Source organism: Protopterus annectens, chromosome 12.part0, assembly GCF_019279795.1.
Source record: "Protopterus annectens isolate FY-2018-M chromosome 12.part0, PAN1.0, whole genome shotgun sequence".
NCBI classification, from domain to species: domain Eukaryota; kingdom Metazoa; phylum Chordata; order Ceratodontiformes; family Protopteridae; genus Protopterus; species Protopterus annectens.
Window position 1 is genome coordinate 1,460,360,217 of NC_056746.1, and position 72,089 is coordinate 1,460,432,305.

Here is a 72,089-nt window from a genome sequence, read left to right on the forward strand (position 1 = left end):
CTCGCATACATGCTTGCATACCCGCTTACATCTAGGGTTGCCACCTTTTCAAATGGCCAAAGTGGGGCATTTTTGGGACACACATCAGATTTTGCAGGCCGACACATACCCACAGTCAGTACAAAGGTTAAAACTTTACTTATTTGCCTAAATGAAAGCTTATTCTTGTAGCAGTTTAGTTGCTTATTCTGTTTCTTGTAACATTTAAGTGTTTTACATACAGAAATAACTGTTTTATGCAACTGTTACATGAAATATGGGACATAAGTATTTCCTACAATCACAGGACATTTGTCATTGTATTATTTTTGGTCAGGACACAACTGCCCAAAAAGGGACTGTCCCTCTCAAAGTGGGACAGGTGGTAACCCTACTTACGTCTGCTTTAAAGCGCCTTAATCACTCAATATCCGAATGCCACTATACGAATGTGTAAGGTATATATTCCCAATAATGCACGTGGGGAGACATGCATCACGGTCAGGTGTTTAATCCCGGGTTATAGGTTCTGCAGGACTGGCTGGAGGCTGAGCAGTCTTGTGGACAACTACTGCTCATACAACTTGTGTCCAGATGTCTACAGGACTGGACATCATGTCGTGACACCAAGTCTAATGTTTAGAACAGATACTTATCCCATGAGGGATATCCAAAAATTGTGGGGACCAATGAGCTCGATTCCTTTGGCTTTACAAAAATAAGGTAGGGTTATACATGCAAGGGATACATAGTTTGCAATCCTGAGACTGCCTAGGGTGAGACTGCCTACTAGATATGAGTAGGGGTCACTATGTGCAGATATGGCTGCGCCTAGCTAGCAGTCCAAGTATGGGTGGTTTTGGTGGATGTTCAGGAAGGGGGGGTGTGCTGTGGAGGGGATGATGGGTATTCAATTATGTATCCAGGTGTGTTGGGGTTGGATGACTCAGTTCAGGCCAGACCATTATGTGGTATAATGTTCATATGTTTGTGGGATTGTGTTCTACAGTATTGTCTGTCAGGCTGTATTGCAGATGTGAATATTTGTTCTTTGGTTATCTTTCTGTTTCACCCACTGCTCCCTCATACACCTCCAGTTCACCTATTGTACATCCAACCCAGTCTCCCCTTAGCAAATTATTACATTATCCGTCACCCCCTACCCCCATATTCCACACACACCATCCATCCCTTCTCTGGTTGATGGCCCATGGCACAGTCAACAGAACACATTGCGTACACTACATATCTCTGGTACCAATATGGTTGTGAGGTCTACCCTAGCATTTCTCATCATCCACATGCTGTACTTCATGCACATAGGTACACGTAAATAAGTATCTTTCATGACATGGTAGATAGACCCGGGTAATACCTGTTCATCTTTGGGCCATCCTGACAAGGACGACTTGGACCACGAATGAGCAGATATTGGTCGAATGCTCTGACCATTGGTAGGGTTGCCACCTTTTCATATGACCAGGATGGGACATTTTCAGGACACACATCAGATTTTACAGGCCAACACATACCCACAGTTAGTACAAAGGATAGTACTTTAGTTTTATGCCTAAATATAAGCTTATTGTTGTAGCAGTTTAGTTGCTTATTCTGTTTCGTTTACTTGCTTATTCTGTGTCTTGTAATATTTAGGTATTTTACATACGGAAATAAGTATTGTATGGGACTATTACATAAAATATGGGACATAATTATGTCCTACAATCGCAGGACATTTGACATTTACAATGGTTTTGGTATGGACACATCTGCCTAGAGGGGGACTGTCCCTCACAATGTGGGACAGGTGGTAACCCCAACCATTGGGCTAGGCTTAGCAATTGGTGGCATGCTAACACGATGCGTTTCGCTTCCTCTTGCTATAACTATCAACACTACAATGGAATATGGGCACGGGGTTTTAAATGTCATTTGTTCGAGGGACGGGGACTCAATATTCAGCTACGTGTCTTTGTGTTTACTTTTTATTTTGGTGTTCGCAAAACTGTCTTGTATGCTTTGCATACATTTCAGTATCCACGGACACTGACAGGAGTTATTACTATTAGAGACAGGCTGTACTAGTCAGCATTTTAGGTTGCGCGTATGCAGCCGACATGTTCATGACTCCGTGCAGTGCTTGGACACTCCCCCTACACTCGCGCACGTTTCCTATGTAGTGGCCGTTACGGCAGCGCGCCTTTATTAATATGCATGTGGTGCTGCTGCACCATCTCTATGCCGCATGGTCAGCGCAAGGCTAATGCCGTCCTTGCGCCAAGCTTCATGAATCCCTGGGACTGAGTATTTTCTTGTTCTTTTAATATTTATTATTAAATTTATTTAAAACTTTCATTGTGGCTGATCTGTCTAGAGATATATAAGTTCTGAGAGTATTTGCATATTTATTTGGTGACACTGTGTGGGCCACTCCTAATACCCTTGCTCTTTGTCAAACTACCCTTTACATTAATAGTAACATTACACAGTAAGATTGGACACAATAAGATTGGACACCCTTTGTTAAGGGCCATAAAGTAGTTGATACAGGGTTAGGCTAAGGACTCAACTCTATAGCTGTTCCACTGGGGAGTCTTACTGGGGATCTGGAGAAAGAGGAAGAAACCAGCCCCAGACTGATTGTGGTCTCTGTGTGCTCTAAAGGGAAATTGCACTTGATGGAGAGAGCTACATCTGGAAATACTGTGTGTGTACTTGTCATCCACCCATTGTACATCCCCACTGATACCAGTGGTGAGAATTGAGGCTCCTTGATTACGGGCCCAGTACGGGTGGGGTGTCACATATTAAGTCAGAAGCAGTTCATTGCTAACATACACAATGTGTATGGTAAAAAGCAGGTATAATGGAGACAGCATAATTAAACTGATCTAGCACAGTCAAGATTCATCAATGAACAGCGGTGTAAACACGTTTGGCCTTAGGCCAAATGGAACTTTTTGGCACAATAAGATCCTTCTCACTTTGTCAGGGGGAGGGGGCTCTAGGCTATGGCCTAATGTGGCACAAAGATTTGTCTAAGAGACTCTACAGCAAAGTGCAAGGCATTTTCTTACTGGTTGTCTTGTTTCTGTAGTAATTACATGGCTAATTAGTGGAGTGGACAAATTCCATTATGTATCGGGCTATTGGCTAGTCTAGTATTATTAGTTACTGCAGCTTCACCTCTTTTGTGTTAATGTTATCTGCTCAGTGCCCATAGTAGTCGGGCACTGATGCGGAGTACACAACAGGGTTTTCAACCCAAAACTGGTAAGATCAGTCATTTGGTTTAGTGTATCACTCTAGTTGCTCTCTCAGAAAATCAAACAAGCTAGGCTTTATTTGAGGATGGATAGAGAGGTACTATGTTTTCTTTTGCTACTCTTGCTTACCAGGGTTTATAATTGGTTGCAACTGAATGCAGTTACACAAAATAACTGTGAAACAGTTGATATCAGGCAGTATGAAAAAAACACTAGTAAGTTTTATAAAAGTGTTTGAGATGATTGGAAGCACATTAATGCATAATAAAGGTTAGACATTTCCCAAGCTGTTCTTGCCTCCCTCCATTTTTCTCACAATTATAAAGCACAGCCCCACTAACTTATTCATCCAATTCTTTCTAGCGACTGAGGATGTTAGGCATAGGCGGCATGAGCTACGGACTGCAATGAGTAACATGACTTCATTAGGTTTTAGTGTTTCAAAATAAGCCTACTTCTTAGTAGCACTGTCTGTTCAGTATAACCTACAGCATATCCTAGAGATGCTGGAGCATGTTGTGTACTAACTTTATATATATATATATATATATATATATATATATATATATATATATATATATATATATATATTTATTTATTTTACATTTGTTGACCGGGCTAGTCTAGCTGGATACATTCCCATTTTCAGTAGAGGCCCGGGGAGAAAAGCTCCACACAAATTTAACAAAAAGTCAAAAATAAACAAGCAAATAGACAAATCATCATAGATGAAAAGACAAAATAAAAAAAATGGTACCCAATAACAGGTATACACATGAAGAGTATCACATTTCTAAGAATAACATTATTAGCTATAGAAACATCAAGAACAAGGCACAAAACAGAGAGCAGAATTGACTTATAATATTATATAGAACTAATCTTAGTAACAAAAGGAGAAAGAGAAACACTATAGTAGGAGAGGAGGAAGGGAAGTAGTTTAAGAAAAGTGAAGGAAAAGTCAAAAAGAGAAAAAAAAAAATGAATGAGAGAGATTAACATAGGGGAAAGAAGAAACAAAAAACTCTAAAAGGAGATAGAGTGATGCAGACTCAGAAAAGAGAGAGAAAGTAAAGTAATCGGAAAGTGCAGAAGAGGTAAAGAATTAGTCAGGTTTTGTACAGGAACAGAGCCAGTGGCTTTGGAAGTAATCTTTGATTTTATGTTTAAAGAGAGGCAGAGATGTGGTAAGTGTTATATCGCTGGGAAGTAGATTCCAGTTCCTTCCTACAGTATTATTGAATAGAGAGTCACCAGCAGAATTATTAGTCTTTGTTATGGTAGCCATAAGTTTACTGGAAGAGCAAAGGGAGTTTAGGTTGTTATAAGGGATTAAAAGTTTAGAGAGTATAGGGGTTTTATTGGGTTGGTATAGAATTTTATGGGCAATAGTGAGTTGAGGGATTAACAGAAGGTTTTGTAGTTCTAGCCAGCCTAAAAGTTTCAGGTTAATACAGTGATGAGTTCTAAAAGGGTTACTAGTGGCAAAACGGGCAATGTTGTTGTAGCAAGTAGCCAGTTTGTTAAGGTTGGCTTTTTTTAGATTAGTAAAAATTGGTGAGGCATAAAGAAGAGTTGACAAAAGATGGGAGTGGGCAATCTTGGCTCTGGATGAAGAGGTTAGGAAAGGTTTGATTCTATATAAGCTTCCTATTTTTCTATTGACTATTTTAATGGTGTTGTTGATATGTTGATCAAAGGAGAGGTTATTATCAATCGTTATTCCTAAAAGTTTTGTAGTTGAATCAGGAGTAATGAGAGTGGCATTATTTGAGGAGATGGTGAAGTCCAAGGGAGTGGACCGTGTGCTCAGAGAGAAAAGGAGAAGTTTAGTCTTTTTGGCATTGAGGAGGAGGTTACGTCTGGTGAACCAAGTTTCTACTGTGTTGAAGACAGTTTGAGTAATAGATGAAAGTTCATTAGTAGATGAAGCAAAGCAGATAAGGGTGGAGTCATCTGCATATTGAATGCAGGTTACTTGAGGGATGGCTGAGTGGAGATCATTGATGAATATGGAGAAGAGAAGAGGTCCTAGAATGGAGCCTTGAGGTACACCGATAGAAACGGGTGTGAGTGAAGAAATTTGGTTTTCCCAACGAACTGCTTGATGTCTATTGCTGAGGTAGGATGTAAACCATTTTGTGGCAAGATTATCAAAGGAGAGGGATATAAGAGTGTTAATTAAAATGGAGTGGTTGACCATATCAAAAGCTTTAGAGAGGTCGATGAAGAGCGCAGAAGAGAGAAGGTTGACGTTGCGGTTCCTATTGATGGTATCTACAAATGATAGGAGAGCAGTGGTAGTACTATGATGTGGTCTAAAACCATGCTGACAGTTTGCTATTATGTTGTTTTGAGAGAGATACTGTAAAAGTTGTTGGTGAATACATTTTTCCATTATTTTTGCTAATGGAGAAAGAAGGGCAATTGGTACTCAATGGAATTCCCACCTTTATGTAATGGGATAATATGGGATATTTTCCAGATGTCTGGGATGGTTCCCTCTTGGATTGTCCTGTTTATAAGTATAGATACTGGATATTCAATTTCTTTGGCAGCTTTTTGGAGAAAAAGTGAAGGGAGCTTGTCAGCAGAAGGGGTACAAGGCTTCAGTTTGTGAAGAAGTCTAGAGATGAAAGAGGTAGGAATAGGTTGTAGTTTAAAGTTATTAGAAAAGTGTCTTTGGTTTATTGGAGGGCAGGAGTTATTAGTGCTAAGTTGTCTGGTTAGCGATAGAATAGTGTCAGTAAAAAAAGAGTTGAAAGCATTTGCAGTAAGGTGGGGAGTGTCTGGGTCAGCATTAAGAGGGGTGGGAGTTTTGGATGTTCCTGGGGAAAGGAGTCTATTAATAGATGACCAAAACTGTTTGGGATTGTTATGATGAGTTTGTTGAAGTTTGCAGTAGAAGTTTTTTTTGTCAGTAATTATTGCTTTTTTAGTTGAGTTTCTAAGTTGGTGGAAATGAAGAAGATCGAGGGAATTTCTATGGCATCTCCATTTGGCCCAGACTTTATTTCTGGAGAGAATTTGCTTTTTTGTTTCCTTAGAGAGCCATGGGGCAATATTGGGTTTCATTTTGATGGTGCGTTCAGGAGCATGTTTGTCAAGGATGGATAAAAAAGTGGTATTAAAGTAAGATACTGCATTTTCAAGAAGAAGAGATTTTAAGGGGCTCCAGTTGCAATTGCTGAGTTCATTTTGAAATAGGTCTATATTGAAAAGTTTTGTAGAGCGTATTTTTTGAATGTTAGGGAGGTTTGGCAAATCAGTTTTTTCTCTAGTGATATAGGTTAAAGAGTGATCACTTATATCATCAGGCAGGGTTCCTGCTTTGTAGGCCTGTTTGACTTTGTTTATGAGTATCCAGTCTAAAATACTCTCTTTATTGTTAGGCTTGTTGATTCTAGTGGTTGAAGTGATAGTCTGGGTGAAACCATATAGGTTCATATGAGAGGAAGGATAATCAGCATTGATAGTATTCCAGTCAACATTAATGTCACCTAGAATTATAGTTTCTTGAGGATAAGTAGTAGATACCCAGCTAAGAAAGGGTTCTAGTATGGGTATATTGTTTCCTGGTGGTAAGTAGATGCAGATAATGTAAAGGGATTTTTTGGTGTTTATTTGGAGTTTTGTTATGATGGCTTCTACTTTGCAATCCAGGGTAGGATAAGCTGGAAGGATAGAGATATTTAGTTGATTCTTAAAAAGAATTGCTACTCCACCACCTTTACGTTTTGGTCGGTCAAGTCTTACTATATTATAGCCTTGGGGTATGATCTCAGTATCTTTTGTATCTGGTTTGAGCCAGGTCTCTGTGAGGCAGAGAATGTCAAAAGAATGGATATCTAGGAGGGCATGTAATTGAGCTATTTTATTATTTATACTATATTTATTATTTATACTATATATATATATATATATATATATATATATATATATATATATATATTATTTATTATTTATACTATATATATATATATATATATGTATAGACACATATATACAGAGAGAGAGAGAGAGAGAGCTGTATTAATAAAACTCAAATACACCCAGCATTGACATGCAAAATATCAATATAAAAATGTTGAAAATTACAATATCGGCATGGTACTATTCATGCCCCACAAAAGAGCCCCTGCAACCCCATATCTTCTGCTAATTATATATTCTAACTTTGAGATTGCATAAACATGGGGCAAAGGAATATCAACTGACACCAGTTAGACTCACTGGTATAGTGGTCAGTATATCTACCTGTAATGTGGCAGGCTAGGGTTCAATTCCCTGATGGCGAGTACGTTTTCCTATAGTGATGACAGTTGATAATCAAAGTTTGACAATTTCCCCCCAGATTTACTATCCCTCTGTGCAGGACTAGCTTAGTCCTGCATGGAGACGGCTGTTTAGGAGCAGGACGGCAGCACACCATGCATAATAATGAGACACGCTGCCTGAGCTCCTAGGCTTACATGGAGTGTGTAAGAGTGCACGGGGTGTGTCTGAGAGCAGAGCTCTCAGAATATACATGCCCTCACAATGAAGATTAGCAGAAAGGGGTATGAAATGAGCAAGACCGCTCATAGGGGACCGCATATCCCCACCAACAGTCCCCCTTGTGTACAATAGCAACAGTATACATACATAAAATGAAAAAAAACCTTTATTTTTTTTTTAAATCTGATTAAAGCTAACTGTAGGTGCATGGATGTGCCTATCACTTAGCTATGGTTAATGCAGCTCTAATGGCTGAAGAGGATAACAAGGAAGATATATGCAAATGAAGCCGCATAGCAATAGTGTAGTGGGCAGAGCATTTGCCGTACGAGCAGGCATTCCCAGTTCGGGTCCCACTGCAGAACATTCCATTTTCCATGGCAAAGCATGTTATGACTAATATTTATATTGCATAACCCACTAAATAACATATTTTCATGAACTGGAGTACTGCAGTAAATGCACATGAGGTGTCAGTGTCATAATGAATAAGGTACTAGTAAACAGGTTTAAGCACAAATAAGCAGTAGTAAACATATTTAAGCACTAGTAAATGAGCTTAATCCTGTTTGTGCGGCAGTAACAATGCTTACACTGTTTAAGCAATTCTAAGCTAACTCTCTGTAAGCAGATGTAATGACAGGTTAGCAGTGCTTACCATCATGCAAACCCACTTACAACTGCTCAAAAGTGCCTTAGTCACACTGTATCCAATGGCCCTTGTTCTGCCCATCAACAAAATAAACAACCATGCAGATCTCGAACCCAGGATCCTATACACCACAGTCACTGCAGTTAACCAAGCCATCACAGAAGTATAGAAGAATAAGGTATCATCAAAAAAGTCCACACCATAGTAAAACCAAACTGAACCTGTGAAAAGAATCAGTATACAGTGATATGTTCCATAACCCACTAGATAACATAAATATGTGAACTGGAGTAGAGCAGCAAGCCCAGAAGTGAGGTGTAATTGTAATAGAGTGTTGAAGTCCCCAATAAAACACAAGGACCCCATAGAGTGCATGTACACATTAATCATTTATACCAGGCAGATATATAAGATGTAATGAATAAGAAATCAATGCCACAAAGAAAAAATAATGCAAAGTCTAATGTAAGCAACGCTAAGCATTGCACAGGCCAGCTTAGGAGGTGTAAGCAATGTGTAGGCCAGCTAACTAAATGTGCCCAGTGTTATACCCCTTTTGAACAATGCCAACCTTAGTTAAGCAGGTTTGCCCATAGCTTAGCCTTTTCAAAACTGGCCAATCACAGAAAAGTGTGGGAAATTGGCCCTACTTAAACACAGGAGGCAGGAATACATCTCATAACTGGTTGTAGCTTCCCCTTGCAGGCACTGTGGCAGTAAGGGGAGCAGGTGTGTGCTTTTGGGCGCAACATGGTGCATCCAGGAGTCCATGGTCATGGCAGGACCCCTTGTCAAAGACCAAGATCATGGACTGCTGCAGGGCCAATACCAGGGCTCCCAGTATAAGGCAGAGGCCTGGGACCATCTTGACCATGATCTCACCAGTGCAACTGGCATACCCCAAACTGGTGAGCATGTCAGGCACTACTATGTGACCTGAAGTGCCGTAAGGGGGAACTCTTGGAGGAGTGGCTCGAAGAGGTTACAGCGTGAGGGGATGTTCCAGCCATGTGTAAATATCACCCCAGTATGTATGTAATAATTGCCAGGTATATCATGGATAGGTATGGCTAAATATTCCTCTTATGTTCCCCACAGCTGCAATGGAGCGGGCCTCGAACCAGGAGGCCCACATCAGTCACCTGGTGAGGTTGCGATGCGAGGCATGTCAGTAATACTCATGCATTTACTGTCATAGGAAATAAAAATAAAAGTAGAAGTAAATGAATTGCTTGTATAAAACCTGTATTGTTCAAGGCAAGTACTGCATACACTAGAGAATATGGCAGGAAGAGTCTCATATTGTTTGTAAGTCAATAAAAGTGTAATAGCCTGACAAAACAGGTCTAACTGCTGGACTGCATGTATATATCCTGGTATCATACAGTAATGTAGATATGCAATCATGTAATAGTACTGTAGTATTAAGCACTGTTACCCACACTGTGCACCATAAATTGAATGTGTAGGAATGCCTGTATAAGACAGGTGTAATCTCCAGAGGCAATTTAGTACAACTGAGAGACACATAGACAGTAAACAGGAAAAATGCAGACAACAAAACCCAAATAGCACATGCAACTGAAATGTGAACTGTTGTTTTTTTAGCACACACAGCCACGGTTCAAATCCTGCTTGTGGTAGTAGTCTGCATACAGAATCATACCCCACAACTGTACAGATATGTACAGAATGTCTATTAAAGTGGCCCATATCTGTTGCCTATCAACCTGTCCCCCTGGGAAATCAGTGGGATGATCCCAGATGTATAGGCAGGAAACAGGAAATACAACTTATTGACATACAGCTATGAGAACAAAGCTGGCACACTAGCAACTCCCCAATACCTTATGTGACTAAGAAGCCACGTATGTCCCATTTACACCCCAACTTGTCAAGCTGTGATCAGAGTGTGTACAGTAACAGAGTGAGATGTATGTGCATAATAGTAATGTGGAATCTGGTACTGTGTGTGGGAACATTCAGGTAGTACTAATAAACATTCCTCCCACAGGTCTGACAGATACCAACACTGTGCCCAGAAATACAAGAATGATATGCAGTTGCACTGAATAATGAGTGAATGTGAATCACTGTCGCCCTCACTGTTCTACAACATATAACTGTCTAGGAATTCTGTATATGGGTGTTGTAATACAAAGTCAGAATGCAAAAGCACAGGGGATTAATAAGACAGAAAGCAGATAGGAGATATACAGCAATATCTATATAGCAGACACAACTGTGATGGACACTATTTAAGTTGTAGCAGACACAGCCATGGTCTGAATTCTGGGAGTGGAATAGGACTGCATACAGATTCATACCCCATAATGTTACAGATGAGGCCAGAATGTCCAATATATGTGCCCATATCTTCTGCCTGTCCCCCTGGTAAGTCTGTGGGATGATTCCAGATGTTTAGCCAACAAACAAGGAATACAAGTGATTGTCAAACACCATGAGAACACACCTGTCACTTTAGCAGCCCCCAAAACTGTTAGGAGAGTAATATTTCAAATATGCTCTATCTACACTCCCATGTTGTCATGCTGTGACGAGAGTGTGTAGAGTAACAGAGTGAGATGTATGTGCATAATACTAATGTGTAATCTGGAACCTTGTGTGGCAACAGTCAGGTAGTGCTAACAAACATTGCTGCCACAGGTACGTTGGATATGAACACTGTGCTGAGAAACACGGACCATTATAACCTATTCTGGTACTGTTCACTCTGGTATTGTAGGGAATTGTGAGTGTTGCAGTTTCATTGAATAATAAAGTATCACTGGCCATTGTCACCCACACTGTGCTACATAATATAACGGTGTAGGAAAGCATGTATATGTGTGTGTCAGGTCAATAAAGGTGGAAGAGGGCAATATTCTAGATATGTCCCGGCATACCAGCATGTGATCAACACATGGCCAGAGTTTGTGCAGAAAGAATTGGATAGCTATGTGCAAAACATCAACATGGAATCCGGGAGTATGTGAAGCAACAGTTAGTTAGTGTTAACAAACATTCCCTCCTCAGGTATACCAGGTAAGAGGTGTATACTGCAGGTAAAACCGGTTCATGTTAATGATTATGACAGCCATATCACTGTCCAAACTAAGGCTATAGGGTAATTGTACTTGAACATATTGTTGTCTGCATGTGTGTATGCATATATACCTATTACGAACTAGATGACCTCCACGGGGCGGTCCATTAGAACCAGCCCATCCAATCCTGGCATGCCTGGATCCGTTATCCACTTGTTATCGGAGCCATGACACACCTTTACACATTGCCCTCTCCAGAGCGTTTGGGGCCCTACACACATTTTGTCCTGCCTTGTGTATTCACAGGGTCTCCTGCCATGTATATTTGCACATACGTGCATTTCCTGGGGTTATGGAATATGGCCATTTGCACTTTCCAATTTTTGGAGGTCCCAGCATGGGACTACATTCCGTCTGTGTGTAAAGTAGACTTAGCAATTCAACGATGTTACTCCCACTGGTAAAACCCTGCCTGTGGTGTGAGTAGCGGTGCTCTGCTCACTCCTGGGCAGCTCTTTATGACATAAGCTAAAAGCACTATATAATACCAAAATTGCTCTTGATTCCCTTCACATCCCTTGTGTATGCTTTATTGTTACAACGTTCATTCTTCATATATATATATATATATATATATATATATATATATATATTTATATAGATATATAGATATATACATATATATATATATATATATATATATATATATATATATATATATATATATATCTGTACATACAAACATACATTTCCTATGCTGGGAGCTGCTTACACCCACGCAGGAGCACTCGCCTATGCTTACTGTGCATTACATATGTTTACTGCCGCTTATTTGTGCTTACTTGTGCCTTATTTATTATGACAGTACCACTTTGATTGAAAGGATCTGGTTAACAGTCCCATGCAATACACACTTTCACTTTTACATGTTTAAATGGCTTTACAGCAGAGCAGCATTCATTCCACAAGGAAAATGATATGTGCTATAGTCAAACTTAAACCGTGAATGCCTTTTTGTTAGGCGGATGCCCTAACCACTACACTATTGGTGTTCTGCTTCATTTATATGTATACCCATGGTTCATAGCTACCTGAACACACACCTCATCACTTCATTTACATAGCAGGCATCCATTTTCCTGTTGGGAAAACAACACTACTAAACATGCGCCATTACCTATTCCCTACTGCTCTGGACCCGTGCCGCATGTTGACTCACACCGAGGATATTCAGACCTCCAAAGCCTATAGTCCTGAAACATATGTGTGTTTGATTGAGAGGGTGTTCATTCGGGTTTAGGCTTGTCTGACTGGGGACCAGGACTACCCTATACCTAGTTGAAAGTCAGACTTAGCACGGGGACATCGTTAGTTCCCCTTTTAGCGTCCTACCTGTGGTTGGGGATGCAGAGGTGTGCTCACCTCTGACCATCCTGATATATAACAGCACTAAATATTATGGGAGTTTCCGCTGCTATTTCCCTTCACATTTGTTATGACTGCTATATTGTAACCATGTTCATTCTTCATATCTACATATATATATATATATATATATATATATATATATATATATATATATATATATATATATATTAGATATAGGTCTGTACATACACATGCGTATACACCTACATGCTTATTTACATTTCCCATACCGTTGAATCACCGCCCCTTACCGTCGCGCATACATGCTTGCATACCCGCTTACATCTAGGGTTGCCACCTTTTCAAATGGCCAAAGTGGGGCATTTTTTGGACACACATCAGATTTTGCAGGCCGACACATACCCACAGTCAGTACAAAGGTTAAAACTTTACTTATTTGCCTAAATGAAAGCTTATTCTTGTAGCAGTTTAGTTGCTTATTCTGTTTCTTGTAACATTTAAGTATTTTACATACAGAAATAACTGTTTTATGCAACTGTTACATGAAATATGGGACATAAGTATTTCCTACAATCACAGGACATTTGTCATTGTATTATTTTTGGTCAGGACACAACTGCCCAAAAAGGGACTGTCCCTCTCAAAGTGGGACAGGTGGTAACCCTACTTACGTCTGCTTTAAAGCGCCTTAATCACTCAATATCCGAATGCCACTATACGAATGTGTAAGGTATATATTCCCAATAATGCACGTGGGGAGACATGCATCACGGTCAGGTGTTTAATCCCGGGTTATAGTTTCTGCAGGACTGGCTGGAGGCTGAGCAGTCTTGTGGACAACTACTGCTCATACAACTTGTGTCCAGATGTCTACAGGACTGGACATCATGTTGTGACACCAAGTCTAATGTTTAGAACAGATACTTATCCCATGAGGGATATCCAAAAATTGTGGGGACCAATGAGCTCGATTCCTTTGGCTTTACAAAAATAAGGTAGGGTTATACATGCAAGGGATATATAGTTTGCAATCCTGAGACTGCCTAGGGTGAGACTGCCTACTAGATATGAGTAGGGGTCACTATGTGCAGATATGGCTGCACCTAGCTAGCAGTCCAAGTATGGGTGGTTTTGGTGGATGTTCAGGAAGTGGGGGTGTGCTGTGGAGGGGATGATGGGTATTCAATTATGTATCCAGGTGTGTTGGGGTTGGATGACTCAGTTCAGGCCAGAACATTATGTGGTATAATGTTCATATGTTTGTGGGATTGTGTTCTACAGTATGGTCTGTCAGGCTGTATTGCAGATGTGAATATTTGTTCTTTGGTTATCTTTCTGTTTCACTCACTGCTCCCTCATACACCTCCAGTTCACCTATTGTGCATCCAACCCAGTCTCCCCTTAACGAATTATTACATTATCCGTCACCCCCTACCCCCATATTCCACACACACCATCCATCCCATCTCTGGTTGATGGCCCATGGCACAGTCAACAGAACACATTGCGTACACTACATATCTCTGGTACCAATATGGTTGTGAGGACTACCCTAGCATTTCTCATCATCCACATGCTGTACTTCATGCACATAGGTACACGTAAATAAGTATCTTTCATGACATGGTAGATAGACCTGGGTAATACCTGTTCATCTTTGGGCCATCCTGACAAGGATGACTTGGACCACGAATGAGCAGATATTGGTCGAATACTCTGACCATTGGTAGGGTTGCCACCTTTTCATATGACCAGGATGGGACATTTTCGGGACACACATCAGATTTTACAGGCCAACACATACCCACAGTTAGTACAAAGGATAGTACTTTAGTTTTATGCCTAAATATAAGCTTATTGTTGTAGCAGTTTAGTTGCTTATTCTGTTTCGTTTACTTGCTTATTCTGTGTCTTGTAATATTTAGGTATTTTACATATGGAAATAAATATTGTATGGGACTATTACATAAAATATGGGACATAATTATGTCCTACAATCGCAGGACATTTGACATTTACAATGGTTTTGGTATGGACACATCTGCCTAGAGGGGGACTGTCCCTCACAATGTGGGACAGGTGGTAACCCCAACCATTGGGCTAGGCTTAGCAATTGGTGGCACGCTAACACGATGCGTTTTGCTTCCTCTTGCTATAACTATCAACACTACAATGGAATATGGGCACGGGGTTTTAAATGTCATTTGTTCGAGGGACGGGGACTCAATATTCAGCTACGTGTCTTTGTGTTTACTTTTTATTTTGGTGTTCGCAAAACTGTCTTGTATGCTTTGCATACATTTCAGTATCCACGGACACTGACAGGAGTGATTACTATTAGAGACAGGCTGTACTAGTTAGCATTTTAGGTTGCGCGTATGCAGCCGACATGTTCATGACTCCGTGCAGTGCTTGGACACTCCCCCTACACTCGCGCACGTTTCCTATGTAGTGGCCGTTACGGCAGTGCGCCTTTATTAATATGCATGTGGTGCTGCTGCACCATCTCTACGCCACATGGTCAGCGCAAGGCTAACGCCGTCCTTGCGCCAAGCTTCATGAATCCCGGGGACTGAGTATTTTCTTGTTCTTTTAATATTTATTATTAAATTTATTTAAAACTTTCATCGTGGCTGATCTGTCTAGAGATATATAAGTTCTGAGAGTATTTGCATATTTATTTGGTGACACTGTGTGGGCCACTCCTAATACCCTTGCTCTTTGTCAAACTACCCTTTACATTAATAGTAACATTACACAGTAAGATTGGACACAATAAGATTGGACACCCTTTGTTAAGGGCCATAAAGTAGTTGATACAGGGTTAGGCTAAGGACTCAACTCTATAGCTATACCACAGGGGAGTCTTACTGGGGATCTGGAGAAAGAGGAAGAAACCAGCCCCAGACTGATTGTGGTCTCTCTGTGCTCTTAAGGGAAATTGCACTTGATGGAGAGAGCTACATCTGGAAATACTGTGTGTGTACTTGTCATCCACCCATTGTACATCCCCACTGATACCAGTGGTGAGAATTGAGGCTCCTTGATTACGGGCCCAGTACGGGTGGGGTGTCACATATTAAGTCAGAAGCAGTTCATTGCTAACATACACAATGTGTATGGTAAAAAGCAGGTATAATGGAGACAGCATAATTAAACTGATCTAGCACAGTCAAGATTCATCAATGAACAGCGGTGTAAACACATTTGGCCTTAGGCCAAATGGAACTTTTTGGCACAATAAGATCCTTCTCACTTTGTCAGGGGGAGGGGGCTCTAGGCTATGGCCTAATGTGGCACAAAGATTTGTCTAAGAGACTCTACAGCAAAGTGCAAGGCATTTTCTTACTGGTTGTCTTGTTTCTGTAGTAATTACATGGCTAATTAGTGGAGTGGACAAATTCCATTATGTATCGGGCTATTGGCTAGTCTAGTATTATTAGTTACTGCAGCTTCACCTCTTTTGTGTTAATGTTATCTGCTCAGTGCCCATAGTAGTCGGGCACTGATGCGGAGTACACAACAGGGTTTTCAACCCAAAACTGGTAAGATCAGTCATTTGGTTTAGTGTATCACTCTAGTTGCTCTCTCAGAAAATCAAACAAGCTAGGCTTTATTTGAGGATGGATAGAGAGGTACTATGTTTTCTTTTGCTACTCTTGCTTACCAGGGTTTATAATTGGTTGCAACTGAATGCAGTTACACAAAATAACTGTGAAACAGTTGATATCAGGCAGTATGAAAAAAACACTAGTAAGTTTTATAAAAGTGTTTGAGATGATTGGAAGCACATTAATGCATAATAAAGGTTAGACATTTCCCAAGCTGTTCTTGCCTCCCTCCATTTTTCTCACAATTATAAAGCACAGCCCCACTAACTTATTCATCCAATTCTTTCTAGCAACTGAGGATGTTAGGCATAGGCGGCATGAGCTATGGACTGCAATGAGTAACATGACTTCATTAGGTTTTAGTGTTTCAAAATAAGCCTACTTCTTAGTAGCACTGTCTGTTCAGTATAACCTACAGCATATCCTAGAGATGCTGGAGCATGTTGTGTACTAACTTTATATATATATATATATATATATATATATATATATATATATATATATATATATATATATATATATATATATATATATATATATATATATATATATATATATATATATATTTATTTATTTATTTTACATTTGTTGACCGGGCTAGTCTAGCTGGATACATTCCCATTTTCACTAGAGGCCCAGGGAGAAAAGCTCCACACAAATTTAACAAAAAGTCAAAAATAAACAAGCAAATAGACAAATCATCATAGATGAAAAGACAAAATAAAAAAAATAGTACCCAATAACAGGTATACACATGAAGAGTATCACATTTCTAAGAATAACATTATTAGCTATAGAAACATCAAGAACAAGGCACAAAACAGAGAGCAGAATTGACTTATAATATTATATAGAACTAATCTTAGTAACAAAAGGAGAAAGAGAAACACTATAGTAGGAGAGGAGGAAGGGAAGTAGTTTAAGAAAAGTGAAGGAAAAGTTAAAAAGAGAAAAAAAAATGAATGAGAGAGATTAACATTGGGGAAAGAAGAAACAAAAAACTCTAAAAGGAGATAGAGTGATGCAGACTCAGAAAAAAGAGAGAGAAAGTAAAGTAATCGGAAAGTGCAGAAGAGGTAAAGAATTAGTCAGGTTTTGTAAAGGAACAGAGCCAGTGGCTTTGGAAGTAATCTTTGATTTTATGTTTAAAGAGAGGCAGAGATGTGGTAAGTGTTATATCGCTGGGAAGTAGATTCCAGTTCCTTCCTACAGTATTATTGAATAGAGAGTCACCAGCAGAATTATTAGTCTTTGTTATGGTAGCCATAAGTTTACTGGAAGAGCGAAGGGAGTTTAGGTTGTTATAAGGGATTAAAAGTTTAGAGAGTATAGGTGTTTTATTGGGTTGGTATAGAATTTTATGGGCAATAGTGAGTTGAGGGATTAACAGAAGGTTTTGTAGTTCTAGCCAGCCTAAAAGTTTCAGGTTAAGACAGTGATGAGTTCTAAAAGGGTTACTAGTGGCAAAACGGGCAATGTTGTTGTAGCAAGTAGCCAGTTTGTTAAGGTTGGCTTTTTTTAGATTAGTAAAAATTGGTGAGGCATAAAGAAGAGTTGACAAAAGATGGGAGTGGGCAATCTTGGCTCTGGATGAAGAGGTTAGGAAAGGTTTGATTCTATATAAGCTTCCTATTTTTCTATTGAATATTTTAATGGTGTTGTTGATATGTTGATCAAAGGAGAGGTTATTATCAATCGTTATTCCTAAAAGTTTTGTAGTTGGATCAGGAGTAATGAGAGTGGCATTATTTGAGGAGATGGTGAAGTCCAAGGGAGTGGACCGTATGCTCGGAGAGAAAAGGAGAAGTTTAGTCTTTTTGGCATTGAGGAGGAGGTTACGTCTGGTGAACCAAGTTTCTACTGTGTTGAAGACAGTTTGAGTAATAGATGAAAGTTCATTAGTAGATGAAGCAGAGCAGATAAGGGTGGAGTCATCTGCATATTGAATGCAGGTTACTTGAGGGATGGCTGAGTGGAGATCATTGATGAATATGGAGAAGAGAAGAGGTCCTAGAATGGAGCCTTGAGGTACACCGATAGAAACGGGTGTGAGTGAGGAAATTTGGTTTTCCCAACGAACTGCTTGATGTCTATTGCTGAGGTAGGATGTAAACCATTTTGTGGCAAGATTATCAAAGGAGAGGGATATAAGAGTGTTAATTAAAATGGAGTGGTTGACCATATCAAAAGCTTTAGAGAGGTCGATGAAGAGCGCAGAAGTGAGAAGGTTGACGTTGCGGTTCCTATTGATGGTATCTACAAATGATAGGAGAGCAGTGGTAGTACTATGATGTGGTCTAAAACCGTGCTGACAGTTTGCTATTATGTTGTTTTGAGAGAGATACTGTAAAAGTTGTTGGTGAATACATTTTTCCATTATTTTTGCTAATGGAGAAAGAAGGGCAATTGGTCTATAGTTTGAGTACTCAATGGAATTCCCACCTTTATGTAATGGGATAATATGGGATATTTTCCAGATGTCTGGGATGGTTCCCTCTTGGATTGTCCTGTTTATAAGTATAGATACTGGATATGCAATTTCTTTGGCAGCTTTTTGGAGAAAAAGTGAAGGGAGCTTGTCAGCAGAAGGGGTACAAGGCTTCAGTTTGTGAAGAAGTCTAGAGATGAAAGAGGTAGGAATAGGTTGTAGTTTAAAGTTATTAGAAAAGTGTCTTTGGCTTATTGGAGGGCAGGAGTTATTAGTGCTAAGTTGTCTGGCTAGCGATAGAATAGTGTCAGTAAAAAAAGAGTTGAAAGCATTTGCAGTAAGGTGGGGAGTGTCTGGGTCAGCATTAAGAGCGGTGGGAGTTTTGGATGTTCCTGGGGAAAGGAGTCTATTAATAGATGACCAAAACTGTTTGGGATTGTTATGATGAGTTTGTTGAAGTTTGCAGTAGAAGTTTTTTTTGTCAGTAATTATTGCTTTTTTAGTTGAGTTTCTAAGTTGGCGGAAATGAAGAAGATCGAGGGAATTTCTATGGCATCTCCATTTGGCCCAGACTTTATTTCTGGAGAGAATTTGCTTTTTTGTTTCCTTAGAGAGCCATGGGGCAATATTGGGTTTCATTTTGATGGTGCGTTCAGGAGCATGTTTGTAAAGAATGGATAAAAAAGTGGTATTAAAGTAAGATACTGCATTTTCAAGAAGAAGAGATTTTAAGGGGCTCCAGTTGCAATTGCTGAGTTCATTTTGAAATAGGTCTATATTGAAAAGTTTTGTAGAGCGTATTTTTTGAATGTTAGGGAGGTTTGGGAAATCAGTTTTTTCTCTAGTGATATAGGTTAAAGAGTGATCACTTATATCATCAGGCAGGGTTCCTGCTTTGTAGGCCTGTTTGACTTTGTTTATGAGTATCCAGTCTAAAATACTCTCTTTATTGTTAGGCTTGTTGATTCTAGTGGTTGAAGTGATAGTCTGGGTGAAACCATATAGGTTCATATGAGAGGAAGGATAATCAGCATTGATAGTATTCCAGTCAACATTAATGTCACCTAAAATTATAGTTTCTTGAGGGTAAGTAGTAGATACCCAGCTAAGAAAGGGTTCTAGTATGGGTATATTGTTTCCTGGTGGTAAGTAGATGCAGATAATGTAAAGGGATTTTTTGGTGTTTATTTGGAGTTTTGTTATGATGGCTTCTACTTTGCAATCCAGGGTAGGATAAGCTGGAAGGATAGAGATATTTAGTTGATTCTTAAAAAAGAATTGCTACTCCACAACCTTTACGTTTTGGTCGGTCAAGTCTTACTATATTATAGCCTTGGGGTATGATCTCAGTATCTTTTGTATCTGGTTTGAGCCAGGTCTCTGTGAGGCAGAGAATGTCAAAAGAATGGATATCTAGGAGGGCATGTAATTGAGCTATTTTATTATTTATACTATATTTATTATTTATACTAGATATATATATATATATATATATATATATATATATATATATATATATATATTTATTATCTATACTATATATATATATGTATAGACACATATATACAGAGAGAGAGAGAGAGAGAGAGAGCTGTATTAATAAAACTCAAATACACCCAGCATCGACATGCAAAATATCAATATAAAAATGTTGAAAATTACAATATCGGCATGGTACTATTCATACCCCACAAAAGAGCCCCTGCAACCCCATATCTTCTGCTAATTATATATTCTAACTTTGAGATTGCATAAACATGGGGCAAATGAATATCAACTGACACCAGTTAGACTCACTGGTATAGTGGTCAGTATCTCTACCTGTAATGTGGCAGGCTAGGGTTCAATTCCCTGATGGCAAGTACGTTTTCCTATAGTGATGACAGTTGATAATCAAAGTTTGACAATTTCCCCCCGGATTTACTATCCCTCTGTGCAGGACTAGCTTAGTCCTGCATGGAGGCGGCTGTTTAGGAGCAGGACGGCAGCACGCCATGCATAATAATGAGACACGCTGCCTGAGCTCCTAGGCTTACATGGAGTGTGTAAGAGTGCACGGGGTGTGTCTGAGAGCAGAGCTCTCAGAATATACATGCCCTCACAATGAAGAACAGCAGAAAGGGGTATGAAATGAGCAAGACTGCTCATAGGTGACCGCATATCCCCACCAACAGTCCCCCTTGTGTACAACAGCAACAGTATACATACATAAAATGAAAAAAAAATTTATTTTTTTTTTAAATCTGATTAAAGCTAACTGTAGGTGCATGGATGTGCCTATCGCTTAGCTATGGTTAATGCAGCTCTAATGGCTGAAGAGGATAACAAGGAAGATATATGCAAATGAAGCAGCATAGCAATAGTGTAGTGGGCAGAGCATTTGCCGTACGAGCAGGCATTCCCAGTTCGGGTCCCACTGCAGAACATTCCATTTTCCATGGCAAAGCATGTTATGACTAATATTTATATTGCATAACCCACTAAATAACATATTTTCATGAACTGGAGTACTGCAGTAAATGCACATGAGGTGTCAGTGTCATAATGAATAAGGTACTAGTAAACAGGTTTAAGCACAAATAAGCAGTAGTAAACATATTTAAGCACTAGTAAATGAGCTTAATCCTGTTTGTGCGGCAGTAACAATGCCTACACTGTTTAAGCAATTCTAAGCTAACTTTCTGTAAGCAGATGTAATGACAGGTTAGCAGTGCTTACCATCATGCAAACCCACTTACAACTGCTCAAAAGTGCCTTAGTCACGCTGTATCCAATGGCCCTTGTTCTGCCCATCAACAAAATAAACAACCATGCAGATCTCGAACCCAGGACCCTATACACCACAGTCACTGCAGTTAACCAAGCCATCACAGAAGTATAGAAGAATAAGGTATCATCAAAAAAGTCCACACCATAGTAAAACCAAACTGAACCTGTGAAAAGAATCAGTATACAGTGATATGTTCCATAACCCACTAGATAACATAAATATGTGAACTGGAGTAGAGCAGCAAGCCCAGAAGTGAGGTGTAATTGTAATAGAGTGTTGAAGTCCCCAATAAAACACAAGGACCCCATAGAGTGCATGTACACATTAATCATGGATACCAGGCAGATATATAAGATGTAATGAATAAGAAATCAATGCCACAAAGAAAAAATAATGCAAAGTCTAATGTAAGCAACGCTAAGCATTGCACAGGCCAGCTTAGGAGGTGTAAGCAATGTGTAGGCCAGCTAACTAAATGTGCCCAGTGTTATACCCCTTTTGAACAATGCCAACCTTAGTTAAGCAGGTTTGCCCATAGCTTAGCCTTTTCAAAACTGGCCAATCACAGAAAAGTGTGGGAAATTGGCCCTACTTAAACACAGGAGGCAGGAATATATCTCATAACTGGTTGTAGCTTCCCCTTGCAGGCACTGTGGCAGTAAGGGGAGAAGGCGTGTGCTTTTGGGCGCAACATGGTGCATCCAGGAGTCCATGGTCATGGCAGGACCCCTTGTCAAAGACCAAGATCATGGACTGCTGCAGGGCCAATACCAGGGCTCCCAGTATAAGGCAGAGGCCTGGGACCATCTTGCCCATGATCTCACCAGTGCAACTGGCATACCCCAAACTGGTGAGCATGTCAGGCACTACTATGCGACCTGAAGTGCCGTAAGGGGGAACTCTTGGAGGAGTGGCTCCAAGAGGTTACAGCGTGAGGGGATGTTCCAGCCATGTGTAAGTATCACCCCAGTATGTATGTAATAATTGCCAGGTATATCATGGATAGGTATGGCTAAATATTCCTCTTATGTTCCCCACAGCTGCAATGGAGCGGGCCTCGAACCAGGAGGCCCACATCAGTCACCTGGTGAGGTTGCGATGCGAGGCATGTCAGTAATACTCATGCATTTACTGTCATAGGAAATAAAAATAAAAGTAGAAGTAAATGAATTGCTTGTATAAAACCTGTATTCTTCAAGGCAAGTACTGCATACACTAGAGAATATGGCAGGAAGAGTCTCATATTGTTTGTAAGTCAATAAAAGTGTAATAGCCTGACAAAACAGGTCTAACTGCTGGACTGCATGTATATATCCTGGTATCATACAGTAATGTAGATATGCAATCATGTAATAGTACTGTAGTATTAAGCACTGTTACCCACACTGTGCACCATAAATTGAATGTGTAGGAATGCCTGTATAAGACAGGTGTAATCTCCAGAGGCAATTTAGTACAACTGAGAGACACATAGACAGTAAACAGGAAAAAATGCAGACAACAAAACCCAAATAGCACATGCAACTGAAATGTGAACTGTTGTTTTTTTAGCACACACAGCCATGGTTCAAATCCTGCTTGTGGTAGTAGTCTGCATACAGAATCATACCCCACAACTGTACAGATATGTACAGAATGTCTATTAAAGTGGCCCATATCTGTTGCCTATCAACCTGTCCCCCTGGGAAATCAGTGGGATGATCCCAGACGTATAGGCAGGAAACAGGAAATACAACTTATTGACATACAGCTATGAGAACAAAGCTGGCACACTAGCAACTCCCCAATACCTTATGTGACTAAGAAGCCACGTATGTCCCATTTACACCCCAACTTGTCAAGCTGTGATCAGAGTGTGTACAGTAACAGAGTGAGATGTATGTGCATAATAGTAATGTGGAATCTGGTACTGTGTGTGGGAACATTCAGGTAGTACTAATAAACATTCCTCCCACAGGTCTGACAGATACCAACACTGTGCCCAGAAATACAAGAATGATATGCAGTTTCACTGAATAATGAGTGAATGTGAATCACTGTCGCCCACACTGTTCTACAACATATAGCTGTCTAGGAATTCTGTATATGGGTGTTGTAATACAAGGTCAGAATGCAAAAGCACAGGGGATTAATAAGACAGAAAGCAGATAGGAGATATACAGCAATATCTATATAGCAGACACAACTGTGATGGACACTATTTAAGTTGTAGCAGACACAGCCATGGTCTGAATTCTGGGAGTGGAATAGGACTGCATACAGATTCATACCCCATAATGTTACAGATGAGGCCAGAATGTCCAATATATGTGCCCATATCTTCTGCCTGTCCCCCTGGTAAGTCTGTGGGATGATTCCAGATGTTTAGCCAACAAACAAGGAATACAAGTGATTGTCAAACACCATGAGAACACACCTGTCACTTTAGCAGCCCCCAAAACTGTTAGGAGAGTAATATTTCAAATATGCTCTATCTACACTCCCATGTTGTCATGCTGTGACGAGAGTGTGTAGAGTAACAGAGTGAGATGTATGTGCATAATACTAATGTGTAATCTGGAACCTTGTGTGGCAACAGTCAGGTAGTGCTAACAAACATTGCTGCCACAGGTACGTTGGATATGAACACTGTGCTGAGAAACACGGACCATTATAACCTATTCTGGTACTGTTCACTCTGGTATTGTAGGGAATTGTGAGTGTTGCAGTTTCATTGAATAATAAAGTATCACTGGCCATTGTCACCCACACTGTGCTACATAATATAACGGTGTAGGAAAGCATGTATATGTGTGTGTCAGGTCAATAAAGGTGGAAGAGGGCAATATTCTAGATATGTCCCGGCATACCAGCATGTGATCAACACATGGCCAGAGTTTGTGCAGAAAGAATTGGATAGCTATGTGCAAAACATCAACATGGAATCCGGGAGTATGTGAAGCAACAGTTAGTTAGTGTTAACAAACATTCCCTCCTCAGGTATATCAGGTAAGAGGTGTATACTGCAGGTAAAACCGGTTCATGTTAATGATTATGACAGCCGTATCACTGTCCAAACTAAGGCTATAGTGTAGTGTAGTAAGACTTGTAAGATGCAGATAAAAGCACTGACTAGGAAAGTAATGTGGACTACAGGAATATACTAGTTGTTAATTGACAACTCCCCCCCACCATATCTCCAACAATAATCAACATACCCACCCCAACTGGTATGTAATGACTCTGATAATGTCCAATTGTGTGATAAATATGTTCATGGTTCCCATGCATGTGCTATATTGAATTATTCCAACATTGGTTGGCATGGTGCCATCAATGTACCTGCATGCTGTACTTATTACCACTGTGGTCCCATATATCCATTTGTTTTGTTTGCTATGCAGCAGCTGTTCTATATCTGGTGTCTGAGTAAATGGGAATATCTATGCATGCTGTTATACCTAACCTTGGAATGTGGTGACTATTACTAACCCACATATGATGATGAAATCTAAACTCTATAGCACGCTTGGGAAGGCTGGTCCCAGCGGACCCACCTGTCCCACCTCAGCTGGCCATGGCACCAGACACCAGCATATCTAGGGCCCAACCCCAGACCTCCCTGTCCATTGGTTCTGCACCACCTTTGGGTGGAATCGCCTCAGGGGATGGGGCTCACCCCCCAGGAGTGGGCACGGACAGGCATCTGTCACTTGTCACCAGGTCGGGGTCATGGTGCTTAGAGAGAATGACCACCAGTTTGGTGAACTTCTACGCCAGCTCGAAGGTCATGTGTCATGATTAGAGAGCCAGCCTAGCTCTGTGACTCACCACCCAGCACAGCCACCTTTGGGGCTGTGAAGGTGCAGTGGTGACTGCCCATTGGTGGGGACCTCAGTCCCATTGTTGCCACTAGGGGGCTTGTGGGATTCTGATATCCCAACACCCCTCCCATCAAGGTGTTTACCCCCACATGTGTCATATACCACCCATGTATGCATCTTGTTTGTCTTGTCTATTAACCTACCCAACCTACCTCCCCAAATATACCTACTACCCCTTTCCAACATCCCACTCTCGCCTGAAATAAAAAATAGGGCAATCTGTTCCCATAAAAAAATCTCTCCCCATACATAGTGGTCCATTTTGCACACGTGTCCCCTGGACACGTAATCTGGTCTAATTGGCATCACAAGTTATTATTGTTGTCCTCACCCCTCTCCTAGGGGTTTGAGTGTCCAAATCTACCTCCAAATTCAGTGGATATGCACAGCTATTGCTGTAGAAGACATGGGGAGGTATAGACCTTCCCTACACTCTTCCTACACATCCCTGGTTATTTTCCCTACTGTCTTTCCCTCTTTGTTCCCCTTTTTTCACCACTTTCCTATCAATCCCTTTTTCTTTTAAAGAAATTAGTGTGGGGGTAAGCAGGAGTAAGCACTTTTAAGCAGTAATCGGATTTAAGCCTTCATGCATGGGATAAGCAATGCCAACACAGGTTAAGCAATTCAGAAGCTAACAGAGTATAAAACTGTAACTGGAAGTTAGCAATGCTTACCTCTGCGCAAACATGCACAAGCCCACTTACAACTGCTTTAAAGTGCCTTAATCACTCTGTATCCAGCAGCCCGTGTTCTGCCCAGCTACAAAATAAACAGACTCTGCAAGACTTGAACCCAGGACCCTGCACACCACAGACAAAGTGATTTACCACTAACTCATGCCAGATAAACATAACTCTGGTGTTTTCAAAAAAATATCATCCAGCCCAGTCATGCAACAGTACAGAGAATGTATTCCAACATTTAGATGTATGTGTGTTTGTGTGTGCGTAAATATATTAATATCTAAACAGATACAACATATCTATACATGTAGAGCTATCTATATATATATATATAATATATATATATATGAACATATATACATGCAAATGCGTACAACACGTATATATGTCTACACCTATATGTCTACATATACACAGCAAGTTACATATATGTAAGCAGATATCTATGTAGGTATATATGGACATAGTTATATATATGTAAGCAGATATATATATATATATATATATATATATATATATATATATATATATATATATATATATATATATATATATTTAGAGGCCCCAAACAATATATGTCTTGTATAAATAGGTATACCCCCCACAGCCAAACACGTCTGCCCTGCAATACACTACCAAGTGTTGCAGATCCCATAACTAGGACCTGACATGACATAGGCACAAGATGTTATCAGTGCTACATACCACCTGTATGATGTCAGGCTGTTATTGGTAACATACCATGCAGTATACTCTGGCTCCCATAGGAAATTTAAAATATGGAAGCTATCAACATCCCCAGGATACATATACACAGAAACATATATGCAGATATAGATATATAGATATATGTGTGTATATATATATATATATATATATATATATATATATATATATATATATATATATATGACAAAACCAACTAGTAGAAACTCAAAGAAACACTATTAAAATGCAGAAAAAAATTCCCAGGGGGGTTGCTACAGGAAATGAACACTGGAAACAGGGCCTGATTGCTGAGCGCTTTCATTTGGTTTTATTACTACAAACTTCTTCCGAGTGATATGCTCATTATCCGTATCGCTCTGAAGAAGTTCGTAGTAATAAAACCGAACAAAAGCACTCAGCAATCAGCTCCTGTCTCCAGTGTTTGTTTCCTGTAGCACCCCCCTTGGGGATGATTTTGTTTTTGAATTTTTTTCTGCATACATATATATATATATATATATATATATATATATATATACACACATATATATATATATATATATATATATATATATATATATATAAATATACATATACATGTGACTACACATACACATGCAGATATATGTACAGTAAGATAAATATGTAGAAGGTGCACACAATATGGTACAGCTGCTATGCCTACAGTTAAAGGAAAACAACAGAATATTAAAGCAGATTCCCCAACCTGTTGACTCTTCCAGTCCCTGTTCTTTGATAAAGCTTAAAAAAATCACCCTTGCAGCTTTAAAAAATAACCCACTTAACTGTTTTCCCTGTTCTGCTTCCTAGCTTTCTATACTGTTTTTGTTTCACTTTGCAAATGAACTTGAAAAACCTGTAGCTGGCTCTGAAATTGTGTCACATCTACCATCTGCTCTTGCTCTAGCTATCGGGATGTTTCCTCCCCACAAAGTGATGTAATCCCCACCTGATTTGCATGCTGTATAGAAGAGCCAGTGTTCCTCCCACATTGTGACGTTACCCAGCCCGCTCAACCTAATAAAATCCATGTGGTGTGTGGAACTCCTTTTCATTGTACATGTATCTTGTCAACTGCATTTGTTTGAGGGACTTCTGAAAAGTTTGTATTGCCTGCATCTTCATCTACATTTTTTGCTTCATTGGTAAGATAAGTCTTCCTAGTGAATTAAAAATGTAATTCTGCACACAGCCCCAGTTTGAATACACTTCTAGCCCTATTTTGTGCTGCCTGATATAGTTTGACTCTCTTCTGAACAGGAATCTTCTCTTCCTCCCTATGAGGATTCTGCTGCTGAAGAATCTATCCCTTCAGCCTCTCCTCCTGAGGATTATTCTTTTGGGGAAACCCTGCATACCATGAGGGAGCACTTCCACTGGGAGAGCCAAGACTACTCAGAATCTAAGAAAAGGCTCAGAGACTTTCCTTTACTACCTCAGCACAGACCTCTTGCTATCCCCTCTGTTTTAGCCATTGTAGATGATGTATTTTCAGAGTCCGGCCTGTCTCCTGACTCTTTACACCCTGCACCTGTTAAGCCAGACAGATACTACAGGGTTCCAGATTCACATAAATTTCTTTATAAAAACCCTGCTGCTGACCCAGAAACTATTTCTCAGGGTCCCAAAGGGGTCAAGGCTTCCACTGCAAAAAACCCTATCCCCTCTGATAGGGATTCAAGGGCACTGGACAGATGGGGGAAAAAGGTTTACACTTCTGCTACCTTGGCTTTGAGAGCTTTAAATTGTCAATTTCATATGCTTAAATATCAGCAATAGTTAATGTCACTGCTTAAACAGAAAATATTAACAAATTCTGAATGTGCAGACAACAAGGAAATGCAGGATTTATTGCATGCAACTGAACGAGTGGGAAGGCATACTTGGCAATGTGGTTTTGATTCAATGGAGGCCTCTTGCAGGGCCACTGTTACGGGTTCTGTCATTAGGAGGCATGCTTCATTAAAGGAATAGAATCTGCCTGATCATGTTAAAGCAAAATTATTAGATGCTCCATTACAGCATGATACTTTTGTGTTAAAGCAGAGGAGGTGTTGAAGAAAATGGAGGACAAAGCAAAATCTATGCAGACAGTTAAGGATTTCTTACAGGTGCAGCCACACAGATTTAGCAGGAACTGGCCCACAAAGAATTGGTCCTTTCCAGTGTCAGACAGGCCACAAAGAGGCAGATACAGATGCCCCAGAGGCAGATCCCAGCCCCAAAGCTCATACAGGCCTAAATAATGGGGTGCTTCTACCTCCAAAAGCGGAGAAGACAAATCACAGCTATACAGGAAACAGTCCCAATGACTTTCCTCTGCCAGCACCAAGCACTTATCTTTTGGCAGCCCCCTTAGGGGAGAAAACTAGCACTTTTTTCACAAAATTGGCACATGATCACCCAGGACAAATGGGTCTTGAATATAGTGTCTCAGGGCTACAGGTTCCACTTTCACACCCTGCCAAGGGCAAAAGGTATGCCATACCTGCCATACAATCAATGGGCAGAGGCACAAAAGTAAGTTTCATCCCTCATGGACATGAGGGCCATTCAGCGAGTACCACAGCAAGAGCAGGGACAAGGATTTTACTCGAGACTTTTCTTGGTACCCAGAAAGGACAAAACCTGGAGACCAGTACTGGACCTGTCTATTCTAAACACATTTCTGGACATTTCAAAATTCAAAATGTTGACTCTGCAGCAGCTTCTGCCCATGCTGGGCAAGAAGGCTTGGATTGTAACTTTGGACCTAAAAGTGGCATACCTGCATGTCCCAATCAGGCAATCTTGCAGAAGATACCGCAGATTCATAGCTGGCTCAATGCACTACCAATTCTCTGTACTGCCCTTTGGCTTATCTACTGCGCCCAGGGTCTTCACAAAATGCCTAGCACCAGTAATTACATTTTGCAGACAGAGGAATTCAAATATATCCTTACTTGGACGACTGCCTTATTCAAGCAGAGAACAAGGACATTCTACTAAAACATCTGGCATTTGTAAAAAGATTACTAATTTGCCTAGGGTACACAGTAAACGAAAATAAATCAAAACTAGTACCCGCTCAAGAGATAATATTCCTGGGTGCAAGCTTAAATACAACTGCCCAGATGGCTTATTTCATGCCAGACAAACAAAGGCAACTAACTTCTTACTTCAAAATGTTGGCAACAAATACCCAGTTATCTGCAATAAAAATTCTGCAGGCTTTGGGCTTCATGGCATCCTGCAAATTCCATATGCCAGGCTGCATATGAGGAAACTACAGTGGTATCTAAAAAGTGTTTGGACTCAATATTGCCACAGCCTGGAAACATTAATTACCCTCATTCCCTGCCTGCAACAGGAGTTTCGATGGTGGGCACAGGCCTGTCACCACAACAAGGGACAGCCATTCACTTTACCCACAGCCAGGCAGACACTAACAACGGATGCATCAGATTATGCCTGGGGGGCCCACATGGCAGAAAAATGTATTTAGGGCACATGGCCTGCAAGCCAGATACATCTTCATATCAATCAAAAAGAGATGCTAGCTGTTCAAAATGCCCTGATAGCTTTCAAGGATCTACTTCATCCAGGACAACTACTGATAAAGACGGACAATACTACAGTCATGTGGTACATAAACAAGCAGGGAGGCACACATTCCTACCCCCTCTGCAGACAAGCCATGACTTTGTGGGACACAGCATTGACTTATCCCCATGAGTGGAAACTGGATCCACAAGTCTTCAGCATGATAACAAGGAAATGGGGATGCCCAGACATAGATCTGTTTGCCTCCCCTCACAACTGCCAACTACAGAGATTCTACACAAGGACTTATCACAAGCAAGCATGGAAAGTGGATGCCTTATCCTTCAGCTGGAAAAACCTAACAGTATATGCCTTTCCTCCACTGCCTCTCCTCCCCAAGGTACTCCTAAAGGTCAGACAAGAAAAGCCAAAAATGATACTGGCCATGCCAGCACTGGTACCCAATCCTAAAGAACTTGTCTCAATGTCCAGCCTGGACGTTGCCTCAAATTCCTCACTTTCTGACTGAACAAAATAGTCAGATCCTGCACAGCCAACTCAGGACCTTAAATCTGGCAGCATGGCAGATAATGTAGCCATTCAGAACACTCCTGTCTCCAAAGCTGTGATGGATGCTATTTTGGAGGCCAGGAGGCCCAGTACCAGAAAACTTATTCAGAAAAATGGAAGAGATTCTGTGCTTGGAACCAGGCACAAGGAATTGACACGTTTGTTGCAAACTTTCCTCAGATTTTACAATACTTAACTGAGATGCTGGACAGAGGCCTATCCTTTTCATCAATTAAGATCCATGCCTCTGCCATTTCAGCCCATTACAATACGGAACCACCTATCTTTTCTCATTCTTTAATAAGGCAGTACCTCAGAGGGGCCAAAAACATAAGACCTCCAAGGAGAGCACCAATAACTGCATGGGACCTCAATTATGTCTTGGAAAAACTCACACTGCCTCCTTTTGAGCCAGCCTCAACAGCTGATATAAAATTCTTATCCTGGAAAACAGCTCTGCTCCTAGCAATAACCTCTGCAAGATGAGTCTCAGAGTTACAGGCACTCATGACTGTGGAACCTTTTATCATTTTCCATCCAGACAGGGTTTCTCTGAGGACAAACCCGACATTTATGCCTAAGGTGGTGTCCAGTGTGGCCCTTAACCAAACCATTCACTTGCCTACCTTTTATCCAAACCCACAGAACAAGGGTGAGGGACTTCTGCATTCTTTGGACATACACAGACAGCTATGCTTCTACTTGGACAGAACTAAAGTTTTCAGAAAGACTGAGCAATTTTTAGTGGCATATGCTGCAGGATCACTATCTCCAAACAGACTATTTCAAAATGGATAGGCCATTGCATTCGTTTCTGCTATTCATCAGTGCCTAAGGACATTAGGCCACATTCAACCAGAGCAGCAGCCTTCCTCAGAGGAGTACCAACCAAAGACATCTTAGAGACTGCAACTTGGAGTTTGGTGCACACCTTTACAAAGCACTACCACATACCTCTCTACTCTAAATCCAGAGCAGGCTTTGCCACTGCAGTTCTGCAGGGCCTCATAGCCTCTCCTAATCCTATTTAGCCCCAGCCACCCATCCTCAGCTTTGGGATTCAACCCAAGAGTAATGACTGCAACAGTGAAACACGATGAACATAGTACAGTTGTGTACCTACCATAAATGTAGATGTTCGAGTGTATTCACTGTTGCAGTCCAGGTTACCCTCCCACCATCCCCCTTTCTTTTGCTGGGTCTTATCTGTATGTCTCTAGTCTATACAACTTATGTGGTGTATTTGCTTGGAGATGAAGGAAATGATTACCTTAGTGCATGCATGTTTATTGGCATAATTTTTAGCCTACCCTTTTGGGGGCACCTGACATCTGGGGCAAGAAAAACTGAAAAAATGGCGCCGGCTGCATCTTTAATACCCCCTGGCGCACTGACGTCTGGGAAGAGGTGACAGCAACCGATGCCGGACCAAGACTTTGGAATTCAGGCCGACTGTGGGTAGCCTGCCAGCAGGATAACCCAAGAGTAATGACTGCAACAGTGAATACACTCGAACATCTACATTTATGGTAGGTACACAACTGTACTTTCTGCTGAGTCAGCGTAGCAGGAGCATTCGTTATGAATGGAGAATACTATATATCAGCGGCACCCATTTGTTTCCACTTATATGCATTATTAGCATTGATATTTTGCAATAACACTGGTCTTGTACGAACTGACCGTTCGCTCAGGTTTGCTAGATTGTCTTACTGTAACACATTGGTAGCTTTAGTAGTGTTAATTCTACCGTGCCAGATTTTTCAGTTAAGGACATTGAAATTGCTTTATCAGCGTAGGCAGTATGATTAGATACTAACTTGATTTCAGGGCTGTATGGTTTAATGTTGCTGCTTGTTCAGCTTTATAATGTGTTTAATGCATCTCCTCTAAACATTCCAGTGTCTATTTTTAGTACCACTATTATGCAAGGATGTGATGGGGGTTCACACCTGTGGTTAGTTGGGCAAGCAGCAGCTCAATTCAGTCATGTTTTTGGACTAGTATAGCATTGTATTAGTGCTTTAAAAACATTGAAACACCTCCTCCATATGTTTTATTCAGAGCTGATGGGGATCAAAATGTATGAAAGGCACTGTAGACTTTAATAGCCATAGTGATTACTACGGTTCTGAACTATGTTTCTGTGACTGCATATATGTGTGTGAATTTTCTAGGGTAAGGAGTGCTTCCAGATAATATTTTTTTTTTTATATTTAAACTACTAGCATTGAGAAGCAGCAACTTTAGGTATTTCTGACTGATTTTTATTATGTTGGTGGGCTTAACTTGGCATATCCTAAAAAAGGCACTATGGTGACAAAGTTTTTGTCAATATTCTGAAACCAAGTGGTGATAAGTGCAAACCATCTCTTGAAAAGCATAGTGGCTTGTCGGTTATGTCTACCCAAGCTGTCAGAGATTGAATCCCCTTGTTGTGACACCAGAAACTAAGCCATTTGTTGAATTAGGTCATTTTTGCTGGTCTTGTCGTATAATCATTGCTGAAGGTAGGATGCAACTCAAGGCTAGATTCATACCTACCTGGGACACATGTATTCAGAGAGCTCCATGCCCCTCTTCATATAGTCCAGTGAGGTATCATGGACTATGACCGTCATACTGGTTCTTGTGTTTTAAAGCCACAAGTGCGTGTGTGTGCATGTGAATGCAAGCAAGGGGTAAGTGTGTGTGTGTGTGTGTGTGTGTGTGTGTGTGTGTGTGTGTGTGTGTGTGTGTGTGTGTGTGTGTGTGTGTGTGTGTGTGTGTGTGTGTCTGTGTGTGAATGCAAGCAAGGGGAAGTGTGTGTGTGTGTGTGTGTGTGTGTGTGTGTGTGTGTGTGTGTGTGTGTGTGTGTGTGTGAGAATGCAAGCAAGGGGCAAGTGTGTGTGTGTGTGTGTGTGTGTGTGTGTGTATGTGAATGCAAGCAAGGGGCAAGTGTCTGTATGTGAATGCAAGCAAGGGGCAAGTGTGTGTGAATGCAAGCAAGGGGCAAGTGTGTTTGTGTGTGTGTGTGTGTGTGTGTGTGTGTGTGTGTGTGTGTGTGTGTGTGTGTGTGAATGCAAGCAAGGGGCAAGTGTGTGTGTGTGTGTGTGTGTGTGTGTGTGTGTGTGTGTGTGTGTGTGTGTGTGTGTGTGTGTGTGTGTGTGAATGCAAGCAAGGGCAAGTGTGTGTGTGAATACAAGCAAGGGGCAAGTGTGTGTGTGTGTGTGTGTGTGTGTGTGTGTGTGTGTGTGTGTGTGTGTGTGTGTGTGTGAATGCAAGCAAGGGCAAGTGTGTGTGTGTGTGTGTGTGTGTGTGTGTGTGTGTGTGTGTGTGTGTGTGTGTGTGACTACAAGCAAGGGGCAAGTGTGTGTGTGTGTGTGTGTGTGTGTGTGTGTGTGTGTGTGTGTGTGTGTGTGTGTGTGTGTGAATGCAAGCAAAGGGCAAGTGTGTGTGTCTGTGTGTGTGTGTGTGTGTGTGTGTGTGTGTGTGTGTGTGTGTGTGTGTGTGTGTGTGTGTGTGTGTGTGTGTGTGTGTGTGTGTGTGTGTGAATGCAAGCAAGGGGCAAGTGTGTGTGTGTGTGTGTGTGTGTGTGTGTGTGTGTGTGTGTGTGTGTGTATGAATGCTTACTAAGCTGGGCATTAATCCCTACGTCACTCAACGGGTTGCCAACTGGCTTACTGACAGAACCCACACTGTAAAAGTAGCCCACTCCAAATCCAGCTTCTGACAAGTCAGAGTACCTCAGGGGTCAGTCCTGGGACCGCTCTTGTTTGGCATCTACTTCTCTGAAGTATAGGCCAACACTAAGGGATTCTGGCTAACAAAGTTCACAGATGACTGCAAACTGGGAGCCATTATTGAATCCCCTAATGTTGTGGATACTCTAGAAAAGGGCCTTACAGAAACAGATGCTTGATGCCAGAGCCATGGGCTCAAGCTCAGTGTCAGTAAATGTATAGTTATCCCCTTTGGGAAAAAACATGTACCCATTCTGGGACATGCTACACTTAAAGAAATCCCAATCCCTCAGAGCTACATGCTCCAGGGATCTAAACCTTGTCATCACAATAAACAAATGCTGGAGGGATAGGTTCCTGACTCAGAGACTGCCCAGACTTTGGAATAGACTGCCCATGCATGTCAAGCAGACCGCCTCTTTGGCCCTCTTCAAACGGAATAGTGACGACTGGATGGGAGAAAGAAATTAACCCTGGGGATCACGTCACTCACCCTGCTAGACAGGGGTCCAGGGTAGAAAATAGTGGGAAGTAATAGCCAGGGAATTGTTATGGCTAGGCTTGTATAAGCCCTAGGGCCGATAGCCTAGTACCAACCAATGAACCTATAGTTAACAGACTGCTATCAGAAGGAAGAAGCCCTTTGGTCATTTCAGGTGTTGCCAAACAAACTTTGTGTCTGTGTGATAAGGGGCAAATGTGTGCGCATCTTTGTGATAAGGGGCAAGTGTGTGCACGTTTGTGTAATAAAGGGCACTCTGCCAGTATCTGCTGAATTTTACAAAACCACTTTTATCTCTAAAGCTGTCCCAGCACAATCTGGTAGTTAGATGTAACTTTAAATACACTATACTGGTATGTTCTTCATATACTGAATTGATAAAGTCTGTTTTGTGATTTATGATTTAGTGTTGAATTGTCACTTAATTCCATTAGGTACTGGTGTGCCTTTGCTGGGTAATTTTTTCCCCGTGGTTGTGGAACTATGTAGTTATAAAGACAGGAAGAATTTGATTGTTCCCAGGTGGTGTGGGCATGATTGCTTAACCCTCCCCTCAAAACCGTAACACCTTTAGTTTTGCAGCCATGTTTGGATGGATTTGGATCAGGGTGATTGCAGTTTATAGGTCTCCTTTTTGCTGGGATTTATGTAAGATCCCTAAAGTGGGAAGGATGAAAGTTTAAAAATAAAACATCTTTCATGAAAGGTCTGAGGTGGAAGATTGTGTATGTGGTTATGCTGATAAGAACTGGAAATTCCTGTGTTAATGTACAGTAGACAGTTTATTGGACTGTGCTGTAGAAGCTGAATCTGTGGACAGGTTTACTGGGCTGTGTAAAGTAGGGCTCACTAGTGTTGGATTAAAGTACTTTAATAATGTTGTAGGTGGGAAACTGTTCAATGGGTGCAATTCATGTACAATTTGAATGGAGCAGCTTGATGTATAAGATCTGTATAGGCATGTGTTTCTGTTTCTGATATCTGCACAGATAAAGTACATAATTACTCATGCATTCCTCGGACGAAGGCCTGGGGTCATTTTTGGTGTTGCCAAACAAACTTGTGGTTATGTGTGGGAAAGGGTGAGTGTGTGAGTTGAGTGAGTGTGGTGTGTGAGTTGAGTGAGTGTAGGGGGTGAGTGTGGTGGGTGAGTGAGGGTGGGTGAGAGAGTGTGGTGTGTGGGTGGGTGAATGTGGGGAGTGAGTGTGGGTGAGTGAGTGTGGTGAGTGAGTGTGGTGAGTGAGTGTGGGCGGGTGAGTGAATGAGTGCGGTGAGTGAATGATCGTGGTGAGAGAGTGAGTGTGGTGGGTGGTGAGTGAGTGTAGGTGGGTGGTGAGTGAGTGTAGATGGGTGGTGAGTGAGTGTAGTGAGTGGGTGTGGATGGGTGATTGAGTGTGGGTGGGTGGTGAGTGAGTGTAGTGAGTGGGTGTGGATGGGTGATTGAGTGTGGGTGGGTGAGTGAGTGAGTGTGCGTGGGTGGTTGAGTTTGGGTGCGTGGTTGAGTGTGGGTGAGTGAGTTGGTGTGGGTGAGTGTGGTGGGTGAGTGTGGGTGGGTGAGTTGAATGTGGGTGGGTGAATGAGTGAGGATGGTGAGTGAGTGAGTGTGGGTGAGTGAGTGTGGTGAGGGTGGTGGGTGGTGAGTGAGTATGGGTGAGTGAGGTGTGGTGGATGAGGGTGACTGTGGTTAATGAGTGTGGTGAGTGAGTGTGGATGAGTGAGTGTGGATGAGTGAGTGTGGGTGAGTGAGTGTGGGTGAGCGTGAGTGAGTGTGGATGAGTGAGGTGTCTGAGTGAGTGGTAAGTGAGTGTGGTGAGTGTAGTGAGTGTGGTGAGAGAGTGTGGTGAGTGTGGTGGATGAGTGTGGTGCGTGGTGAGTGTGGTGAGTGGTGAGTGAGTGTGGTGGGTGGTGAGTGAGTGTGAGTGAGTGTGGTGAGTGAGTGAGTGAGTTGAGTGTGGGTGAGTGTGGTGAAGTGAGTGGGTGAGTGTGGTGAAGTGAGTGGGTGAGTGTGGTGAGGTGAGTGGGTGAGTGTGGGTGAGTGGGTGAGTGAGTGAGTGTGGGTGGGTGAATGAGTGAGTGTGGGTGAGTCTCATTTTTGGATGTAATTTCTAAATTCTGCAAACTTTGTTTTTGTATTGTCATATTGCTTTACACTGCCCTACTGATATGTGACATACAGGCAGAAGCACAGTAACAGCTGCAAAAACTAAGAGCATAAATTTGCAATAACCATGCGTATACATTAATTGCATGTTTTTACATAAGAAGCAGATGTCTGTCACAATTAATTGACAACACTACATCAGATTACAAGAAGTATGCATTACAGTAATTTTTTTAAATTATGTCTTAAAAAAGCATGTTGGTGCTGTCATGCATGTCTGTGAAATATTTCATGTTTATAGTGTGTCCTTTGTTAGCTATTTAATCAAACAGGAAGGAAAAATAAGTGGGAGTTTGATGCTTTGCAAAACGATGATTATTCCCAGTGCTATGTAGCTTGGTTCTAAATTTGACAGGAGGAGTGCAACAAAAATAGTGTCCCACTGTAAGGAGGGAAAGGCTGACAAGAAAACAGTACATTACTCTGGTCACCTGCTGTGAGCTGTCAATCACATGCAGATAATGGGTCAAATTACCCTTAGCTTTTTGACAGCTAAAGAAGGTAGGTGTGAAGTGGGAGGGGAGATGCCTTGAAGAACTAGATTTCAGCCTTCACAAAAGAAAGCAAGTTAGCATTTCTAAGAAACAAAAGCAATAAAATGCACTTTTCAGTTCTGTTCTGTAGCATTTGCACTGCTTGCGTTTGAAGTAGTCATTGAAAAAGGATAACATTTTAACCAAAAATAGGGGACTTTAAGACAGCAGTGAATGCCTGTTAAGTCAATGAAGTGACAGCAGCTTAAGGGAAAACGTGGCGGATCTGATGCAATTTTTTGGAGACGAACAATGCATTCTGGGATACTTCGAGGCAGAGTAAACAGTATGAATTATTTCAAAATGCCAGCCCCCATGCGGTCAGAGTCAGAAATTGCATATAAAAATATCTAAAAAGCTCTAAATAGTCCCAGAGTGCTGTTAAAATGTAGGAAACATAGGTTCATAGGTTCATACTAGGCTATCTGCCCTAGGGCATTTATAAGCCTAGCCAGAATGCGTTTGGCTTTCGCCACCCATTTTAAATTAATTTTGCTATGCCCTTTTTTTGAGGTTAGTATACTGTGCCTCTGTCTAACAGTGACACAGAAGTCATACCCGGGGTAAACCTACGATCTCCCATCCACTCATCAAGATTCCTCTTGAAGAGAGTCAATGAGGGACTCTGCCTAACCTGGACTGGGATTTGATGAAATAAATATGTTTTTTGAGTCTGAGGGTGCGGTTGTCCTTTAACACCTTAACAACTGGACACTGTATAGGCAACCCATACAAATGACAATCGTTGCCTGCAACATATACCCACATAGAGGTCATAGGATAAAACACCACACACAGGTTTGCAGAAATGGAAAATCTTTATTTGTGTACTATTACAGTTTTATATGCCATGTCATATAGCTGTTAGACACTGAGATCCATATAAACAGAGTAATGCAACTGTGAAACAGTTATACTAATACAGTAGTCTGGAAAGGTTCACAACTGTTGCTGTCCAGGTCAAGCCCTTCAAATTGTACAATAGTAAAGACAGACTGGGCCACAGGATACCAAGCAATCAACAGTAAGTAATGCAAGTGTATAGTTCAGCAGCCTCTATCTACACTCTGTACAAAATCACCAGGTGGTAAAGACATCAGTTGACCAAATGGGATGTCACTGTTACATAACAAGGCATAACTGACACCATCACAAGCACACTGACAAACATAACAGTCTGTATGGCAGGAGGCAGTAGGCCTGCATTAACCCAATTTATGTAAGTAATGTAAATATAGGTGAAATGTATGGTACTGTACATCCAGATACCTTAAGGCAGCTCACCCCTGATACCCCCACATTTTGTAACAGCCTATGTTATTTATGGTGCATCCCCCCAGACTCAATAATACAGGGCCATATACCACTGTTACATACATTAGCTTCTGGAGTGCATAAGGGCACACATGTATTGTTTAGGTGAATCCCACACATGAATGGCCCCAGCTCCACCTTATGTGTGGGGGATACAACAGCAGTGGACTGATGGCAGCAATGGCTAAACATACTAAACCTAGAGTACTTGATGATAGTTTTCACTCTTACAAACACTGGCTAATGCACAATGCATGTACTGTACCTGTGTACTATGTATGTATCCTACCTATGTTCCATATTTCAGCTGTACAGCACAAATCAATTAATTTACCTTTTGTTTTTAAATGAATATTTTCTTTTTTGTTCTCTCCACTATAACTGTTGATGTACTGCATACCACTGTAAAAACATCTCTATTGTAATTTGTGTGTATACTGATCATGTCTAAATATCTACATCTATTTGTAATTTTTCTATGAGGAGCTTTTCTCCCTGGGCCTCTGCTGAAAAAGGGCCTTTTTCTCGGCTCAGTCAGTAACTCCCGGTTAAAAAATGTAAAATAAAAAATTAAATATACTCACAGCCCACTACAGAACAACCCCTGACAGCATGTCATATGTGCAAAACTTGGTATGTAGGTGGAGGACAGAGGCTGGAACACAGGCCCATATGTGGAAATCTGTTGGCATACACTAAGCAAGTTACTGGTGTTACAGGATAGTCTGCAACATACCCTTAGTCAGGGAATTGAGGTTAGAAACATAAATGGATGTAGCCATGTACTGATAGCACTCAACACACACACACTGCCAGTGAAATATCTGACACAGAACCTGTGTGGTGGACAGACAAAACATGATAGGCACACCTCTGGCCACCAAGAGGATAGGCCCACAATTGAGAACTATGCAGACAGACTGAATTCCAAGGTAAACTAGTATGTACACACACACACACACACACACACACACACACACACACACACACACACACACACACACACACACCCTGTAACACCAGTACTATACAAAACATAACAACTCTACTCACACTCTGTCTGTAGTTCCTGAACCTCCTACAAATATGTGGCTGACCTGAGTGTGCCAGTTCTCCTGTAAGAGGTATTGCTTCCTGCTGTCTGTAACACTGATGCCCACACACAGGAAGGTTGTCCATCACACAGGAAATGTAAAGGGACCACACCAACATGATGTAGGGATTTATAGTAGGTGGTTGCCATGACAATGGTAATTGGAAGTACTACACAGCAAGCTGCATGCAGTTAGCAAGTGGAGGACACTGACTGGTGCAGAGGCCATTACCTGAGTATGTGCATCACCTACTAAAGCCGGGCTGCAATCTATTCAAAGCAATTCAATTCATTTACTGGAGAAAGAGGGAGAGAGAGAGAGAGAGAGAGAGAGAGAGAGAGAGAGAGAGAGAGAGAGAGACAGAAATAAAAATAGAAAGAAAGACAAATCTCTTCAAAATAAGAGCCTAAGTCAAAGGCATTTAGTCAGCTGTCATTCAACAAGAAATCATTGCCACAACAGGTATGTGAAGTATATATACATATAATAGAATGTAGTACCTGGTCCACCATAATGGGATAGATGATGTGGAATGATTTATATGTGCCATCAGGTGTTGTTGTGATGAAGTTCAACTGAACAACTGCTATGGGCAATTGGGTCTGTCCCTGTGGGTAGTGGGCCATAGCCGTCAGCTGTGCAGGTCAGCACTGACAGACAAGATGTAAGCCATCATAGTGTGAGTTGTATAATGGGAAGTATCTATATTACGTGGCCAATAGTCAGTGGTGGAAGTAATGCCATTATGATGGACATGTGGGAGCCATGGCACACCACTGGCAGGATACTCAGGTTAATCTATAATGCAGCATGCCAGAATGCCATAGGTGTGTAATAGGGTTACCTGCAATCGGGTCCTACATATACCCCCCTAATGTCAGGCCATGTCCATATGTGGCACATGTCTGTATTGTAGCAAGGCAGAACAGTGCAGCTGTGCAGGAAGGTGTTGTGAGATTGTGGAGCTGATGTCTGACTGTACTCTACATATAGGTATACATATGTGTACATATGTCACATATATAATATACAAAGATATATATGTATATCAGCATGTATGTCCAGAAATATACATATAACCATGTGTAAATATATATACGTGCACATATATACATCACATATATCTACTCATATATAGATATATACCTATATGCACATGTCTACATATATACAAACACACACACAAACATGTATGTATGTAAAGACATGTCCCCTATATTATTACCACAGTGATGTATGCTATGTGTGAGGCACCAGCACACATAGCAATACACACAGATATCTGCAGATGGCAGTATGTGCACCATGGATGGGTATGCCACATGTGAGCCCCTGGTTGGGACCACATTTCCCCCATCTGTGAAGTATGCAATGGGAATATGGGGAAATATGGCAGAAACACATGTGGAGGTGGTCTGGATTGGTAGATATAGAGGACAGTCTACTGGGGTGGTATGTGACACATGTGGTGGTTAAAAACTGTGGATGGTGTGTGTGGTCTGTGATGTGGAGGCCCCATGGGTCCCAATATGGGCACAATGCGAACAAGCTTCCCATCCACTGCTACTCACAACAGCAGTCCACATTCTGAAGGTTCCTAGTCTGGAGGCTGTGCAGGAGGAGCATGCTGGCTCTGTGAATGTGTACTGGGTGCCTCAGACTGATGTAGCACATCCCTCATGTGTCTGTGTAGCCTGATATGGATCAGACCCTAGACTTGAACTCAGGGGACAGGAACATGTCTGTGAGTACCCTGAGTGGAGGGGGGACAACATCCCCTGGGTGGTTCCACCTGATGGTATTGCTGGACCAGTACATGAGGAGGCCCTAAGTTGGGACACACATGTGATGTGGCCAGGTATCATGGGCAGATGGGTTTGGGTCTGTCCCTGTGGGTAGTGGGCCATAGCCATCAGCTGTGCAGATCAGCACTGACAGACAAGATGTAAGCCATCATAGTGTGAGTTGTATAATGGGAAGTATCTATATTACGTGGCCAATAGTCAGTGGTGGAAGTAATGCCATTATGATGGACATGTGGGAGCCATGGCCCACCACTGGCAGGATACTCAGGTTATTCTATAATGCAGCATGCCAGAATGCCATAGGTGTGTAATAGGGTTACCTGCAATCGGGTCCTAAATATACCCCCCTAATGTCAGGCCATGTCCATATGTGGCACATGTCTGTATTGTAGCAAGGCAGAACAGTGCAGCTGTGCAGGAAGGTGTTGTGAGATTGTGGAGCTGATGTCTGACTGTACCCCACATATAGGTATGCATATGTGTACATATGTCACATATATAATATACAAAGATATATATGTATATCAGCATGTATGTCCAGAAATATACATATAACCATGTGTAAATATATATACGTGCACATATATACATCACATATATCTACTCATATATAGATATATACCTATATGCACATGTCTACATATATACAAACACACACACAAACATGTATGTATGTAAAGACATGTCCCCTATATTATTACCACAGTGATGTATGCTATGTGTGAGGCACCAGCACACATAGCAATACACACAGATATCTACAACTGGCAGTATGTGCACCATGGATGGGTATGCCACATGTTAGCCCCTGATTGGGACCACATTTCCCCCATCTGTGAAGTATGCAATGGGAATATGGGGAAATATGGCAGGTACACATGTGGAGGTGGTCTGGATTGATAGATATAGAGGACAGTCTACAGGGGTGGTATGTGACACATGTGGTGATTAAAAACTGTGGATGGTGTGTGTGGTCTGTGATGTGGAGGCCCCATGGGCCCCAATATGGGCACAATGCGAACAAGCTTCCCATCCACTGCTACTCACAACAGCAGTCCACATTCTGAAGGTTCCTAGTCTGGAGGCTGTGCAGGAGGAGCATGCTGGCCCTGTGAATGTGTACTGGGTGCCTCAGACTGATGTAGCACATCCCTCATGTGTCTGTGTAGCCTGATATGGATCAGACCCTAGACCTGAACTCAGGGGACAGGAACATGTCTGTGAGTGCCCTGAGTAGAGGGGGGACAACATCCCCTGGGTGGTTCCACCTGGTGGTATTGCTGGACCAGTACATGAGGAGGCCCTAAGTTGGGACACACATGTGATGTGGCCAGGTATCATGGGCAGATGGGTTTGGAGAGGTGGATCTGCTGGCCAATAGAACATAAACATGTTATTGTGTCACTGTTATAGAACATATGTTGGTAGTAATAGTCTACACAATCTGGGTACATGTCCAACAGCATGCATAGATATCCCTAATAACACAGAATGTCAGATGTGCAGCAATCTCAGAGCATCCATACCACTGGCATATATGGAACCATTGTTGCCCTGACAATGGCATGCAGGTGAATAGTCTGTAACAGGCCAGCAATGATAGTGTCCACACAGGGGACATGGCTACAATCACATAGCAGAAAGTGTGGTACAATACAGTATCTGTCCAACTGGTAGGTAAGATGTAGCCATATCTAATGAGTTGTGTGTACAGTTTGTTGAAGCTGATATGGTGGGGGGATGACAGAAATGTGTATTACGAACTGTGGTAACCTTGCCATTATGAGTTGCTCAGACCTGTTTCCATCTTTATGTCTTTCAGCCAAGATGGCACATGCACAGTTGCCCACCTATTCCAATGCAGAGAATGAAGTGTTGATAGCACACATGATCCAGCACTATTCAGTGCTTTTTGGCAGGGCCACACATGAGCAGCAGGAGTGGACCACCCTGTGAAATGACCTAGTCCACAGGTCAATGATGTCAGACTGCATAGCCGCAGTTATGAGCAGGTCCGGCATCATTGTACTGAGCTGCTTTGCAATGCCCATCGGCATGCTGCTGCAGTCCAGTGGGATCACCTCAGCACAGAGGGATTATGCCATCCATCCTCCCTGACATGTGTGGAGGAGCTCCTGGCTCGCCTCATGGCATCTGCCCGTCCAGACAGCCAACAACCACTGGACTCCTTTGTGGAGGTGGGTGTCACCCACACACCGGCTGAGGAGTGTTCAGGTAAGGACACAGGGCACATCAGTAGACCACTGTTGTGTATACATCTGCATTGGTACAGGTAGATCATGCATATCTGACATGTCATAGATATATTGTGTTGCTGCATTGTAGTGATAAACAGATGTCCAGATATGGTAGTATTGTGGGAATGTACCATTGATGTATGGTAATACTGCACCCACCCTGTAGCACTGCTACAGGTGTGGCCACTGACATTGCATCTCTCACCCTCATATGTAGGTCCCTCTGGGATGCCAACAAGGCAGCAGCCTGTAGCTGGTGAGTATGTTTATGTAGATGCTTGTCAACACACCAGCCATGTAATGTTGATGGTATATTCCATGCACACATCTAACACACCTACCCTGAATGCATGCTGTACATGTGCCTGTATTGTTGCTGTGAAATGCATGGTCTCACAGGGGTGACCATGATGGGGTATTGGAAGGGTATGTCAGACACCTGCATGATAACTAACATCCTGTCATTGTGGAATGTGTCCACAGGAAGTAACATACTGGTGGTAGGCATGGCCTACAGTAGTGACATGCTTGGAATGACATCCATATACAGTGCAACACCAGTGTATATACCTGTTGGACAATGGCAACTGCTGCAGAGATACACTATGGCATACGGCATTACAGTAGTCCGCATTATCATCTGGGTCTAGACTGCAACATGTGGTGTTCAGTGTATGGGACACTGCAAAGTAACACACGTGTAGGGCTTACTTGTCATGCATCTGCATAAAAGCTGAAGGAGGAGGGCATCTCAATATGACACACCAGTGCACTACAGCAGGGATCCTAAGGATGGTAGGAATGGCTCTATCTGCACATAGTCAAGTTCAGGACCTGTTGCAGCCGCAATCCTACCCACACAGCAATAGTGACAGCAGTGTGTGAACACCATGGGATGTGCACATGAGTAGACCTTGCAATCATGCAGAATAGGGGGACATGTGTAAGACAGACTGAACATACACTGGCAAATGCAGGTGGCCCATGCTGGTATACCCCTGCCAGGAGCAGTGACTGCTGTAGTACATACAACAAGAGGTGCAATAACCCATCATGATAAGGGTGTGCACACACATGCCCACATGGTGTGTATGCATTGCAGTCAGCAGCCACACACCTAACACAATCTGTAGACAATGCATGTGAAAGTACAGGACATATGTCACATATTGGGCTCATGTACTGCTAAGATATGCAGTGATGTTGTCCCGTGGCAGATCAAAGATGTGTGTGTAAAATCAATAAAGGTGTGTACACCCCCCATAGCCATGGTATGCTCTAATGGTTGTCAGTGTAAGAGTATCGCAGTGGTCATACATGGTCTGTTGATGTTGACAGCTGTAAATCAGGCATCAGGCATTCACCAATGATAACTGTCCACATATCATCCCAGGTATGTGTTGCTGAAAAACATAGGTGCTGTGAGAAGTAAAGCTGATACAACTGACACAGTACTATACATTCCTCAATGGGTTGTACACCTGTGAGTTGTGGTGCACAGTAGATGGCAGGGTGCAGAACAGGTGCACAGCAATACTGTGTACATGGGTGCAGTGGTATCCAGGGGAAGGGGCATCACCTAGTGACATAGCACATGCATCACACACATGTATACTGTTGCTAGCATGGATTGACTATAGCTAAACTGCATGCTGTTCTGTATCATATGTAATGCATGCTGGCAGATGGCTAATAGGAGGACTGTGTGTACTATTATTGTGCAACCTCACCTGTATGTGTATGTGGGTGTGCATCCTGGTGGTTAGTTAGTTTGCTTGCAGCATCACTCTGGTGAAGTGGAGGGAAGTAGATGCATGTAGGATGCATGTGTGTGTTTGTGTGTGTGGCCATGTATGCAAGTGTGATTGTGGGGTCTTCATTCAGCTGTACCTCCCTTTGGGACCATGCAGTACATGGACATGGACTGCCACATTACACACCAGGAATACCTGTCATGTGTGTAATCACAGGACAGCAAATAGTATAATATGGTCTGTAGCATGGAACAGGCATCCAGAGGGAAGGTAGACACCAGGTACACCCTTAATATCACAGTCAACAGAGAGGTCACCTGCAACCCACGTATGCAGCTCTACATATGCACTGGGGAAGTACTAGTCAACACCAGGGAGTGTATCCAAATATTACAGTTGTCACATAATAGGCTGAAGGAGCAGCATATCTGGCATGTACTGAGCATTATATACACATGACACACCAGTGTGAGATATTATGGATACAACATAGTAGCATACACATATAGGGACCATGCGCATCATTTCCGGGCATACAGAGGGTGCATACTGAATGATAGCAGTGAGGCCATGTAAATCCACTACACACAGTTCAGGCAGGTAAAGTGGAAACAGGCCTTGTGTTGTGGCCGCTTTTGTGGGCATTTAGAGGACTGTGATGTTAATGAGTGGTATCAATGTGTGTATGTTAACAAGTGTGATGCAAGATGGGCTAACACAAGGACATATATGTGGGACTGTCTGTAAAGCCATGGACAGGTTATGGAGGTGTGTGTGTGTGTGTGTGTGTGTGTGTGTGTGTGTGTGTGTGTGTGTGTGTGTGTGTGTGTGTGCGTGTGTGTGTGTGTGTGTGTGTTTGTACAGGTTTTAAAGTACATTTACTGTATTCTCCCACATGTGGCGAAGTGGGTCAGGGTCTCTCCTGCATGCAATATGATGTTTCTGTCCATACATACACTGAATATGATGATAGTACTGTTGAGGCACAGGTGCGGCTGTCACCCCCAGCAGTGTAGGGGGTGTGCTGTCCACACCACACCACAGCAGGCCACATGCAAGTGGTCCTGGCCAATCCCAGGATGGACCTGGTACCAGTGGACAAATGTCATCAGTAAGTGAGCGTAGCATATCAAGGCCTGCACCTGGACATGCCTGCAGAACCCCTGGCAGGCACAGTCCACGTGTCCATGGCTGGAGGCAGTGAACTGCACACCCTGCCAGGTATGGTCTGCAGCTATTCATAAACACCTGTGTAGGGCAGTCACATGGCAGAACTGTGTGCATGCATACCCACACACTATGCAAACACACCTAGGGTAACCCCATACCTACACACACCACATCACCTTACCCAGCTCCCCACAGTACAGCCCTCACCCACACACATGGTGTCAAATGTATAGCCCACCCTCGGTTTCTGGCAAACCAACACCACATGCTGTGCATATGATGATACCTGTACCCCATCCCTATCATCCATACCATCAATCCAGGGACAGGCTGATATGGTTCTGATGCACATGGTGACTGTACAACAGTGTACCACAGTACTGCAGTGTAACATGTTATAGAGAGTAGAGTGTAAGGCATATTTGGCAGGTAGTGTAGCTGTACATAGTAGCATAGTAGCATAGTAGGGCTATGGGGAAGGCAGTGTGAGTGCATGGGCCATAACCCATTCATCTAGAGGTTGACACACCACATGCGGGCACACACAGGGTAATATTTCACAGGTATGTGTATACAGCTGCTAGATGACTACTTCCTTGTACAGTCATGTTGCATAGCTAGCACATGCACCACAGTCTGTAATGCTGACAGATACTGGTGGCTAATATCTGCAGTGAGTGACAGCTGAACCTTATGTGGTTGTGGCCCTTTGGCTGTGTGCTGGGTGGGACAGACCTGGATGGCTCCTTGTCACAGTCATACTCTTTCACACATCTATGTACATCTACATTTGGATTATAGTGTGTTGTCCTTACATATATGTCTGTATTCCTATCCACTGTGTGTGCAAAGCATGAGTGGTGCATACTGAGGAGTGTCTGCACTAACATCTGTGATTGCCAGTTATGTCTAGTCCACTGGTGATTACAGACATGGCCTTCATGTGTTTAAGTGTGTGAGCATGCCCAGTATGCCCATCTGTACTGAATGTGTGGATCGAGTCCAGGTAGTTTGTACTGCAGTGCTGACCTTTGTGCTGTACACCTACAGATAGCCTGCTGTTTCTGCAGGGTATCCATTGATCATTTGGCATTGACTGTTACTACATTTCTGCATAGGTCGAGGGGCACACCTGACTATTTTTACATTTCTACACAGGATTGGGGGGCACACCTCACTGTTACTACATTTTTACGTAGGATGGGGGGCACACCTGACTATTTCTACATTTCTACACAGGATTGGGGGGGCACACCTGACTGTTCTTACAATACTATGTAGTATGGGGGGCCACACCTGACTATTTCTACATTTCTACACAGGATTGGGGGGCACACCTGACTATTACATTACTACATAGGATGGGGGCACACCTGACTATTTCTACATTTCTACACAGGATTGGGGGAGGGCACACCTGACTGTTATTACATTACTACATAGGATGGGGTGGCATACCTGACTGTTTCTACATTTCTACACAGGATTGGGGGGGCACACCTGACTTTTATTGCATTACTATGTAGGATGGGGGGCACACCTGACACTTGTACACATTTGCTATGACTGTACTGGTATGTCAGGTACTCCATTTCATTATGTATTCTTAACTATCATGCTGACTAGAGGCATACCAGTGTACTACAGATCTTAGCTTTGGTTGCCCTACATATTAGTGTCTGGCTTGCTACCCTTCAGAACTAACATCCCACTGTCTGACCTGCTGCAGTCTGTCTGTGTAGGCCTGGGGGAGTTTACCCATAGCCATCACTCTGAGGCCATATCACAGGCTCTGTTTGGGTTTGTCTACATCTGTCCTGCTGGCTGAGACTGTTGTTGGGTATGTGAATCTCCCTGACTGGCATGTGTGAGTCATATGGACACACATGTCGCCCCGCACATTTCCTGCAGTAGTACTGGCTATTATGGTGACTCCAGTAATTGTTACAGATGTTATGATGCCACTATCGGTGTCTACTTTCTGCTGCTATAACATTCAGCCACCCAATTCCTTTGCATGCTCACATCAATACCATAGATGCATGTAACAACACATTCTACTCCATTTGTCAAATGGTAGGTTGATTGACTTACCTTGTGGGTGTGCCAGGATTGAGGATGGTGCTGGAGGGCTGCCTATGTCGGATGCACATAGTACACTCCATATACATGGTTGAGCACAGGTAGTGTCATGTTTGTCATCCCTTTTACTGTATGTGCAAGTCAGAGAGAGGTGTCATTCCCTGGATCCCTACTGTGTCAGTGTATGTGCTATGTGTTGTCTCTTTGCTGTGGCCTCAGCATACTGGGCAAGCCTCCATCTGCCTACTGGGGCAGGCTCAGGTTGTTCCTCCTCCGAGTCACTCTGTGCCTGTGCAGGCCTTGGCATTGGTGGGGGACTGTCTGGCCCTGCCTTTTGCTGTTCCTGCTGCATCTGTTTCCGCAGGATCATATTGTGTAGCATGGTACATACCATAACAATGTGGGTACATGTAGCTGGTGAGTACTGCAAGGCTCCACCGGATGAGTCCAAACACCAGAACCATGACCTGAGCATCCGAAACACATGCTTTATTATAAGTTTGGTCTGTGCGTGTGCCTTATTATGACATTCTTGTTCAGGTGTGTGTGTGCATTTCTGATGGGTGTCATCAGCCACAGCTCCATTGTGCAACCAACATCCCCCACTAGGTGACCGTTGTGGATGTCCCCATTGGCAAATCTCTGGTACAGCTGCATCAGATGCCAAATGTGGGAATCATGATAGCTTCCAGGGCAGCCAGCACACACATTCATTATAATGTCCTGGGCATAACAGACAACCTGGCAGTTGATGAAGGGGATGCCCCTGCGGTTGATGTAGGCTTGCAGGGTCACTCTGGTGAAGTGGAGGGAGGTAGATGTATGTAGGATCCATGTGTGCATGTGTGTGTTTGCGTGTGTGGCCATGTATGCACGTGTGATTGTGGGGTGTTCATTCGGCTGTATCTCCCTTTGGGACCGTGCAGTACACGGACATGGACTGCCACATTACACACCAGGAATACCTATCATGTGTGTAATCACAGGACAGCAAATAGTATAATATGGTCTGTAGCATGGAACAGGCATCCAGAGGGAAGGTAGACACTAGGTACACCCTTAATATCACAGTCAGCAGAGAGGTCACCTACAACCCACGTATGCAGCTCTACAGATGCATTGGGGAAGTACTAGTCAACACTAGGGAGTGTATCCAAATATTACAGTTGTCACATAATAGGCTGAAGGAGCAGCATATCTGGCATGTACTGAGCATTACATACACATGACACACCAATGTGAGATATTATGGATACAACATAGTAGCACACACATATAGGGGCCATGCACATCATTTCCGGGCATACAAAGGGTGCATACCGAATGACAGCAGTGAGGCCATGTAAATCCACTACACACAGTTCAGGCAGGTAAAGTAGCAACAGGCCTTGTATTGTGGCTGCTTGTGTGGGCATTTAGAGGACTGTGATGTTAATGAGTGGTATCAATGTGTGTATGTTAACAAGTGTGATGCAGGATGGGGTAACACATGGACATATATGTAGGACTGTCTGTAAAGCCATGGACAGGTAGGTATTATGGAGGTGTGCGTGTGTGTGTGTGTGTGTGTGTGTGTGTGTGTGTGTGTGTGTGTGTGTGTGTGTCTGTACAGGTTTTAAAGTACATTTACTGTATTCCCCCACAGGTGGCAAGGTGGGTCAGGGTCCCTCCTGCATGCAATCTGATGTTTTTGTCCATACAGACACCGAATATGATGATAGTACTGTTGAGGCACAGGTTGGGTTGTAAGGGCCGACAATGCACCAACATTTGACATCCCACCCCAACCCCGCACACAATTTCAGTGCCTACACATACCCCATTACCAGTGGCCAGAGCGAAGGAACAACTGGCATTTTGTGGCAATGCACAGGGAAGTGTGGTAACCATGCCTACTGTGTCTGGTTGCAGCAGGCATCGCCAAATGGCCGGCAGGGAGCCACATAGGTGGATGTCCCAGGGTGCTCATGGTAGGGCTGCTGGACATCATGCCCCTGGCATAGGTGACATAGCTGGTACCAGCAGGCACATGTTTCAGGCTGTAATGGTGGTGCAGGCACATATTGAACATTACACCAGACAGGGACTGAGGCTGTAGAGGGCTGCTCTCACATCTGTAAGCGACAACCTCCGTGAACTGTTGGGTGCCATCCATGCTAATACCGAGCACATAGATAGACAGCATGATGAGATGATGGCCCTCATCGACCGTGGTGTGTCTGTGCTTCAACGTGTGGCAGGGAGGCAGCAATGCCTGCTTGGATGTGGACCAGCAACACCAACAGCTGGCAGTCAACATGGATGTGCTAGGACACCAAGGGGCTCCCATAGTGGCAGTAGCAGCACCAGCAGTGCAGGGGGTGTGCTGTCCACACCACACTACAGCAGGTCATGTGCAAGTGGTCCTGGCCAGTCCCAGGATGGACCTGGTACCAGCGGACAAATGTCATCAGCAAGTGAGAGTAGTATATCAAGGCCTGCACCTGGACATGCCTGCAGAACTCCTGGCAGGCACAGTCCACGTGTCCATGGCTGGAGGCAGTGAACTACACACCCTGCCAGGTATGGTCTGCAGCTGTTCATAAACACCTGTGTAGGACAGTCACATGGCAGGACTGTGTGCATGCATACCCACACACTATTCAAACACATCTTGGGCAGCCCCATACCTACACACACCACATCACCTTACCCAGTTCCCCACAGTACAGCCCTCACCCACACACATGGTGTCAAATGTATGGCCCACCCTCAGACTCTGGCAAACCAACACCACACCCATATGATGATACCTGTGCCCCATCTCTGTCACCCATACCATCGATTCAGGGACAGGCTGATATGGTTCTGATGCACATGGTGACTGTACAACAGTGTACCACAGTACTGCAGTGTAACATGTTATAGAGAGTAGAGTGCAAGGTATATTTGGCAGGTAGTGTAGCTGTCCAGCAATGATGCATTATAGCTGTTAGTAACACTGGTTGGTTGTGGTCTCCATAATGTTATCCATTTGTGTTGTAGGTGTACATGTGTCAGTACAAGGATGGTCTGCAGTCATATTCCACAATGGGGTATGTCACTGTGCTGACACCATGGCTGTGACATATCTGGGGTACAGTTGAACACATTTCACAGGTTAATAAACCGGTTATTGCCTGTGCCACATGGACAGGTGGCCCGCTGAGGCGTGTATACCCTGCAACCTGATGTAGACCCATCCACATACATGCACACTGTTACTTGGCAACACTGGGACTAACCCCTACCTAGCTATGTTGTGGTACTGACGTGTGTGGCTTACATTGCACACACTGCACAGTGTTTAGGGTGAGGTTTGTCCCAGGTTACATGGTACATGCAGAACATCCCCCAACATGTACAGTATGCTAATGGGGGATGTAATGGATGTATTTGGATGATATGTAGTGTGACATATCATCATATACACATTTACAGACAAATAACAGCCAGACACACCTCTGAGATACCAGGGCCTATCACTGCTAACTAACTTGACCATGTCTGCAATGTGTTACAGGTAGGCTGCACACATCACATGCATAACTGGCTTAGATTGTGGTAAAAGTTACCTGTATGATTGTGGTGACAGTGGTAACCATAACGTGGTACATGGGACATATACCTGGTGTACCTTGGTGTAATAACAGTGTACACAGCACCCACGTCCCCCACTGGATATTCTACTCCCTGAAACCCATGATGATACTCTGCCATACCCACCATCACACATTGGCTGTGACTGCGATACAACCCATAGTATACCCCAACACTGGTACTACAGGGATATGCATCTCATACACATGCCACACACGTAGTAGGGTGTCAGTCAGGCTTAGGCTGCCTGTACATATCCCAGCTGGATACCTGCCATCTGCACATCTGTACAGGGACTGACAGTCATCAGCTTGGCAGGTAGCTATGCAGTAGTGTGAGTGCGTTGACAGACCAGTAAGGGGTATATACTGTGACACAGCTCACACACCAGGGATACAACAGGGAGGCCTCAGTGTCCAGCCATGCTCACAGGTGTGCCTGTTGTCAGCACTACGTTAAGCACTCTGCTCTTGCCTGGCACTGACAACAGCAGTACTGCCATGATGCACTACATGCCAGTGTGACAGCACGTACCCTGGGTTACTACACCTGTATGTAACACATTCACACAGATAGTGCTCTACAGGCCTCATATATGTCTGTGTCCCACACATGACACTCACACCCCTTGCTACTGTAATGACAGCACATAGGTGTATGTATTGTACATGGCATTACATACTCTTATTACAGATGTCATTACCCTGCTATGTTATCAGACTGGGTGGTGTGAACTGGTTACCAGGGCTAAGCCATGCTTTGCAGGTATCAACATTGCTGCAATATAATAGCTAAGCTGATTTGCACACAGGTAAGTGAAGGCTACACTGTGAAAGTGCCTGCACATTTACCCATAGCTTAGCACTGCTTAGCTTCACAGAAACCTGCGCAAATTAATTTAAAGCTGCTTAAAACTGCCTTAACCACTCTGTATCCAACAGCTCTTGTCTTGCCCAGCAACGAAATGAGCAGCCCTTGCAGGTCTTGAACCCAGGACCCTTTACACTGAAGTCGCAGCACGTAACCACTATGAAGACTGTTGTTGTTTTACCAATATAGCTGTTAATACAAATGTCGAGTAGTATTGAACATTTGCCTGTAGTTCCTAAATTGTGTAGTTCTTGTTATTAATATGACTGTTGCATCACATATGTTGTTTTATCATAATGTGCGCATAGCAGATACATATAGTGAGATAAATTTGGGAGGGTATACACAACCGTGACGTTTACTCATAACATGAATATGGTCGTATACATATAATAGGTCTATAATAGATCTATATATATCTACATGTACATGCACATGTATACTCATACGTATGTCTGTATACACATCTGATAGTGCTACATATATATGCCATGTGTACATCTCTTTGCATGTACATGTGTATGTATATATATATATATATATATATATATATATATATACATACACATATATGTATATATACATATGTGTATATATAGATATACGTATATGTATATGCATGCACATCTTATGTGTACAGATATGTCTAGTTATGTTGGTATATATGTTGATATCTATAACTAAATATGCATACATATCTATTCTGATATAGCTACTACTGTCAATATATATGTAGATATCCATACGTATATGTGCATATGTATCATTATCTGTATATGTGCAGACATATATTGCTCTGTATATGTATATATCTGGGTGAGGATATGTATATCTATATACATATACATACCCATCTATAAATGTTGATATGTATATGTGCAAATATCTATATAGATATCTAGAATATTATATATACATATATTTTCACCATATGTCCTGAACATGGAGTGTAGCCCTACCTCAGCCCCTATAGTCCCAACTTCGTAGTGCAAGGGGATGTCAGGTATGTATAGCAGGTATATTAGTAGACTACTGCTACTGTAATAAGGATTCTCTTCACAGACATGGTGTGTCTGGGAGGTCGCATCTGCTTCACATGTGCATCATTGGCTACTGACAGATATCTTAAGGACATCATAGTACAGTACCACTGCTAGCAAGTAATGCTCCTGTGGACAAAAGCAGAGATATTGGCCAATATATGTGGACATTTTGACACACTCTGGGCAGTTCAGAGGTTTACACAGAACCCCTTAGTGCAAAACATGTGGACCAAGCCTGACAATACGGATGTTAACAGTCATGTAGATGGGTATAACACATAATGACTAGTATACATTTGACCGATAGGTTATGCATTCACACACCCCTGTCTGTCCTGACACATAATAACCACTGGTACAGAGGTGCCATGGCCACATACTACCCACTAGATATTGACATACATCTGTATAGCATCCCACTGCTCTGTCTGACATACATGACGGTTAAGGGAGGCCTGGCAGCAGTACATCTGGCAAGTATCTGTACATGACATCTCACTGGGTAAGTATACTAAGCTGCTAGGCATGTAACAAAGCACTGTGCAGGCTAAAGGCAGACTGGCTCAACAGTGGCCTACATCTCCTATGGGGGAATGCACATGTACCTGCATATATAGCAGGCTCTACAGGCATGTCAAAGCACAGGGTAAGATACACCTGTGTGAAAGTGCATAACCACAACCAATGTAAACACAGCCACAGCCACATAAGTTAAGCTAGCATAATATTACAGTATATAGACTATCCGTTCAACACCATCCTCATATGTGCCACTCACACACCAACCCTATATATACTGGGCCACTACACAGTGTGGTCTGATGCCTGTCTGTGGTATGGGACATGTGCGTGTATGGCCCTACAAACATGTAAGCCAATATGGTAACATACAGTGAAGCAGCATGTAACATCAGATAGGATGGGACCAAGAACAATGACATCTACCACAGTCTGTAACAGGCCAAAGTACATATTAACAATACACACATTGTCAACATTCATCATAAGTACACAGACCTCAGTACTGTACACACAACGACAGAATGTCCAGGTTATGTCATCAAATATAACCCCTACTGTACATAACATGTGTAGCAGTCTGATATCTCACTGGCTTGTTGTCAGATATGATGACACTGATTATGGTGTACAGCACAGAAGCACCTCTTAATGCATGACATATGTACAAATGTTGACAGAGTTGTGACTGGAATCACATACCCAGGGCCAATATTGACATGTTGCTGTGATAACTTCATACATTTACTGTTGTAACAGGATTTGTTGCAACATATGTCTTCTGAGGAATATAAGTCAGTAATTGTCATGGCTTTCACCATCCACAGACTGCAGTCCTCACACTACCTTCTGCAGTTCACAGATAGATGCTCTTTGGGTAACACATGAAACCAAAGGCACCACACATTGCCCAGTCTGCAGATGACCCTACAGATGGGGATTCCTCATAAACATAGCACTGACATGGCAGGTATTAAAACATGTAGGGCAGCCATATCCACACACACCCACCCTGTTAAACCAACATTGCTCCAAATGCAGTATAGCAGCACCTACAGTCTGTAGACAGGTCAGGCACATCCCCCTCCTGTGTGTTGCCCTGTTTCCACAGTGTATGTTGTTAGAGTTAAATCCCCAATCCATCTGAGATGCTGTTTGCCAAACAACAGATCGAGTTCCTGCTCACAGTGAATGAAAAGACCCAACACCAACATGATGTTCCTAGATATTGGAGTGTGTTTCCATGCAATTGGCTGTGGGAATGTTACCACAGCTGTTCCACATGCAATCAGCTAGAGGATGGCTGCAATTCATGCAGAGGCCATCAGCTGATCATGAGCATCACTTCAAATACACATGTTGCTGCCTAAGCAAAGCAGGTGTAGGTCTCCACATCCACCAGAGAGGGAGTGAGAGAGGCAGACAGAGGCAAAGACAAGTTAGGGAGGGGTGGGAGAGTAAAACTTAAGCATGTTTGTGTCACACACCTACCAGCACAGGGTATCAAACCCCTGATGACTATGTAGTGCTATCACATTTCTATGCAGTTATTGGATGTGCCACATAGGCTACATGTTGTGGAGCCCTCAGAACGTATATGTGCTGGTGAGTGATATCTGCAACGGGATATGGTAGCTACATGGTAGGTGTAGTACACGTGCCTGTGTGCATAAACAGGTGCCAGCATCAACACAGCCATAATCTCACAGGGATGCACACACTGACACACTTGGCAAGGCCAGGAATACAACTCATCACTAGTCAGATTGCCACAATACATTACTGTGCAGATATCACATGCACCACAGAGGTCATACGGAGGTTATATGGGCAAAGGGTATGGGGAGATGTCTGACATCAGACAGCATGTTTTAGCATACCAATGAGGGTTGTAGTGAGTGTGAATGTGAACATACACATCATACAAGACACACACACATGCACACACACACACACACACACACAAACACACACACACACACACACACACACACACACACACACACACACACACACACACACACACACACACACACACACACACACACACACACACACACACACACACACAGAGTGCCAGTACTGACATGCATGGGTGCATTGATTCATGGGTGTGTAGTGGTCAACTGTACCAGATGGCTATACAAGGCTAGGTGATGGGTATACCTTGGCATCAGGCCACATGACAATAGTCTGCATTGTGGCTCAGGGATGTAGTTTCTGGATTTGCCCACACGGGTGGGTATTGTATTCACCATCCAGTCACCTGATTGACTATTGCATGTGGCCAATGCTGTGCATTGCTTGCCATGTATGTATGCCTTAATCCATGACATGGACGGTGTCTGTGATGTGCACACCTCCCACATCCATGTAAGGTAACATGTGGAACTGTACCTGCAGTGTCTGGTCCATGTTGTGCACACAGATTATCATCAGCTGTGCCAGTCCTGACCTCATTTGGTGGGAACAGGTAATGGACAGTAGATTTACCCTGCACCTACATTGATAGCATGCTAACAGCATTCCCTGGTGTCAGTGGAATACAGGGCATGTTTTCAAGCATGGTATGTCCATTGTGGGTCACATTTGATGGTACCACAGGTGTTGCAGGTGTCCAGTGGGGAACATGGATAAGGTGAACTGTCTGCATGTATGTGCCTATTGGACAGATGGACAGGGTGCTATGCCCTCTGTAGGCCACTGTAATCACTCCATAGTTACTATCAGTGGGCAATATGCAGTGTACTACCAACATAGCAGCTGTTGCCTAGGCAAGTGTGTGTGTATGACACATGAGTTGAGAGTGTTCTCTTGGTAATACTAGGGTTGCTAACTTTGTTTGCCTGGCCTTGATGTCACATGTATGGGTATGGATTTGCACTCCAGCCTCTCGGCTGTTTCAGATCTGTTATCCCTGTATGGTGGACATTGCAATATATACTAGAACCACCATATAAGAAATGTGCAAACCCCACTCCACATTGGGCCCAGTTGTGTTACACACTCACCCCCACTCCACACAGGATATGAGTTACAAACACAGACACACACACACACACACACACACACACACACACACACACACACACACACACACCTGTCATTTCTGGGATTAGAACTCCTACCTAAGTAGTTTATTACACTACAGCACTAAGCAGTTATAGTACATGCCATGGAGATTACTGGAGTACTCCTTTCCCAAAGGTGTATTTCACATTGTATGACATCAGCAGGATTTCCAAAGTAGGGCATTTGAATTGTAGTGAGTGTGGCTAGGCTAAAATGCATTGCTCCCTACACAGACACTGACACACACAGAGCAACGACAACTGACATATGTGGGTATAGAACCCCTAACAGAGGTCTATATTACACTACAGCATGAAGCTGATATAGGACACACCATGGGGATTACTGGAGAGCTCCTTCACCAAAGGTGCATTTCACAATGAATGACATCAGCAGTATTGCCAAAGTAGGACATTCAAATTGTAATGAGTGTGGCTCTGCTAAAATGCATTGCTCCTTACACAGACATTGAAACACACACAAAACATGCACAACCGACATGTGTGGGTACAGAACCCCTAACAGAGGTCTATATCACACTACAGCATTAAGCTGTTATAGGATGCACCGCAGGGATCACTAAAGAGCTCCTTCCCCAAAGGTGTATATCACATTGGATGACATCAGCAGGATTGCCAAAGTAAGGCATTCAAGATTGTAGGGAGTGTGGCTAGGCTAAATTGCATTGCTCCCTACACAGACATTGAAACACACACAAACTATCCAGAACTGCCATGGGTGGGAATAGAACCCTACCACAGCTCTATATCACACTACAGCAGTACACAGTTATGGCACACACTACAGAGATTACTGGGCTATGTCCTTGCCAGAGGTGTATTTACAGGTAGATGACATCAGCAGCCTTATCAAAGTAGAGCATTCAAATTGTATGGAGTGTGACTACTCTAAAAAGCATTGCTCTCTACACAAACAGACACACACACTTGCCAAATTTGGGATTAGAACTCCTACCTAAATAATTTATCACACCAGTACACAGTTATAGGACATGCTATGGAGATTACTGGGCTACAACCTTCCCAGAGGTGCATTTCTAGTTGGATGACATCAGCAGCCTTGCCAAAGTAGGACATTTGAATTGTAGGGAGTGTGAGTACCCTAAAAACTATTGCTCTCTACACAGACAGACACCCACAAAACACTTGCCAAGTCTGGAATTAGAACTCCTACCTAACTAATTTATCACACTACAGCAGTACGCAGTTACAGGATGCACTACTGAGATTACTGGGCTGCAACCTTCCCAGAGGTGTATTTCTAGGTGGATGACATCAGCAGCCTTGCCAAATAGAGCATTTGAACTGTAGGGAGTGTGACTACCCTAAAAATTATTGCGCTCTACACAGACTTGCCAAGTCTGGGATTAGAACTCCTACCTAATTATTTTATCACACTACAGCAGTATGCAGTTATGTCATGTGCTACAGCGATTACTGGGCAACAACCTTCCCAGAGTTGTATTTCTAGGTGGATGACATCAGCAGCCTTACCAAAGTAGAGCATTTGAATTATAAGGAGTGTGACTAAAGTAAAAAGCATTGCTCTCTACATAGACACACACACACACATTATTGCCATGCCTGGGATTGGAACTTCTACCTAACTAGTTTATCACACTACAGCAGTACGCAGTTATGGGATGCGCCACAGAGATTACTGGGCTACAACTCTCCCAAAGGTGCATTTCACAGTGGATGACCTCAGCAAGCTTGTCATAGTAGGGCTATGGGGAAGGCAGTGTGTGTACATGCATCATAACCCATTCATCTAGAGGTTGACACACCACATGCCATCACCTAGGGGTCATATTTCACAGGTATGTTTATACAGCTGCTAGATGACTACTTCCTTGTACAGTCATGTTGCATAGCTAGCACGTGCACCACATAGTCTGTAATGCTGACAGATACTGATGGCTAGTATCTGCAGTGAGTGACATCTGAACCTCATGTGGTTGTGACCCTTTGGCTGTGTGCTGGGTGGGACAGACCTGGATGGCTCCTTGTCACAGTCATCATCTTTCACACATCTATGTAGATCTACATTTGGCTTATTATAGTGTGTTGTCCTTACATATATGCCTGTATTCCTATCCACTGTGTGTGCAAAGCATGAGTGGTGCATACTGAGGAGTGTCTGCACTAATATCTGCAACTGTCAGATATGTCTGGTCCACTGGTGTCTGCAGACATGGCCTTCATGTGTTTAAGTGCGTGAACATGCCCAGTATGCCCATCTGTACTGAACGTGTGGATCTAGTCCGGGTAGTTTATACTGCAGTGCTGACCCTTGTGTTGTACACCTACAGATAGCATGCTGTTTCTGCAGGGTATCCGTCAATCATTTGGCATTGACTGTTACTACATTTCTGCATAGGTCGGGGGGCACACCTGACTATTTTTACATTTCTACACAGGATTGGGGGGCACACCTGACTGTTACTACATTTTTACATAGGATGGGGGGCACACCTGACTATTTCTACACAGGATTGGGGGAGGGCACACCTGACTGTTATTACATTACTATGTAGGATGGGGGGACACCTGACACTTGTCCACATTTGCTATGACTGTACTGGTATGTCAGGTACTCCATTTCATTCTGTATTCTTACCTATCATGCTGACTAGAGGCATACCAGTGTACCATAGATCTTAGCTTTGGTTGCCCTATATATTAATGTCTGACTTTCTACCCTTCAGAACTAACATCCCACTGCCTGACCTGCTGCAGCCCATCTGTGTAGGCCTGGGGGGAGTTTACCCATAGCCATCATTCCTAGGCCATATCACAGGCTCTGTTTGGGTTTGTCTACATCTGTCCTGCTGGCCGAGACTGTTGTTGGGTATGTGAATCTCCCTGACTGGCATGTGTGAGTCATAGGACACACATGTTGCCCCGCACATTTCCTGCAGTAGTACTGGCTACTATGGTGACTCCAGTAATTGTTACAGATGTTATGGTGCCACTATCAGTGTCTACTTTCTGCTGCTATAACATTCAGCTACCCAATTCCCTTGCATGCTCACATCAATACCATAGATACAGGTAACAACACATTCTACACATTCTACTCCATTTGTCAAATGGTAGGTTGATTGACTTACTTTGTGGGTGTGCCAGGATTGCGGATGGTGCTGGAGGGCTGCCTATGTTGGATGCACATAGTACACTCCCAATATATGGTTGAGCACAGGTAGTGTTATGTTTGGCATTCCTTTTACTGTATGTGCAAGTCAGAGAGAGGTGTCATTCCCTGGGTTCCTACTGTGTCAGTGTAGGTGCTATGTGTTGCATCTTTGCTGTGGCCTCAGCATACTGGGCAAGCCTCCATCTGCCTACTGGGGCAGGCTCAGGTTGTTCCTCCTCTGAGTCACTCTGTGTCTGTGCCGGCCTTGGCATTGGTTGGGGGCTGTGTGGCCCTGCCCTGTGCTGTTCCTGCTGCAGCTGTTTCCACAGGATCATATTGTGTAGCATGGCACATACCATAACAATTTGGGTACATGTAGCTGGTGAATACTGCAAGGCTCCATCGGATGAGTCCAGACACCAAAACTGTGACCTGAGCATCCCAAACACATGCTCTATTATAAGTCTGGTCTGTGCGTGTGCCTTATTATGGCATTCTTGTTCAGGTGTGTGTGCATTTCTGATGGGTGTCATCAGCCATGGCTCCATTGTGTAACCAGCATCCCCCACTAGGTGACAGTTGGGGATGTCCCCATTAGCAAATCTCTGGTACAGCTGCAACAGATGCTAAAGGGAATCGTGATACCTTCCAGGGCAGCCGGCACACACATTCATTATAATGTCCTGGGCATCACAGACATCCTGGCAGTTGATGGAGGGGATTCCCCTTTGGTTGATGTAGGCCCTACCCTGCTCACCAGGTGGTGCTTTGATGCATATGTGCGTGCAGTCTATAGCACCCACTACCTCAAGGTATTCTGCTTTTTGGTGTAAGAGATGCACATTGCTGGCCAACACCTCACGGGTGTTGAGGAAATATATGTGCTCACTGGCATGTGCTGACATGGCATCCAGGAACTGGTGGAATACTCTGGATGCTGATGCCTGTGAGATCCCCATGATATCCCCAGTTGAGCTTTGGGAGGTACCTATGGCTAGTATTCCTAGGCCTACAGATAACTTGGTATCCACTGGGATGGGTTCCTCTCGGTCAGTTTTGTGTGTCAGGCGTGGCTGGCACAGCTCAACAATTTGCTGTAGAAGGTCCCTGTCCACCCTATAACGCTCCACTATCTCCAGTTCATGTAGCCCCTGGTAGGTTACCCTGGGTTTGTACACTCTTCTCTGTCTCCTCACTGTGGGTTGATCAGCAGCATTCACATCCTCACCACCCTCAGCCTATTGCACATGTTGTTCTATGTTGTCTGCTGCAGCCCCTCTCATTTTGTAAGTTCCCCACTTGTATACACTGGTGGTATAGAGTGTGGAAAAAAACAGATGGGAAAGTGTTTGCATAGTTTATAGTAGTGTTCTGGGCTGAGCTGGGCTGGTCTGCTGCCTGTGTAATTGGCTGATTCTGATACATTTCACCTGCCAGCTATGCTAGTTCACCTTGATTACCTTCCTACTACTGTTTTCCCTTCCCATTGCCTTTCTGTTTAAGCCCGAGGGCTCGCCGCACAAACACAGTGCTCAAATGTGCACAGTGCTGCTGTTTCCTGGTTTAACTTTTTCTTCTTCCTTTAAAACCCGGTGCGGGGTACGCACATCCGCTTAGGCAATATAAAGAGTGCTAGGTAGATTCAGACACACCCCCTAGGTTAGCTGTGCTAAGCTAGGAGAAAACCCGAGCCACAGGGCACCAATCTGCTTACAGTATGTCTGACACACCCCCACATGATGTCAGCTAACTCATAGTCTTGCACCAAGCTATTCCTAGTTTTATACTGTTTGGACCTGACTAGCATGCTGGGGAAAACTGGGATTCACTATCATTTCCCTCATTTGCATAGGATTGCCTGCTAATGCATAGTTACATGTCTCACACTGAGCCTCCCCCCTTAGCAAACACTACTCACTGCCCATGTTGTCTTTGGCCTGCCATTGACTTGCATGGTAGAATAGTGATTTTAGTTAGAATGCTTAATGTAGGTTTATTTTGTTATTTTCCCCCGATCCCATTTGCATGCTGCTGCCCTACTCTTAAATAGCTGAGATTGGCTAAAAAAAATAAAAGTTGATTTTTTTTTTATTTTTTTCGCTGTTTGCAATGCCAGTGGCCTTATACTTGGCCATTGGCATGCTTACTAATTCATATGCAGCCTTTATTTGGAGCTGTCACAGCTCCATTTTGGATTTTGCAGAAATGTACATGGCCGGTTGCAAGTTTCCTGGATCGTAATTTCACCTCATTTGCATGGATTTCTCCTGCAAATGGGGTGATTTGCATACAGGAGCTTAGTCCATGCAGGATTAGTGCAAGGGTGCTCGTGCACACCCCTACAGGCTGTTCCTGGATCGCACGACAGACATATTGCTTGCTAGAGCTCCTGCATTGATTCTGCATATATATATACACATGTATGCAGTATATATGCTATGTAAACCCAGGTAGGGTACTGATCACCCCAGACCATTTCAGTTTCAACACTGTGGAAATACAACCAAAGAAACAATGGACTTTAATCAATATCTGAGCAACAGTAATGAGAGAGATATAAGTCTGGATAATGCATCCATGAGTCCTTTTCTCATTTTTTACACATTGGGCTGGGGAGTCACCTTAAGAATGACACTCATCTAAATTCAAGGTTCACACCACCAGGTGGCTAGCCCTGCTGTGGCTGTTCTTCCATACCACACACTCACACCTATGGCCTGTTTAGAGTGTCCAGTTCACCTACTGCATATCTTTAGAATGTGAGAGGAAACAGGAGGAACTGGAGGAAACATGAGGACCTACAGGAAATGTGCACAAACACAGGGAGGACATGCTGACTTCACAGATAAGGCATCTCAGCTGAGAACCAAACCAGAGGACCTCTTGCTGTGAGTCAAAAAATGTTACTGTGTGATACCTTAAAGCTCTTACAATGGAGGTTCATGGGATATATACAAGTGGTCCCTTAAGGACATCAAGTGTTTCAGCTACATAGCTGCTGAATGTTCATGACTTTTTAACTTTTTAAATCTTTATGGTTACATTCAAGTCTATGAAGTCAAACCCCAGAAGCTGTGGACATGCATGTTTTCAGCCTTATTAACCTCATCAGTACACCATAAGTGGATAGTTTGGTTATACATTGGCAATGGTTCATTGTAGTCTAGAGCAAACATTGTACATTGCTTCTATGGAACTGCATTTTTCACTCTACCTAATGTAAAATTAATTTTAGTCATTTGCTATTTCCAGATGACTTGTTTAATAAGTGGTGCAGTGGCTGTGTTGTTGCCTCACAGCAAGAGGTTCTCCCATTTGTTTCTCGGCTGGATCGCCTTCTGTGTGGAGTCTGCATGTCCTCCCCTCTGTCGAGTGGTGTTCGAAAGACATGTGTGAATGGATGTGCCTTGTTTGAAGGTTGGGCGTCGAGCTGGCACCATAAAAATCTGCTGCCAATCATTAGCGGACCGGAGTTCTGCTGTGGTGACTACTAAGTGGGAAAAGCCAAAAGAAGAACAACAAGCTATTGCTAGATGACTTGTTTAATAAGTCTTGTTTTTAATCAATGTTACACATATTTTTTTTAATTAAAAAACATTTTGCATGACAGTGTACATATCTATAACAGCTTAAGGAAGTCTGTTGTACTGGTTACCAGCATGTCTGACAATTCTTGTGAAAGCATTGCAATATTTAAATATTTTCATAAAGAGTAAACCACTTTCTGTTGGTTCCTCAAGATCATAAACTGCAAATAGTGAACATTTCATTTCATGTACATGAATTTTATCATAACCAAAGTGGTCTGCACTTCCACAACATATATTATGCCATACAAAGGTGCTCAGGGTTTCAGTGCTTAAACAACAAAAAAGCTCCCCCAGGATTCATGAAACTCCATGGAAGAATAGTGCTATTTCTGCATGGAGTGGATTGTGCCCATGTAGAACAGCAGCACACCTTACATATTAATGAAGGCGTGCTGCTGTATTCTTCACACAGACACAATCCATGTACGAGTGTAGGGGGCATGTTCGAACATTGCTCACACAGTACACATGCCCCCTGCACTCTAGAATTGCTCTACGGCAATTCCAAAGCAACTAAGTGTCCGTGGACACTGTTATCATAATATAACAGTGTCCGCTGACAAAATACAGTAAAAAACACACAAAAGCACAGCCCCCCCCCCACAATGGTCCAGCACAGATAATGGCCAGAATGGTATGCCAGTGTACATGATGGCATACCAAATAAGTAGGCATGTTCCAGAGAGGAACATTTAAGCCAATTCCCCCTCGTATGATGTAGTTATCCAGATGTCCTGCCCTAAGATGCAGAAAGCAATGTGTATACCCCTACAGTATAAAAAAATAAAACACGTTTAGTATTTTTTCCCATCCCCAATAAAGTTTAAGTGTAGCTGAGCAGATGTGCATGTTGCACAGCTGTGTATAGCATAGCTTAAACATCCGAAGGATCTAAATAGAAACATACAACCAAAGCAGTCAACGTGAAATAGCATGGTGGTTAGAGCATTCGCTTAATTTGCAGTAATTCATGGTTCAAACCCCAATGCAGTCCATTCATCTTTTATATGTGAAAAAAGCACGAAAAGTATCTTTTTTATTAAGAGGTAGTGAATAATATATATTTGTTAACCAGGGTAGTGTAGCAGGTCCAAATGTGAGGTGTCAGTGTACTTCAGATGTGAAACTCCCATATAAACACAAGTGTTCCATACAGTATAGCCCCAAAAGAACATAAGGTAATGAAAGCACATAGGGGATGTTATGGAAGGGAAATATACATATCATAAGATGTCATTAAGAAAGAATCAACCCCACAATCCTGATAGTCCATAAAATGAAAGTTGACCAATGCTAAATTGTGCTCAGCTATGCCTAGCTGGAGTAAACATTGCTTAAATTTGTACGCTTAGCAATAATTAGCGTAGCTAAGCGGATTTGTGCACTGGTAAGCAGTGCTTAGCATCTACCCCTTTAAGCAATGCTTATCTGTGCTAAGCGGGTTTGCCCGATGCTTTGCTTAGCTCAGCATATTCAAAACCATCCAATCACTGCAAAGTGTGGGAAATTAGCCCTATTTAAACTTCACAGGTGGGAATACAGCCCATAACCAGTTGTAGCTCATCACTGCAGGCACTATGTCTGGTGTTGGTGAAGGTGTGCACTTTCGGATGCAGTATTGGGGCATTCAGGAGTCCAGGGTCATGGTTGGACTTCTCATAAAAGACCATGAAGGGAGATTGCTGCAGGACCAGTACCAGGGCTCCCAATGCAAAGCAGAAGCCTGGGATTGCCACTCACATGATCTCACCAGTGCCACTGGCATCCCTCAGACTGGTGAGAAGGTCCAGCACCACTTTGCTGACTTGAAGTGTAGGAAGGGGGAGCTCTTTGGGCAAGTGGATCTAAAAAGCATGGGTGAGGAATGTCCCAGATGTGTGTAAATATCAGTATCAATAAGTGTTTTCCAAAGTTAGCCTGTGTATGTGATGGATAGGTATGCATAAATGTTTCTCTATCTCCTGTACAGCTGCAGATGAGACGGCCGCAAACATAGACACCCATGCCAGAAGGCTGCTAAGGCTGCATCGTGAGGCTGGTAAGTACAAATTTAGCTTATATTATTCAGGGCAAATAAATAGAAAGGCGTAGAATGTCACCTATCTGTATTTAAAAATGGGTATGGTTTGTACTGAATAAACAAGACATTAGCAGGTTAATAGTGATGTACAGGGTATATATCAATAAAAGTATCAGTACCTGGTAATAAAAGTCAAAACCCCGGACTGGTTGTGTTTACTTTGGCATGTGATGGTACGAATCGAAATATCTACAGTTTCTGCACAGCAACTATAGCTCTGAAAGCATTAAATAATCAAGGCTCATCCGACAAAGATTGTGGAGTTGTAAAACAGGAGCTTAACTAGACAAAATGTTCCATGCACCAAGATCTGATACCTGAATAGTAATGTTGTGTTAACCAGTGTTTTCCAAACTGTGCTATGTCAAAGTATGAATACACAGTATAAGAACTATCTGCAATGCATGAATGTCAGAATTACAAGGTCAGATTATGCAACCAAGAGAGCATTAGACAGAAAACAGTCAAACAAGAGACAGCAGTTTTTCAATAACTTGTTCTGATGAAACACAAACTTTGTTCTATTTTATGCACAAACAGGCACAATTCAAATTCCGGGAGTGGTAGTAAGCTGCATACATATTTTCACCCAGGAATATGTGAATATGTGTAGAAATAGTCAGGTAGTGTTAACAGAAATTTCCTCCATGGCTCTGGCAGGTAAGAAAAGGTACATCTTAGCTGTAAGAAGGCTGTACTTATACATTGTGAACAACATCCACTGTCCAACCTCAAGTCTGCAAATGACAGCAAGATAAGTACATACACCAAGTAGTCTCCTCCAAGAAATCTCACTCAAGTGTCACGCTGTCACAGCTAGTGGTCACTGCCGCCCACACCCAGGGTGACCAATAGAAATCAAGGCAGAGTACCACAGAAGCACACACGCACACGCACGCGTGCCCACACACACACACACACACACACACACACACACACACACACACACACACACACACACACACACACACACACACACACACACACACACAATGAGTGCACATATGTAACCCTGACAATGTGAATATGGGTAGAAACAGTAGAAATTTCCTCCACAGGTCTGATAGGTAAGAAAAGGTATAAATTAGCTGTAAGAAGGCTGTAATTATCCACTGTGTACAAGCCTGCAAATGACAGCAAGGTAAGTATATACACCAAGTAGTCTCCTCCAAGAAATGTCCCTCAAGTGTCACACTGTCACAACTAGTGGTCATGGCCAACCATACTCAGGGCAACCGATAGAGATCAAGGCAGAGTATGGCAGTAACACACACACACACACACACACACACACACACACACACACACACACACACACACACACACACACAAACACACACAGTATGAGTGCACATATGTAACCCTGACATTATGAATATGGGTAGAAACAGTCAGGTAGTGTTAACAGAAACTTTCTCCACAGGTCTGCCAGGTAAGACAAGGTGTAAATTAGCTGTAAGAAGGTTGTAATTATACACTGTGTACAAACATACCACTGCCCAACCCAAGGCCATACACTAATGTAAAGTGAGGTAATACATGGAGAGTAATGATTAGAGCAATGATCATTAAAGTTGTGAGCAATTGAAGCCTATACAGTTGTTAATTGACATCTCTCCCTCTCTCTCCCCCCACCCTATCTGCACCAATAATCTAAACACATAAATCAATGGGTATGTTTTTCACCAAACCTACTGTTGGGACATGTGTCCTATTGTTCTGCAAATATTTAAAAGTTTGACTATTAATGGTCCCTGTTCAAATACTATCATTGGTGGCCTGTTGCTATCAATGTAACCTGCATGCTGTTATAATGCCCAGTGTGGTTCCATATATGCATGTGTTCTGTTTACTATTCAACTGTTCCAAATCTTGTGTTTTGGGTTGATGGGAATACCTATGGATGCTGTTATAACTAATCCTGGAATATGTTTTTCATGACTAACCAACATATGTTATAAAATTGCAACACCATAGTATGTCTGAGAAGGCCGTTCACAGCGGATCTGCCTGTCCTGCCTCAACTAGCCATGGCACTGGGCTCCAGCACATCTGGGACCCAACCCGGGACCCTCTCGTCTGCTGGTACTATACCACCTTAAGGTGGAATCACCTCAGGGGATGGGGCCGTCCCCCCTGGGAGTGGGCACGGACAGGACACTGTCACCCATTGTCATGTCCTGGGATTGGTGCGTAGTGATCTTTGAAAGGAGTTTGGAGATTTGCTATGCCAACTTGAGGGCTATGTGGTGCATCTTGAGGGTCAGCCTGCCTCTCCTGCTCAGCCCCCAGCACATCCACCTTTGGAGCCGTGAAGGAGCAGTGGTGACTGCCCATGGGTGGGGACTTCAGTCCCACTGTATCCATTTGGGGGCTCGTGGTTATGCAATTCACAACCACCCTCCCCATTCAAGATGTTTACCCCCCACATGTGTTATATACCACCCCTATCTGCTATCTTGTCTGTCTTCCTACCCAACCTACCTCCCCAATAGTACCTACTATCCTTCTTCAACATCCAACTCACACCTTAAAAAAAAAGGGCAATTTGTGCCCACAAAAAAATGTCACCCCATACATAGCTGTCCATTTCAAGCACATGTCCACTGGACACATGAAATCTGGTCTAATTGGCTTAACAACACATTACTGTTGTCCTCACCTCTTTCTCAGGGTTTGAGTGTCCAAATTTACAGCTGTTGCTGTATCAGTAATGGACCTTCCCTACACCTGTCCTGCACATCCCTAGCTATCTTTCATATTGTTTTTCCCTCTGCATGCCCCCTTTTTCACCACTTTCCTATCACCCCTTTTTTCTTTTAAAGAAATTAGCACAAGAGTAAGTAAGTTTGGCGATGCTAAACAATGCTTACACAGATTAAGCAGTTGTCCATTTAACTATGTGTTGGCACCGCTTACCATCATGCAAACCCAGTTAGAGCACAATTGGTTGATGTGCACCTTAGATGTCAAGTTACTTTATACCAGTATCCCTCATTGGGCAGGCTTGCAAGCCTTGGAGTACTGGCTTAACAGGGTAGAACTTTATACTCCAGGATTCACACACTGCTTGTGTGTTTTATGGAACACTTCTTAACCAAAAATGTCTTCTATTTCAAGGGTGAGTGTTATTGGCAAACCCAAGGTACAGCTATGGGGGCATCTTTTGCTCTATTTATGTGGCTCTGTTCATGGGTCATATAGAAGAACAGATCATCTACAATGATGACCATAACATCTTTTTGCCAGAAACTGACATATGGAGAAGATTCCTGGATGACTGTTGACTGGTTTGGTGAGGAGACATTGACTATCTTATGTAATTTGTGCAATATATTAATGAAAACAAGTGGGGTATGGAATTCACTTTAACGTATAGTAGGGAGGAAATCAATTTCCTTGATGTTAGGATTTTGCATCTTTCAGATCACACATTACGCACCTCAGTACACAGAAAATACCCACAATATAACAATCTGTTGTATGTGTCTAGCCTACATCCTAGGCACACTATCCAGAATATCCCAAAGTCTCAATTCCTGAGGATCAGAAGAATTTGTTCTTCTGAAGAAGACTTTCATACCTTTAAGCAGGATCTAACTAGCAAATGTTTTGACAGGGGATATAGAGGGAGTGATGTTATTGGAGCTAGCAATTGAGCCACTAACCAACAGAGATATGAACTGTTGCAATATAGACCTAAAGAGTATAGACAGGGGTCAGATACTATATGAATGGTAACAACATATGGCAATAATGTGGGTTTATTGAGAAATGTAATTCATAAACATTGGAATATTCTTACATCCAGTGATGAACTGGGTTCCATTTTACCTGAGAGTTGTCAATTTTCTTTTCGAAAAGGAAAAACCCTGGGTCCTCACTTTGCTCATTTCAAGAAGATCCATGGGAGGATCAGGAAGGACAACAACTAACAATCACAGGAGACAGGCTTGTGGGCTCGTATCCTTGTGGACATTGTGTATTTTGTAAACACATGCTTAAGACTAAACAATTTATGAGCAAAAACACAAATCTATTTTTTGATATATGCTTTGTCACTAATTGTGGGTCGGACTGGGTGGTTTATTTGGTCAGTTGTACTTGCTCTGCCTTTTATGTGGGGCAGACGTCGAGATCTTTGCACTGTCGCATGTCTGAACACCTAAGTGGCATATGTAACCAAAGAATCACAAATCCCTTATACAGACATTTTCAAGTACACACTACAGCTAGGTATACTTTTGCAGTAATTGACAATGTCATGGGGAATATATCCTTTAAAACAGGATGGCACTCTATTTTGAATCAAAAAGAAAGTAGATGGATTATTAAATTAGGAGGGTTATTCTCACCGGGTCTGAATGACAAAATGTGATGTATTCATTTATTTTTCTTTTTGCTTCTAAAAAAGTTTTTTGCACTAATTATGGTGGAAGTGATGTCATAGGAAATGATGGGACACTGTGTGTATTTAAATCATTCAATATGTATATGGATATCACTGATGAAGCCTACTTGCCGAAACCGGTCTGGAATGTGATATTAATAAAATACTATTCTGGTCCTTATGGTGCTGGCTTTCTTTATCGAGTATAACTCATTTCACACCTTCTGATCCCAGAACCGGGACTGAAGCTCCAAAGGTGGTGCTGTTTCCATATTCATGAAAGATGCACACACTTCCAGACTGCTAGCTCAACATAATGCATCAGAGATACTGCAGATGCAGCTAAC